The sequence below is a fragment of the Saimiri boliviensis genome, chromosome 21 (assembly GCF_048565385.1).
Source record: "Saimiri boliviensis isolate mSaiBol1 chromosome 21, mSaiBol1.pri, whole genome shotgun sequence".
Classification (NCBI taxonomy): domain Eukaryota; kingdom Metazoa; phylum Chordata; class Mammalia; order Primates; family Cebidae; genus Saimiri; species Saimiri boliviensis.
The window spans coordinates 10,450,097-10,511,044 of record NC_133469.1 but is presented as its reverse complement, the minus strand read 5'-3'; the positions used below and the strand labels follow the sequence as shown (position 1 = coordinate 10,511,044).

The following is a 60,948-nucleotide window of genomic DNA, read 5'->3' as shown; positions in this document are numbered from 1 at the left end:
GGAGGCTGAGGTGGGTGGATCAATTGAGGCCAGGAGGTCAAGACCAGCCTGGCCAACATGGTGAAACCCCCGTCTCTTCTAAAAATCAAAAATTAGCCAGGCGTTGTGGTGCACACCTGTAGCCCCAGCTACTCTGGAGGCTGAGGTGGGAGGATTGCTTGAGCCTGGGGAGGTCATGGCTGCAATGACCTGAGATCACAACACTGCACTCCAGCCTGGGCAACAAAAGTAATTACCTTATCTCAAAAAAAAAATAAAAAAAATAAAAAAATACAGCAACCAGGCATGGTGGTGTACTCCTTTAATCCCAGCACTTTGGGAGGCTGAGGTGGGTGGATCACCTGAGATCAGGAGTTCGAGACTAGCCTGACCAACATGCTGAAAACCTGTCTTTTTTTTTTTTTTTTTTTTTTTTTGTCTTTCTCTGCATGTTCCTGCAAATAGACTCAACTTAAAATGGCATCTGATGAGGAATTCAGTGAGGATGAAACCCTGTCTCTGCTAAATACAAAAAATTTAGCCAAGTGTGGTAGCGCATGCCTGTAATCCCAGCTACTTGGGAGGCAGAGGCAGGAGAGTCACTTGAACCCAGGAGGCAGATTGCACCATTGCTTGGGCAACGAAAGTGAAACTCAGTAAGAAAAAAAAAAAAAGATACTGCCAAACTTTTTCCAAAGTGACTGTGCCATTTTTGCATTTCCACCTGCAATGTATGAGTGACTTCGTTTTTCCACATTCTCACCAGCATTTGGTGTTGTCACAGTTTTTTGTTTTTTGTTTTTGACCATTCTGATGGGTCGTGATATCTCATTCTGGTTTTAATTTGCATTTCTCTTTTGGTAAATGGTGCCGAACATCTCTTCTTCTGCTTCCTTGTCATTTGTCAAGGCAGAAGTCAATCTTAGTATATCCTCTCCAGTGAAATATCTTTTCATGCCACTTGTTTATGTTCTAATTGGATTGTTTTTGGACAGCTGAGTTTTAAGAATTCTTTCTTTTTGTGTCTGTGTGTGATGGAGTCTCCCTTTGTTTCGAGATGGCTGGAGTGCAATGTCGCCATCTCGGCTCACTGTAATCTCCACCTCCCAGGGTCAAGCAATTCTCCTGTCTCAGCCTCCTGAGTAGCTGGGATTACAGGCACATGCCACCATGCCTGGCTAACTTGTAGAGAAGGGGTTTCCCTATGTTGGCCAGACTGGTCTCAAACTCCTGACCTTGTGATCCGCCCGCCTTGGCTTCCCAAAGTGCTGGGATTACAAGTGTGAGCCACCACACCCAGCTAAGAATTCTTTCTTTATATATTCCATCTCTTAGCACTTTGTCAGACAGGTGGTTTGCAAATGCTTTCTCCCACTCTGTAGCTGTCTGTTCATCCTTTTAACAGGCCCTTTCACAGAACAAAAGTTTTAAATTCTTTTTTTTTTTTGAGATTGAGTTTCGCTCTTGTTACCCAGGCTGGAGTGCAATGGCGCAATCTCGGCTCACCGCAACCTCCGCCTCCCGGGTTCAGGCAATTCTCCTGCCTCAGCCTCCTGAGTAGCTGGGATTACAGGCACGTGCCACCATGCCCAGCTAATTTTTTGTATTTTTAGTAGAGACGGGGTTTCACCATGTTGACCAGGATGGTCTCGATCTCTCAACCTCATGATCCACCCGCCTCGGCCTCCCAAAGTGCTGGGATTATAAGCTTGAGCCACCGCGCCCGGCCAAAAGTTTTAAATTCTAATGTTCAATTTATCAATTGTTCCATTCCTAGATAATGCTATTGATGTCAAATCTAAGAATTCTGTCTGGCCCTAGATCCTGCAGATTTTCTCCTTTCATTCTAAAAGTTTATTTTTGTTGTTTTTTGGGGTTGTTTTTTTTTTTTGCATTTAAAGTTATATTTTACTCTTAATGATCCAATATATTATTTAAACTTTGATTACCTCAAATGAAATAGATCTATGCACACTCATTATAAGAGAACTATGATATATGCACAAGCAGAGATGCAGGGATCATGCAATAGTTTCATACCAGATTTCAAGATATTAAGTAGCAAGGAAACAATGAAATTGAAGCCTGAGGTGAGGTACAGGCCTAAGGGTAAGGAAAGCAGAACATTCAAGATGTACCTATATACACCAGTTCTTTAAACAAGAAAATCAGGCTGGGTGCAGTGGCTCACGCCTGTTAATCCCAACACTTTGGGAGACCGAGGCAGGTGAATCACCTGAGGTCAGGAGTTCAAGACCAGCCTGACCAACATGGTGAAACCCCATCTCTATTTTTAAAAAAACAAACACGCAGATCATTTCCAGTAAGGCACTGGCTCATGTATTTCTGTTGAGGAAGAAGTCAATGTTAGAATGTGGTCTGTACATATCTGCAGATAAGATTCACAAAAGCTGAATTTGGTGTTATTAGTCTATCATTGAGGTGCTTCATTTTTGCATTTTCTTTTTGGAGTTTCACTCTGTCACCGGGGTGGAGTGCAGTGCTGTGATCTCTGCCTCCCAGGTTCTAGCGATTCCCTGCCTCAGCCTGCTGAGTAGCTGGGATTACAGGTGCGCACCCCAACGAGGAGCTAATTTTTTTTCTTTGTTTTACTGCAAGAGACCAGCTAATTAGCTAATTTTTTGTATTTCAGTAGAGATGGGGTTTCACCAAGTTGGCCAGGATGGTCTCATCTCCTGACCTCATGATCCACCCACCTTGGCCTCCCAAAGTGCTAGGATTACAGGGGTGAGCCATTCCACATGGCCTTCATTCTAAAATCTTTGTTTTTTTGTGTGTGTGAGATGGAGTTTCGCTCTTGTTACCCAGGCTGGAGTGCAATGGCGCGATCTTGGCTCACCGCAACCTCCGCCTCCTGGGTTCAGGCAATTAATTCTCCTGCCTCAGCCTCCCGAGTAGCTGGGACTACAGGCACGCGCCACCATGCCCAGCTAATGTTTTGTATTTTTAGTAGAGACGGGGTTTCACCATGTTGACAAGGATGGTCTCGATCTCTTGACCTCGTGATCCACCCACCTTGGCCTCCCAAAGTGCTGGGATTACAGGCTTGAGCCACCGAGCCCGGCCTCATTCTAAAAGTTTTATAGTTTTATGTTTTAGGTTTAAGTTCATGATACAGGTTAATTTTTGTATAATATGTGAGACATGACAGATCGAGAGTTTTTTGTTTTGTTTTTTGTTTGCCGCCGATAGATATTCCATTGCTCCAGCACCATTTGTTTAAAATGGCGGATCACGAGGTCAAGAGATTGAGACCATCCTGGCCAACATGGTGAAACCCCATCTCTACTAAAAATACAAAAAAGAAAATTAGCTGGGCATGGTGGCACTCGCCTGTAGTTCCAGCTACTCAGGAGCCTGAGGCAGGAGAATTGCTTGAACCGGGGAGGCGGAGGTTGCAGTGAGCTGAGGTCGCGCCACTGCACTCCAGCCTGGCTCCTGGTGACAGAGTGAGAGTCCGACTCAAAAAGAAAGAAAACAGTTAAAGAGATTCCTCACACTCTATTCTTCCTCTTCAAAATTGTCTTAGCTATTCTAATTCCTTTGCTTTTTAATATAAATTTTAGAATAGGCCAGGCTGGGTGGCTCACGCCCATAATCCCAGCACTTTGGGAGGCCAAGGCAGGCAGATCACCTGAGGTCAGGAGTTTGAGACCAGCCTGGCCAACATGTGAAACCCCCATCTCTACTAAAAAAAATACAAAAATTAGCCAGGCATGGTGGTGGGTGCCTATAATCTCAGCTACTTGGGAGGCTGAGGGCAGGAGAATCACTTGAACCTGAGAGGTAGAGGTTGCAGTGAGCCAAGATCACAACACTGCACTCCAGCCAGGGTGACAGAGCAAGACTCTGTATCAAAAAAGAAAATAATAATTTTGTCTATAAATAAAAAAAACTGGGGCCGGGCGCGGTGGCTCAAGCTTGTAATCCCAGCATTTTGGGAGGCCGAGGCGGGTGGATCACGAGGTCGAGAGATCGAGACCATCCTGGTCAACATGGTGAAACCCCGTCTCTACTAAAAATACAAAAAATTAGCTGGGCATGGTGGCGCGTGCCTGTAATCCCAGCTACTCAGGAGGCTGAGGCAGGAGAATTGCCTGAACCCAGGAGGCAGAGGTCGTGGTGAGCCGAGATTGCGCCATTGCACTCCAGCCTGGGTAACAAGAGCGAAACTCCGTCTCAAAAAATAAATAAATAAATAAATAAATAATAAAAATAAATAAATAAATAAATAAATAAAACTGACTAGGATTTTTATAGGAATTTTGTTACACTGAAATTTCATGAAAATTGACATCTTTACAGTGTTGAATCTTACAACTCATGAACGCTGTATGTCTATTAAAAAAATTTTTTTAAACCAGGTATGGTGGTTCATGCCTGTAATCTCAGCACTTTGGGAGGTTGAGGAACAATGATTTCTTGAGGCCAGGAGTTGGACACCAGCCTGGTCAACTTGATGAGACCCATCTCTACAAAAATATACCAAAAAATTATCCGGCCATGGTGGCAGGCACCTATAGTCCCAGCTACTTGGGATGCTAAAGTAGGAAGACTTCTTGAGCCCAGGAGTCCAAGGCTGCAGTGAGCTCAGATCATACCACTGCATTCCAGCCTGGGCAGCTAAGGGAGATTGTGTCTCAAAAATATACATATATTGGCCAGGCACGGTGGCTCACGCCTGTAATCCCAGCACTTTGGGAGGCTGAGGTGGGCAGATGACAAGGTCAGGAGATCAAGACCATCCTGGCCAACAGGGTGAAACCCTGTCTCTACTAAAAATAACAAAAAATTAGCTGGGCGAAGTGGTAGGCACCCGTAATCCCAGCTACTAGGGAGGCTGAGGCAGGAGAACAGCTTGAACCAGGGAGTCGAAGGTTGCAATGAGCCAGGATTGTGCCACTGAACTCCAGCCTGGGTGACAGAGTGAGACTCCATCTCAAAAATAAATAAGATCTTACTTATTTATAAGTAAGTTACTGCTATGATAAGTTACTGCTATGATAAATAAATAAGATCTTACTTATTTATAAGTAAGTTACTGCTATGATAGAATATATGGTGCAAAAATAAAGTTAAAAAAATACGTATTTGTTTTATTTCTCTTATCAATGTTGTGTAGTTTTCAGCACAAGAGTCTCAAATTTTATGGTCTGTTAGATTTACACCTAAATATTTAACTTTTTGGATGAATGGAAATGTCAATTTCTTTTCTTTTTTCTTTTTTTTTTTTTTTTTTTTTTGACGGAGTTTCGCTCTTGTTATCCAGGCTGGAGTGCAATGGTGCGATCTCAGCTCACCGCAACCTCCGCCTCCTGGGTTCAAGCAATTCTCCTGCCTCAGCCTCCTGAGTAGCTGGGATTACAGGCACATGCCACCATGCCCAGTTAATTTTTTGTATTTTTAGTAGAGACGGGGTTTCACCATGTTGACCAGGATGGTCTCGATCTCTCGACCTCGTGATCCACCCGCCTCGGCCTCCCAAAGTGCTGGGATTACAGGCTTGAGCCACCGCGCCCAGCCTGTCAAATTCTTTTTAATTTCAGTGTCCACATGTTCATAGCTAGTATACACAAATACAATTGATTTTTTTTTTTTTTTGAGATGGAGTTTCGCTCCTGTTATCCAGGCTGGAGTGCAATGGCGTGATCTCGGCTCACTGCAACCTCCGCCTCCTGGGTTCAGGCAATTCTCCTGCCTCAGCCTCCTGAGTAGCTGGGATTACAGGCACGCACCACCATACCCAGCTAATCTTTTGTATTTTTAGTAGAGACGAGGTTTCACCATGTTGACCAGGATGGTCTCGATCTCTTGACCTCGTGATTCACCCGCCTCGGCCTCCCAAAGTGCTGGGATTACAGGCTTGAGCCACCGCGCCTCGCTACAACTGATTTTTGTATGTTTATCATGTATCCTATAACCTTGTTGAACTCATTTATTAGTTCTAAGAGTTTTGCTAGATTCCTTGAGATTTTCTACATAAACCATTTGTGGTCTAAAAATAGGACAGTTTTATTTCTTCCTTTCCAATCTGTATGCCTTTTACTTTTTTTTTTTTGAGACAGACTCTTGATCTGTCGCCCAGGCTAGAGTGCAATGGCTCAATCTCAGCTCACTGCAAGCTCCGCCTCCTGGGTTCAAGCAATTCTCCTGCCTCTGCCTCCCAAGTAGCTGGGGTTACAGATGCCCGCCACCACGTCTGGCTAATTTTTGTATTTTTGGTAGAGACGGGGTCTCACCATGTTGGCCAGTCTGGTCTGGAACTCCTGACCTCAGATAATTGGCCTGCCTCAGTCCGCCGAAATGCTGGGATAGCAGGTGTCAGCCATGGTGTCCAGCTACTTCCTTTTTTTTTTTTTTTCCTGTCTTGTTGCACGGGCTAGAAGTTCCAGAGCTATATTGAATGAGAGTGAAACAGTGATGAGAGTGGCTATTCTTGCCTTGTTCCCAATTTTAGGAGAAAGCACTCAGCATTTCACCATTAAGTACAGTTGTCCCTTGGTATCTATGGGGGATTGGCTCCAGGATCCCCCACGAATACCAAAATCCCGGATGTTCACTCCCTGAGATTAAAAGGTGTAGTATTGCCGGGCGCGGTGGCTCAAGCCTGTAATCCCAGCACTTTGGGAGGCCGAGGCGGGTGGATCACGAGGTCAAGAGATCAAGACCATCCTGGTCAACATGGTGAAACCCCATCTCTACTAAAAGTGCAAAAAATTAGCTGGGCATGGTGGCACGTGCCTGTAATCCTAGCTACTCAGGAGTCTGAGGCAGGAGAATTGCCTGAGCCCAGGAGGCGGAGGTTGCGGTGAGCCGAGATCGCGCCATTGCACTCCAGCCTGGGTAACAAGGGCGAAACTCCGTCTCAAAAAAAAAAAAAAAAAAAAAAAAAAAAAAAAAAAAAAAGGTGTAGTATTGGGCCGGGCGCGGTGGCTCAAGCCTGTAATCCCAGCACTTTGGGAGGCTGAGGCAGGTGGATCAGGAGGTCAAGAGATCAAGACCATCCTGGTCAACATGGTGAAACCCCATCTCTACTAAAAATACAAAAAATTAGCTGGGCATGGTGGCGCGTGCCTGTAATCCCGGGTGCTCAGGAGGCTGAGGCAGGAGAATTGTCTGAACCCAGGAGGCGGAGGTTGCGGTGAGCTGAGATCGCACCATTGCACTCAAGCCTGGGTAACAAGAGCAAAACTCCGTCTCAAAAAAAAAAAAAAAAAAAAGGTGTAGTATTTGCATATAGCCTAGGCACATCTTCCTGCATATGTTAAATTATCTTGATTACTTATAAAACAATGTATTATTTATTTTTTTGAGATGCAATTTCGCTCGTTGCCCAGTCTGGAGTGCAATGGCACAATCTCAGCTTACCGCAACCTCCACCTCCTGGGTTCAAGCAATTCACCTGCCTCAGCCTCCCGAGTTGCTGGGATTACAGGCATGAGCCACCATGCCCAGATAATTCTGCATTTTTAGTAGAGACAGGGTTTCTCCATGTTAGTGAGGCTGGTCTCAAACTCCCAACCTCAGGTGATCCACCCGCCTTGGCCTCCCAAAGTGCTGGGATTACACACGTGAGCCACCGCACCCGGCCCATTTTTTCTATTTTTCTAATCAGCTTTCTTAGGTTGAAATAATTCTTTTTGAGACAAGGTCTCACTGTATCACTTACACTGGAGTCTAGTGCCAAAATTGCAGCTTATTGCAGTCTTGACATTGGTGGGCTCAAGCCATCCTCCTGCCTCAGCCTCCCAAGTAGTTGAGAGTACAGTTTTGTGTGTGTGTGTGTGTGTGTGTGTGTGCACGCGCGTGCGTGTGCGGGTGCGCGTATTTTTGTAGAGATGTCTCATTATGTTGCCAAAGCTGGTCTCCGGCTCCTGGGTTCAAGGGATCCTCTCGCCTTGGCCTCCCAAAGTGCTGGAATTACAGGTGCCCCACCTCATTTTATGTTTTGTTTTCTATGTTTTTCTGCCTTTCTGTGGGTTTAACATTTTTTAGAGTTCCATTTTGATTTATCTATAGTGTTTCTTTTCTGATTGTGTCTCTTTGCATAGCTTTTTAAGGGGCTGCTCTCATATACATGACTTATGACAGTCTACTAATGTCATTTTACCAGTTTGAGTGAAATATAGAAACCTTACCTCCCTCTGTGTCCCTTCACCCCCAGTTTATGAGATAATTGTTTAAAATATGTTCTCCATATAGATTTAGGACTATCTTAGATAATGCTATAATTTTTCCTTCAGGCAGGGTGCAATGGCTCATGCCTGTAATCCCAGAACTTTGGGAGGCCAAGGCGAGCAGATCACTTGAGATCAGAAGTTTGAGACCAGCCGGGCGCGGTGGCTCAAGCCTGTAATCCCAGCACTTTGGGAGGCCGAGGCGGGTGGATCACGAGGTCAAGAGATCGAGACCATCCTGGTCAACATGGTGAAACCCCGTCTCTACTAAAAATACAAAAAAAAATTAGCTGGGCATGGTGGCACGTGTCTGTAATCCCAGCTACTCAGGAGGCTGAGGCAGGAGAATTGCTTGAACCCAGGAGGCGGAGGTTGCGGTGAGCCGAGATCGCGCCATTGCACTCCAGCCTGGGTAACAAGAGCGAAACTCCATCTAAAAAAAAAAAAAAAGAAGTTTGAGACCAGCCTGGCCAACATGGTGAAACCCCATCTCCACTAAAGAAAAAAATACAAAAATTAGCTGGGTATGGTGGCACATGCCTGTAATCCCAGCTACCTGGGAGGCTGAGGCATGAGAATTGCTTGAACACAGGAGGCGGAAGTTGTAGTGAGCTGAGATCCTGCCACTGCCCTCTAGCCTGGACAACAGAGCAAGACGCCATCTCCAAAAAAATTTATTTTTGCTCAAAAGGAGAAGAAAAACTTATTATATTTGCCCATATTTTTTCTTACTGTGTTTGTTCTTTCTAATTTTCCAAGGTGCTTGTTTTATTGTCTTCTTTCTAGGGGAAGGCCTAATGGTAACAAACTCTTAGTTTTCCTTCTGAGAATGTCTTGATTCCCCTTGATTCCCCCTTGATTCCTGAAGGATATTTTCACCATGTATAGTATTCTGGGTTGACAGGTGCTTTTTTTGTATTTGCTTTTTGCATGAAAAACATTTTGCCACTTCTGCTGGCCTCTGTGGTTTGTGGTGAGAAATCTGCCATTCAAATTTTTCCTCTTTAGGTAAGGTGTTGTTTTCTCTTGCTGCTTTCAACATTTCTTCTCTCTTTGGTTTTCGGAAGTTTGTGATGTGTTGTGGCATGGATTTCTGTGGGTTTATTCTGTGTGGTGCTTGCTCAGCTTCTCGAATCTACAGATTTTTCTTGCCAGAGTTGGCAAGTATCCAGCCATTATTTCATTTCAATTACCTTTTCAACCTGGCCCTCTTTATCCTCTCCACCTGGAACCCTGATGACACAAATATGAGATCTTTTGTGGTATTTCCACAGGTACACAAGGCTCTGTTTTTTCATTTTGTTTTCAGTCTATTTTCTCTTTCTTATTCAGACTGGGTAATTTCTATTGTTCTGGGTTTTGTTTGTTTGTTTGCTTTGGAGACAGAGTCTCGCTCTCTTGCCCAAGCTGGAGTACAGTGGTGCCATCTTAGCTCATTGCAACCTCTGCCTCCCAGGTTCAAGTGATTGTCCTGCCTCAGCCTCCCAAGTGGCGGGTGGCTGGGATTACAGGCATGCGATACCATGCCTGGCTAATTTTTTTTTATTTTTAGTAGAGAGAGACAGGGTTTCACCATGTTGCCCAGGCTGGTCTCGAACTCCTGAGCTCAGGCAATCTGCCCCCCTTGGCCTCCCAAAGTGCTGGGATAAGAGGTGTGAGCCACCATGCCTGGCCTAATTTCTGTTGTTCTATCCTCCAATTCAGTTTTTTTTTTTTCTCCTCTGTCACTTCCATGTCTTTTTTCCTTCCAGCTTCTGTTGGGAAAAATGTCACCTCCATTCTGTTGTTGAACCCATCCACTGAGTTTTTAAATTCGCTTACCGTATTTTTCAGTTCTAAGACTTCCATTTGGTTCCCTTCCTTCCTTTCCTTTCCTTTCCTTTCCTTCCTTCCTTTCTTCCCTCCCTTTCTTCCCTTTCTTCCCTTACTCTCTCTCTCTCTCTTTCTTTCTCTTTCTTTTTTTCGAGACAGAGCCTCACTCCATCACCCAGGCTGGAGTGCAGTGGCATGATCTCGGCTCACTGCAACTTCTGCCCAGGTTCAAGTGATTCTCCTGCCTCAGCCTCCCGAGTAGCTGGGATTACAGGCACAAACCACCACACCTGGCTAAGTTTTCACCATGTTGGCCAGGCTAGTCTCAAACTCCTAACCTCAAGCAATCCGCCCACCTCAGCCTCCCAAAGTCCTGGAATTGCAGGCAAGAGCCACACCACCTGACGGACACCTGAGCTAAAAATACAAAAACTTAACCCAGGTGTGGTGGCAGACGCTTATAATCTCAGCTAAAGGAGAGGCTCTAGCACGAGAATCGCTTGAACCCAGGAGGTGGAGGCTGCAATGAGCTGAGATCACACTACTGCACTCCAGCCTGGCAACATAGCAAGACTCTCTCAAAAAAAAAAAAAAAAAAAAAAAAAAAAAACTTTCAATGCCTTCCCATAAGATCTATTAATAAAATTCCTGCCTCCTCTGCCCCCTGGCTGCCTCTCTGACATCTCTTACTACTTTCCGCTTGCTCAGTAGGCTCCAAATTTATTTATTCAACCCATAATGAGCACATACAATGTACCAGTTTTTGTTACCAATAAACAAAGCAATCAAAATTCCCTTTTCTTTGTGAGGACACACAAAAAACAATAATCCTAATAAACAAGGAATGACAAAATATGTTTGTTTGGAGACAGAGGCTTACTCTAGCTCAGGCTGGAGTGCAGTGGTGCAATTTCAGCTCACTGCAGCCTTGAATTCCCAGGCTCAAAGGATTCTCCTACTTCCTTAGCCTCCTGAGTAGCTGGGACTACATGCCCAGTTTAGACAAAATATGTTAGAAGGTATATGTAAATTGGATAGGAAAGTAGATCATGTAGGGCCATTTAAAGGACTTCAGGTTAAATGTTGTTCTTCATAAAAGCCTTATTTAACCACCCAATTTACTGTTGTCTCCTTCTCCCCTACATCTCTTTACCTTGTTTTCTTCATAGCACTGGATATCTGAGACTTTTTTTGAGACACAGTCTCTGTCGCCAGACTGGAGTGCCGTGGCGCCATCTCGGCTCACTGCAACCTCTTGACTCCCTGATTCAAGCGATTCTCCTACTTCAGCCTCCTGATCAGCTGGGATTACAGGCACGCGCCACCATGCCTAGCTAATTTTTGTATTTTTAGTAGAGACAGGGTTTCACCATGTTGGCCAGGCTGGGCTCGAACTCTTGAGCTCATGATCCATCCGCCTCCGCCTCCCAAAGTGCTGGGATTACAGGCATGAGCCACCACACCCAGCCCACCTGAGACTTTTTTTTTTTTTTTGAGAGGGATTCTTGCTCTGTCACCCAGGCTGGAGTGCAGTGGCACAATCTTGGCTCACTGCAACCTTCACCTCCCGGGTTCAAGCAATTCTCTTGCCTCAGCCTCCTGAGTATCTGGAATTACAGGCACACACCACCACACCCGGCTAATTTTTGTATTTTTGGTAGAGACAGAATTTCGCCATGTTGGCCGGGCTGGTCTCAAAACTGCTGTATTTAAGTGACCCACCCGCCTTGGCCTCCCAAAGTGCTGGAATTATAGGCCTGATCCACCCGGACTAGTGGGTAGTTGGATAGCTGAGACTTTTTTTTTTTTTTTTTTTTTTTTGAGATAAACTCTCACTCTTGTCACCCAGGCTGGACTGCAGTGGAACAATCTAAGCTCACGGCAACCTTCACCTCCCGGGTTCAAGAGATTCCCCTTCCTCAGCCTTCCAAGTAGCTCTGGAACTACATGCATGGCCGGCTAATTTTTGTTTTTGTATTTTTAGTAGAGACAGGGTTTCACCATGTTGGCCAGGCTGGTGTGGAACTCCTGACATCAGGTGATCTGCCTGCCTTGGCCTCCCGAAGTGCTGGGATTAGAGGCGTGAGCCAGCTCACCCGGCTGAGACTTCTTGATGTATTTATTTGTTGACTTGTGTATTATTCCCTAACTAGGGGTTTATTTGACTCTTACTATGGCTATCCTATTTAAAATAGAACCTGGCACAAATCAATACTTCTATTGAATGATGGATAAATATGTCTTCAACACCTTAATTTACAATGTGTTTCTAGTATTCCCATCAGGACCTGTGGGCACACAATACATTAATGACAGATATTTTCACATAAAATCATTAAAACTTGGGCTAAGAAAAACTGTAGGGTTCGTATAGCCCTTTAAGGTCTCAATTTTTCTTTTCAAGTCTGGTTAAAGCTGTGGTGGTGTTTTCCAGGATCTGTTGTTTCTGTTTATGACTAAAAAGGAAACAAATCGCAATTCTTTCACTGTTATTATTTTGAGGTGGAGTCTCGTTCTCACCAGGCTGGAGTGCAGTGGCACGATCTCGGCTCACTGCAACCTCTGCCTCCCGGGTTCAAGCGATTCTCCTGCCTCAGCCTCCCGAGTAGCTGGGACTACAGGCGCATGCCACCACACTTGGCTAATTCTTCTATTTTTCGTAGAGATGGGGTTTTGCCACGTTGGCCAGGCTGGTCTCGAACTCCTGACCTCATATGATCCACCTGCCTCAGCCTCCCAAAGTGCTGAGATTACAGGCATGAGCCACCATGCCCAGCCAATTATTTCTCTTTAGCAATAGAGTCAGCACATTCCATTACTCTCTAGTTATCTTTTAAGAGAAAATTCAAGGCTTCAAATAAACCTGTACAAGATCTAAGAGTGATCTGGCAGTCACACCTCTGCACGGTTAGAGATGTCAAAGGGAGTCCTGGTCTAGGCAAAAATGGGAGCGCGGCACAAAGTACAGGTGCTTGGGCTGGGCGTGGTGTCGTACTCCTGTGATCCCAGCACTTTGGGAGGCCGAAGTGTGAGGACAGCCTGAGCCCAAGAGTTCGAGACCAGCCTGGGCAACACAGTGAGACATTTTCTCTATTTATTTATTTATTTTTTTTTATTTATTTATTTATTTATTTATTTTTTGAGACGGAGTTTCACTCTTGTTACCCAGGCTGGAGTGCAATGGCGCAATCCTGGCTCACCGCAACCTCCGCCTCCTGGGTTCAAGCAATTCTCCTGCCTCAGCCTCCTGAGTAGCTGGGATTACAGGCACGTGCCACCACGCCCAGCTAATTTTTTTGTATCTTTAGTAGAGACGGGGTTTCACCATGTTGACCAGGATGGTCTCGATCTCTTGACCTCGTGATCCACCCGCCTCAGCCTCCCAAAGTGCTGGGATTACAGGCTTGAGCCACCGCGCCCGGCCCATTTTCTCTATTAAAAAAAAAAAAAAAAAAAAAAAGTCAGAATGCCTCACAAAATTCAAGAAATGCAGTGACTTCAGGTGGGTCGGTTTCATTATAGCTCAAGCAGCAGAAAGAGGACACAGACTGGGAAGAAATCACCCCACGCAGATGACAACTGAGGAAGGGGGAGTGGGGACTGACACACGCTACGGTGAAGCCGTGCACCTCAACCAAAGGCGGTCCTAGGACTGCGACTAGGCGGGCGCAGAGGCCACCCCCCAGCCTTGGCGGGCGGGTCAGGGCAGGGCTGGGGGCCTGCTCAGTCTGGCCTTAGGGAAGGCCTTCTGAGGTCTCCCTTCTTCCCATCGAATCCCCGAGCAGTTCCCGAATAGAAATGGGAGACCAGACGGTGCCTGGGCTCCAGCCCTCTCAGGGGGACTGCATCTCGGGCCTGGCTCCGAGGCGGGTCAGAGTCTGCGAAAGACCAGCGAGGGCTCTCGGGTTCTGGGGCAGGCGGCGGGCACCCACCCCCGCGCCTTTCCCCGTCGGCACAGGGAGCCGCGCGGCGACCCGGCGAGCCCGACAAGCTGGGTAGGGCTGCGGCGCAGGTCGTGCTCATGCGGAGGAAGCGGCCGCCGCCCCAGCTGACGGAGTGTGGACGGGGGCTTCCCAGAAGAGGCCGCGAAAGCGAACCCTGCCGAGCGTTTCCACCAGGCTAGCTCACGTAGCCTCGGCCCCGCCCCAGCCACTCCCGCCACCGCCCCCTCCCCGGCCGACACGACGCGGGTGGGGCGATCTGCGCCAGCCCCTTTAAGAGGCGTGGTGACGAGCTCCGCCCCCACCTGCCCCTCTCGCTCCAGTAAAGGGTGGGGTGCGGGAGGAGGTGCCGGGAGGCGGGGGAGTGAGGCGTGCGCAGTTGCGCAGGCGCGGTGGTCGGACGACGGACCTTGTGTTTCCAAAATGGCGGCAGCGATGGATGTGGATACCCCGAGCGGCACCAACAGCGGCGCGGGCAAGAAGCGCTTTGAAGTGAAAAAGGTTGGGTCTCGCCAGCACCTTCCTCAGGGAAGCTAGAGAGGCGCGGATCTGGCTGGCAGGCCCCAGGATGGTCGAGGCGCGGAGTAAAGGGTTTCATTTCAGGGCGTTCCTGGGACCGGGTACCACGAAAGGAAGCCGGGGGGCGGGTCTTAGAGTTGATCGGCGTGATGGTGGCCCACTGTCAGGGGACGTGTTGGTTTCCCTCTGAGGCTGAGGGGCCAATCACGGAGCTGCTTATTGAGATACGCTGGGTTGCGATTTGGCGGCAGGAGCCAAGCGCCTGAGCTGTCACTGGAGTGGTTGAGAGCTGGAGGAAGGACAGGGTGGGGTAGGGTGGGTGAAATGGGGAGTCGGGGCGACTGCGGCGGTGGAGGATGGGGCAGTGCGGCGAAAGCTGGGAACAACCAGAGGTCGTACTGCATTGGAGGCCTCTGAGGGGCCCCGCTGGTGATCTTGCCCCGCCCCTTTTTGAAGCTTGGGGTCCTCTCACTTTGAGGAATCCAGGCTTGGTGCTCGCCGAACCGAGGCCTCCATTAACCCCATCTCTGGGCCTCACACCGTCTAAAGAGTCTGAAGTGTAATGCTTGGCTCTTCTGAGTCGCCTGTTGTCTTTTCACATAACCACCCCAGTCCTGGGTTCTCTGTCACGTCCACAATCTCCCCCTTCCAAAATAAAAATTAAAAGCATGGTGGCATTTGTTAAGAAAATCCGAGCCCAAATCCTGTGGCATTTAGGGAGGGTTGAATACTAGTCGCGAATGACTTGGTAAGAGTGGGAAAGCTAAGATGGAACGTTTTTTTTTTATATGAAATGCCTTTTAGTGGTTTGCCACAGTTTGGGGAAAAGTGTCGATTCCCACCTAACATGAAAGCTGTTCAAAATGGAGATTCTGAAATAGGGAAGATATTCCTGGAACATCTGGTTAAACACTGACATATCCCCGCTCCTAGTGCTTTTTGGTGTCTCATTGTGGCCACTGCTGCTCAGTCAGAGCCAGCAGCCATATTGAAGAATAACAGAAGAGGGGCTTTTCCTCCAAGTTGAAGCTGTGATGTGAAAACTGGGAAAGAAGTTACAAGGCACTGAGAATGGGGATTGAAAGTGATGAAGGTTTGGCAGTATTCGTAACTGAGGAAGCCAGAGTCGAATAACTGAAATTCCACTTTTAGTTAAACTCTTACCGGAGTTATCTTAATAGAAGACTTATAAAAGTTGGGAACATGAGTTTATTTTATGGTAAGAATCAAACAAAATTCTAGTGAATTCTAGAATTTGTTATGAAGTAATCTTCTAAGATTTAAGTGATGACCTTGGTCTGTGTACTGACAACGGGTAGTTAATTATCCAGCTTATCCCATGATTATCCATTTTATGATCCCATGATCATCTTGGTTCATTCTGTTCCCTAGCTTTCACCTCATTGCTCATGCTTCAGGAGCTCCCTGGAAGAGCAGATACTTAACTCAGATTTTGAGCTTTTCTGCAACTGCCACAAAAACCTGCACAGTAATTCAAGTTTGTGTTTATTAAGCCTACGATGGGCAATTAAAAATTGTTCCTAATTTGCTTACATTGATATGGCTGACTAAATTATTTCATTTTTAAAAAATTTTTTTGAGGCAGCGTTTCACTCTTTTGCCCAGGCTGGAGTAAAGTGGAGTAAAGTGGCCCGATGTCAACCCACTGCAACCTCTGCCCCCCAGATTCAAGCAGTTCTGCCTCAGCCTCCCAAGTAGCTGGGATTATAGACAACTGCCACCATGCCCGGCTAAGTTTTACTAGAGATGAGGTTTCGCCACGTTGGCCAGGCTTGTCTCAAATTCCCGACCTCAGGTGATCTCCTCGCCTCGGCCTCCCAAAGTGCTGGGATTATAGGTGCAAGCCACTGTTCCTGGCCACTGACTAAATTATTTTAAACTATAGGAAACAAAAATGACTCATTAATTTCTGTGTTCACATACACAGCCTTTTGGAGAATGGGAGAACATACGTGTAGTCTGCCTTTGTCCTTTGATATAATAAGAATAATGTAATATCCAGAAACTTTTGTTTGGTGGTTCCCTGTGGCCGAAGAGATGGTAACTGCAGCTGCAGCATGAAGTTGTAAAGAGTGCATGTTAAAAGGAGAATGCATTGTTCCCTCTTTTTGTCTTTGCAGTGGAATGCAGTAGCCCTCTGGGCCTGGGATATTGTGGTTGATAACTGTGCCATCTGCAGGAACCACATTATGGATCTTTGTAAGTAATTGGAGGAGGATGGGAGGAAGTTGAGAAGGTTACAGAGATTGTGGCTATCTTGATGTGACCAATTTTCTTCTTCACAAGGAGATAGAAGCCTATGACGCTGAGCACTCAGTCTTCTGTATCTAATCCGTTAGTGTGTTGGAAATAGAGTAGTTTTTTTATGATGTCCTGGAGGCATACCCAGCTCTCAGAATAAATCTACTCAGTCTAAGATGGCAGGGACACATTTAGAATGAATTGTGGACAACAGGCACTATTGACTCTTCCTGCGTATCTCCCATCTTGTACCTAGACTCAAAGGTAGAAATAGTGAACGGAGGAAAATAAACTTTGAGCTAAAATGTTCTATGTGAGGCCAGGCACATTGGCTCACTTTGGGAGGCCGAGGTGGGTAGATCATATGAGGCCAGGAGTTGACCAGACTGGCCAACATGGTGAAACCCCAACTCTATTAAAAACACAAAGATTAGCCAGGCATGGTGGTTCATGCCTGTAAACCCAGCAATTTGGGAGTTAGAAGCGGGCAGCTTATTTGAGGCCAGGAGTTCAAGACCAGCCTGGCCAAACGGTGAAACCCCATCTCTACTAAAAATACAAAAATTAGCTGGTCATGATAGTGCATGTCTGTAATTCCAGCTACTTGAGAGGCTGAAGCAGGAGAATTGCTTGAACCTGGGAAGTGAAGGTTACAGTGAACTGAGATCACACCACTGCACTACAAACTGTGATCTACCCGCCTCGGCCTTCCTCAGCAAGACTCTGTGTCCAAAAAAAAAAAAAAAATTCTATCTGAGCTAATTTTTGCCAGTCAGTGTTTACAAAGGAAAGAAGCCTAAGGAGTAAGGATTTTGTATGTTAGCCCCAAACATAGTAAAAAAAAAAAAAAAAAAGACATCATTTCTAACATCTAAATAGGTAATTAATTAATTGCACTAAAGAAATTTTATTTAGCCGGGCGCGGTGGCTCAAGCCTGTAATCCCAGCACTTTGGGAGGCCGAGGCGGGTGGATCACGAGGTCGAGAGATTGAGACCATCCTGGTCAACATGGTGAAACCCCATCTCTACTAAAGATACAAAAAATTAGCTGGGCATGGTGGTGTGTGCCTGTAATCCCAGCTACTCAGGAGGCTGAGGCAGGAGAATTGCCTGAACCCAGGAGGCAGAGGTTGCGGTGAGCCGAGATTGTGCCATTGCACTCCAGCCTGGGTAACAAGAGTGAAACTCCGTCTCAAAAAAAAAAAAAAAAAAAAGAAATTTTATTTAAATCTTCACATATTTATTACATGTAGTGGGTCAGCACATAGTGATTCAATTATAGCCTTTGATGGATTGATTTCCTGTCCTTATAGTAGGGACAAGAATGTTGATCATACCAGGAACAGTTGAGGTTACTTTTTCATCCACGAACTAAAATGATTTGTTACTGAGGCCAGAAATGAAGGAAAGAAACTTCAAGTTTCTAGAATTGGAATTATAGGAACTTACTTTTCAGATCACTCACCTGCTTTTCCAACTTCATCTTGAGTCACTCCTGCTCACTGTCATGGTTTACCTGGATGCTCTTTTTTTTTCTAACTGACCATAGTGGCAGAAGCAGTCAGGGTCCCTGGCTACTTTTCCATTTTTTTTTTTTTTTCTTCTGTTTTCGAGACGGAGTCGCCCAGGCTAGAGTGCAGTGGTTTGATCTCAGCTCACTGCAACCTCCGCTTCCCAGGTTCAGGGGATTCTCCTGCCTCAGCCTCTTCAGTAGCTGGGATTACAGGTGCCTGCCACTACGCCTTGCTGATTTTTTTTTTTTTTTTTTTTTTTTTTTTTGAGACGGAGTTTCGCTCTTATTACCCAGGCTGAAGTGCAATGGCGCGATCTCGGCTCACTGCAACCTCCGCCTCCTGGGTTCAGGCAATTCTCCTGCCTCAGCCTCCTGAGTAGCTGGGATTACAGGCACGTGCCACCATGCCCAGCTAATTTTTTGTATTTTTAGTAGAGATGGGGTTTCACCATGTTGACCAGGATGGTCTCAATCTCTTGACCTCGTGATCCACCCACCTCAGCCTCCCAAAGTGCTGGGATTACAGGCTTGAGCCACTGCGCCCGGCGATTTTTGTATTTTTAATAGATACAGTGTTTTCACCATGTTGGCCAGGCTGGTCTCGAACTCCTGACCTCAAGTGATCCGCACACCTTAGCCTTCCAAAGTACTGGGATGACAGGTGTGAGCCACCGCACCTGGCCTGCTTTTCCATTCTTGAGTGTCCGTCCTCTTTTTTAGAGCCCTTATATAACCTATTCTTTTTGCCTGGAATATTCTTCACCTCTTCATTGGTTTTGTCTAACCTAGCACTGTCCAATATGAATGTAAGCCACAAATACAAACATATATAATTTAAAATTTTCCTTCTTCCTTTTTTTTTTTTTTCCCAGAGACAGGATCTCACTTTGTTGCCCAGACTGGTCTCTAACTGGCTTCAAGTGATCCTCCCGCTTTGGCCTTCCAAAATGTTGTAATTACAGGTGTGAGCCACTGTGGCTGGCCTGAAGTTTTCTAGAACCCACATTAAGAAAGTGAAAAAATAAATAAAAAGGTGAAATTAATCTATCTTACTTAGACTATTATAACCAAAATATTTTTATTTCAACATGTAATTAATGTAAAAAAAAATGAAATATTTTACATTCTGGTTTTTGTGTGGTCTTTGAAATTCAGTGTGTATTTTACGCTTATGGCACATTTGGATTCAGACTAGCCACATTTTAAGCGCTCAGCAGTCACATGTGGCTAATAGCTATTTTATTGTGCAATGTAAGACTAACCCATAGTTAAGCTTTAGATCTTATCTTAAATTTGCTCAGTTGTTTTCAACTTGGAAGGCACAAATCAAATATTTTGTGTTGTAAAGCGTCATAGACCAGTCATGGCATATACTGGTCATGTATTGCACTTGGCTTCTTTGAGCTTTGACACTGTTTATCTCTTCACACTACAGCCAAGGGATCAGCAGCTACCATAATGTTTAATATAGGTGACATGGACTCATCACAGAAAAACACATGCACGATTTCGAATGTGTTTGGGTGGGGTCTTTGATTACATGTTTGCTAGTCTCTGGGCCTTACATTTTCACAAGGAGTTAAACCTAGAAAAAATTTTACTTTCTTGGCGCTCTCTTTTGAAAACACTTAATGATTTTCTACAATCCTGATTTTTTTTTCTCTATGTTTAAGTCAGTGTGTATATGTCTCTGGATATGAGAAAATGCACTTTTTAGAAGGACCGCAAAAGACAAAAGTGATCCATATTCTGTCTTCTCTTAGAGTAAAATGCTTGACACATCACAGTAGGCTTTCAGTTAGATACCTTTTTTGTCTCATAATGTATTTTAAGTGTCATGTGGAGTAGGATATTGAAATCCTGTAACAAAATTTATGAAAATATTTTCTAAGTCATATCTTTTATTTATCCAATGATATATCCTGAGCATTTGGTAGGCACCAGGATAAAACAATGACTGAGATCCGGTCTTTACCTTTTTTTGTTTTTTTGAGACACAGTCTCTTCTCTTTCAGGCCGGAGTACAGTGACACAATCTTGACTCACTGCAACCTCCGCCTCCCGGGTTCAAGTGATTCTCCCGTCTTACCCTCCCGAGTAGCTGGGACTACAGATGTGGGCCACCTCACCCGGCCAATTTTTTTGTATTTTTAGTAGAGACAGGGTTTCACCATGTTGGCCAGGCTGGTCTTGAACTCCTGGCCAGATGATCCGCCTGCCTCAGCCTCCCAAAGCACAAGGTTTATAGATGTGACCCACTCAAACTGCTGGCCTCAAGCAGTCCGCCCTGCCTCGGCCTCCCAAAGTGTTGGGATTACAGAGCTGAGCCACCATGCCCAGTCTCAAGTCTTTACCTTTAAGAAATACACTCTTGGAGGCCGGGCGCGGTGGCTCAAGCCTGTAATCTCAGCACTTTGGGAGGCAGAGGCGGGTGGATCACGAGGTCGAGAGATCGAGACCATCCTGGTCAACATGGTGAAACCCCGTCTCTACTAAAAATACAAAAAATTAGCTGGACATGGTGGCACGTGCCTGTAATCCCAGCTACTCAGGAGGCTGAGGCAGGAGAATTGCCTGAACCCGGGAGGCGGAGGTTGCGGTGAGCCGAGATCACGCCATTGCACTCCAGCCTGGGTAACAAGAGCGAAACTCCGTCTCAAAAAAAAAAAAAAAAAAAGAAAAGAAATACACTCTTGGGCCGGGCGCAGTGGCTCAAGCCTGTAATCCCAGCACTTTGGGAGGCCAAGGCGGGTGGATCATGAGGTCAAGAGATCGAGACCATCCTGGTCAACATGGTGAAACCCTGTCTCTACTGAAAATACAAAAAAATTAGCTGGGCATGGTGGCCCATGCCTGTAATCCCAGCTACTCAGGAGGCTGAGGCAGGAGAATTGCCTGAACCCAGAAGGCGGAGGTTGCAGTGAGCCGAGATCGTGCCATTGCACTCCAGCCTTGGTCACAAGAGCAAAACTCCGCCTCAAAAAAAAGAAACACTCTCTTGGGCCAGCGCAGGTGGCTTCTGCCAGTAATCCCAGCACTTTGGGAGGCTGAGGTGGGCAGATCACCTGAGGTCAGGAGTTCAAGACCAACCTGCCCAACATGGTGAAACCCTGTCTCTACTAAAAATACAAAATTAGCCAGGCATGGTGGCCCGTGTGCAACTGTAATCCAAGCTACACAGGAGGCTGAGGCATGAGAATCTCTTGAACCCGGGAGGCAGAGGTTGCAGTGAGCCAAGATGGCACCATTGCACTCCAGCCTGGCCAAGAAGAACTAAACTCAGTTAAAAAAAAAGCAAAGACACTCTGACTGGGCGTGGTGGCTCATACCTATAATGCCAGCACTTTGGGAGGCCAAGGTGGGCAGATCACCTGAGATCAGAAGTTCAAGACCAGCCTGCCCAACATGGAGAAACTCTGTCTCTACTAAAAATACAAAATTAGCCAGGCATGGTGGGGCATGCCTGTATACCCAGCTACTCGGGAGGCTGAGGCAGGAGAATCACTTGAACCCGGGAGGTGGAGGTTGTAGTGCACCAAGATCACACCATTGCACTCCAGTCTGGGCAACAAGACTGAAACTGTGAGGTTGTAGGAGCTGAGATCGCACTATTGCACTCCAGTCTGGGCAACAAGAGTGAAATTCTGACTCAAAAAAAAAAAAAAAAAAAAGTCTCTTGGCCAGATGAGGTAGCTCCAACCTGTCAACCCTTTTAAGTGTGAGCTACCTCCACTTTTTTTTTTTTGGAGACGGAGTTTTGCTCTTGTTACCCAGGCTGGAGTGCAATGGTGCGATCTCAGCTCACCACAACCTCTGCCTCCTGGGTTCAGGCAATTCTCCTGCCTCAGCCTCCTGAGTAGCTGGGATTACAGGCACGGGCCACCATGCCCAGCTAATTTTTGTATCTTTAGTAGAGACGGGGTTTCACCATGTTGACCAGGATGGTCTCGATCTCTTGACCTCATGATCCACCCGCCTCGGCCTCCCAAAGTGTTGGGATTACAGGCTTGAGCCACCACGCCCGGCTACCTCCACTTTTGGGTGGCCAAGGCAGGTGGATCATTTGAGCCTAGGAGTTCAAGGCCAGCTTGGGCAACATGGTGAAACCCTGTCTCTACAAGAAATCAGCCAGGCATGGTGACTTACTGCTACTTGGGAGGCTTAGGTGGGAAGATCACTTGAGCCCAGGAGGCGGAGATGACAGTGAGTCAAGATTGCACCTCTGCACTTCAGCCTAGGTGAGAGAGTGAGACCTTATCCCAAAAAAGAAACACTTTATTTTTTATTTATTTTTATGTATTTTTTGTTGTTAGAGATAGGGTCATGCTCAGTTGCCCAGGCTTGGGTGCAGTGGCATAATCATGGCTCACTGCAGCATTGACCTGGGATCAAGCAGTCCTCCTATCTCAGCCTCCAACTAGCTGGGACCACAGGCATACACTACCAGACCTAGCTAATTTTTTTTTTCTTTTCGAAACGGAGTCTCACACTGTCACCCAGGTTGGAGTGCAATGGCATGGTCTCAGCTCACTGCAGCCTCTGCCTCCCAGGTTCAAGGGATTCTCTTGCCTCACCCTCCCGAGTAGCTGGGATTACAGGCATGCACCACCATGCCTGACAAATTTTTGTATTTTTAGTAGAGATGGGGTTTTTCCATGTTGGTCAGTCTGGTCTCGAACTCCCAACCTCAGGTGATCCTCCCACCTTGGCCTCCCAAAGTGCCGAGATTACAGGTGGGAGCCACCTCGCCCTGCCAAGAAGTAGGGATTTAAGCTGGGTCTTGAAGGGTAGGGAGGAATTGAGAGTGATAGGTATGGCAGGGAGGAAGGAAAGGACTCTACCATGAAGGGGGCCTGAAGGATTCTTTTTTTTTTTTTTGAGGCTGAGTTTTCACTCCTGTTGCCTGGGCTAGAGTGCAATGGCACAATCTCGGCTCACTGCCACCTCCACCTCCCAGGTTCATGTGATTCTCCTGCCTCAGCCTCCTGAGTAGCTGGGATTACAGGCATGCACCACCACACCCGGCTATTTTTTGTATTTTTAGTAGAGACAGGGTTTCTCCATGTTTGTCAGGCTGGTCTCGATCTCCTGACCTCAGATGGTCCGCCCATCTCGGCTTCCCAAAGTGCTGGGATTACAGATGTGAGCCACTGCATCCGGCCAAGGATTCTTTAGGTTTGTAGTGCTGTGGCCACAGTCAAAAGAAAGACCCAGGTCAAATTTAAACATGATAATGTGCTTTGAAACAGTTTTCATTTTCACTTTAATAATTATGGCTCTTATTTAGCTAATTTTGTAATAAGTAGTCTCATGAAAAGTAAATACGTCATATTTACTTTTCCCTGCCATTCTTTTAAATATAGTAGTGTATTCCAGTCTCAATAAGTTCTTAAATACATTGCATAGATCCTGGATTTTTTTTTTTTTTTTTTTTTTTTTTGATGGAGTTTCAGAGTCTTGCTCTGTCACCCAGGTGGAGTACAGTGGCGCGATCTTGGCTCACTGCAACCTCTGCCTCCCAAGTTCCAGCAATTCTCCTGCCTCAGCTGCTTTAGTAGCTGGGATTATAGGCATTTGCCACCATGCTTGGCTAATTTTTTGTATCTTTAGTAGAGACAGGGTTTCACTATGTTGGCCAGGCTGGTTTGAACTCTTGACCTCGGATGATCCGCCTGCCTCAACTTCCCAAAGTGCTGGGATTACAGACATGAGCCACCATGCCCATTGTTTGTTTGTTTGAAACAAGGTTTTGCTTTATCATCCAGGCTGGAGTGCAGTGGTTCGATCATGGTGTACGGCGGCCTCAACCGCCTGTGCCATCATTCTCCTGCCTCGGCCTTCTTAGTAGCTGGGACCACAGTTACGTGCCACCATGCATGGGTAATTTTTTTATTTCTAGAGATGAGATGTTGCTGTGTTACCCAGTCTGGTATTGAACTCCTGGGCTAAAGTGATCCTCCTGCCTCTGCCTCCCAAAGTCTGGGATTACAGGTGTGAGCCACTGTGTGTGGCCCAATTCTTCATTTTTATCAGTTGGCAAACCAAGTTACTCTGTAGTGTAAATCTTCTAGCAAAAGTAAGTTCTTTGCTTTCCTTTTTTTTTTTTTTTCCTGAGACACTCTCACTCTGTTGCCCAGTCTGGAATGCAGTGGTGTGATCTCAGCTCATTGCAACCTCTGCCTCCTGGGTTCAAGTGATTCTCCTGCCTTTGCTTCCTGAGTAGCTGCCATTACAGATATCTGCCACCATGCCTGGGTAATTGTTTTCTTTCCTTTTTTTTTTTTTTGGAGATGGAGTCTCACTCTGTCGCCTGGGCTAGAGTGCAGTGGCACAATCTCAGCTTGCTGCAACCTCCACCTCCCAGGTTCAAGTGATTCTCCTGCCTCAGCCTCCCGAGTAGCTGGGATTACAGGCCCTCACCACTATGCCCAGCTAATTTTTTTTTTTTTTTTTTTTTAGTAGAGACGGAGTTTTACCATGTTGGCCAGGCTGGTCTTGAACTCCTGACCTTGTGATTCCTCTGCCTTAGCCTCCCAACATGCTGGGATTACAGGCGTGAGCCACTGTGCCCAGCTTAATTTTTGCATTTTTGGTAGAGATGGGGTTACACCACATTGTCTCAATCCCTGACACCAAGGGATGCATCCTCCTTGTCCTCCCAAAGTGCTGGGATTGCAAGCATGAGCCTCCACACCCAGCCTTTGTTTTTGTTTTTTGTTTTTGTTGAGACAGTTTGTTGCCCAGGCTGGAATGCAGTGGTATGACCTGAGCTCACTGCAACCTCTGCCCTCTAGGTTCAAGCAATTCTCCAGCCTCAGCCTCCCAAGTAGCTGGCATTACAGACATGCTCTACCACACCTGGCTAATTTTTTGGTAGAGATGGGGTTTGCCATGTTGGTCAGGCTGGTCTCACACTCCCGGCTTGTTGTGATCCGCCCACCTCGGCCTCTCATAGTGCTGGCATTACAGTGAGCCACCTCACCCAGCCCACTTTCCTTATTTTTGAAGGGTGAAAAAAAAATCCTTATTGTGGTATCTCTTCCTCTACAACCACATATACCCATTAACATCTAGTTTTGTTGTTTTTTTTTAATTGTTTTACTATTTCTCACCTGTAGTGGTTTGAAGTAATTCTCCCCTATTAAATAGTTTCTCCTGAAGCTTTTTATTCTTCAGAAGGGAGACTGTTTAGTTACTCTATTATCAGAGAAAGCAAATTTTGCATTAGTAATTCTTGTTCTTTGAATATTTACCCCCAGTTGTGCTTTACCCATCAGATCTTGATCTCAATCAAGAGGTCACCTCAGTTAAGGCAACATGGTGAAACCTCATCTCTACAAAAAATAGAAACAGCCGGGCGCAGTGGCTCAAACCTGTAATCCCAGCATTTTGGGAGGCCGAGGCGGGTGGATCACGAGGTCAAGAGATCGAGACCATCCTGGTCAACATGGTGAAACGCCGTCTCTACTAAAAATACAAAAAATTAGCTGGGCATGGTGGTGCGTGCCTGTAATCCCAGCTACTCAGGAGGCTGAGACAGGAGAATTGCCTGAACCCAGGAGGCGGAGGTTGCGGTGAGCCGAGATCGAGCCATCGCACTCCAGCCTGGGTAACAAGAGCGAAACTCCGTCTCAAAAAAAAAAATATATATATATATATATATATATAAACAATTAGCTGGGTATGGTGCCACGTGCCTACAGTCCCAGCTACTCAGAAGGCTGAGGGAGAATCACCTGAGCCCAGGAAGTCGAGGCTGCAGTGAGCCATGCTCATGCAGCCACTGCTCTGTAGCCTGGGCAACAGGAGTGAGATGTGATTTCCCATTTGTTAACTCTTTTTAAACGGATAAGAAATCATCAGCATACTGTTATCTCTGTCTTCTCTGTTCTCCCTTTCCCACATTCATTAAAAAACAATTATGGCTAATTAACCACTTGAGAATTGTTTTGGCTGCTATAGATTGAAACATTGCTGCTCCCAAGGTCCAGTGATGCTGTTGCTCTTGTTCCCACAGGCATAGAATGTCAAGCTAACCAGGCATCTGCTACTTCAGAAGAGTGTACCGTTGCATGGGGAGTCTGTAATGTAAGGAAACATCTTTACCTATCAGCATGGCTTGTAAACATACTTCGACTTTTTCTGCTTTTAAAATAGGGGGAAAAATGAGTAGCCCACCTTTCTTCCAAAAGGTATACAAATAGTGAAAAAGATTTTAAATCATCATACTATTCACCTGTTGCAGGGTAAAAATTACTAGTTACTGCAAGAGGCGCTTACTTGATTGTAAAGTGGACCCACTTTTGTGAGCAGTATTTTGGGGCTTCATCTATGGGAATTGCCTTCAACACGTACATACACCCTTTGGAATATTCTCTTGGTAGAAATCTTTACCTTTGAAACAGTCTTTTTTTAAAGACCAGGTGTCTGATGGAACTAAGTTTGATGAGTAAATTGAGTGTGAAGTCTCTCTGTATGTGTGTGTGTTTTAAGTGTGGCACATGTACTGAGTTAGGATTTTTTTTAACATGGCTTATGCCAGAAATGTTTTGTGTAGCTTTATTGGACTCAATGGCCTTCCAAGAATGTGACAGCTGTGAAGGATAGCCAATATCAAATATGTTATTTCCAGCATGTGTTAAAAATTCATTATTTAAGCTGTATTGTCATGGGGACAGAATACCTACAGTTCCCAGCATGACTCAGGGCTAAGAGATTCTAGAGTCAGACTACCATTCCCTATCTTTGTGACTTACTTGCTAAGTGACATTAAGCAAGACATTTAACATCTGTAATCTTGGGTTCCCTTAATGTAAAATGGGGCTGATAGTAGACCCCATCAAATTGTAATCAGGATTAGATGATTTATGTTAAAATGTGATTAGAACAGCTCCCAGCACATACTAAGCATAAGTGCTTGTTAAAAAAAAATCTAAATAGGCCAGTCGCGGTGGCTTATGCCTGTAATCCCAGCACTTTGGGAGGCCGAGTTGGGCAGATGACCTGAAGTCAGGAGTTCAAGGCCAGACTGACCAACATGGTGAAACCCCATTTCTACTAAAAGTAAAAATACAAAAAATTGGCCAGGCATGGTGGTGGATGCCTGTAATCCCAGCTACTCAGGAGGCTGACGCAGGAGAATTGTTTGACCCTGGGAGGCGGAGGTTGCAGTTAGCCAAGATTGTGCCATTGCACTCCAGCCTGGGCAACGAGAGCGAAGCTCCATCTCAAAAAAAAAAAAGAAAAAAAAAAATCTAAATAAATATAAATTTGAGGTAGAGGGGTTACTGGGTTCAAGTGATTCTTTTGCTTCAGCCTTCCGAGTACCTGGGATTACAGGTGCGCATCACCACACCTGGCTAATTTTTGTATTTTTAGTAGAGATGGGGTTTCACCATGTTGGCCAGGCTGGTCTCAAACTCCTGACCTCGGTGATCTACCCACCTCAGCCTCCCAGATTACTGAGATTACAGGCATGAGCCACTATGCCCAGCCCCTACCCACACTTTCTGATACACCTTCTTCTGTCTCTATTGGGACCCTTTGGCCAGGCTCATAGTAGCCCATGTTGGCCAGAGGGAAGCTTTACTCTTTTATGGGGATAAAAGAAGTATACTGGCCGGGCGCGGTGGCTCAAGCCTGTAATCCCAGCACTTTGGGAGACTGAGGCGGGTGGATCACGAGGTCAAGAGATCAAGACCATTCTGGTCAACATGGTGAAACCCCGTCTCTACTAAAGATACAAAAAAATTAGCTGGGCATGGTGGCATGTGACTGTAATCCCAGCTACTCAGGAGGCTGAGGCAGGAGAATTGCTTGAACCCAGGAGGCGGAGGTTGCGGTGAGCCAAGATCGCGCCATTGCACTCCAGCCTGGGTAACAAGAGCGAAACTCCATCTCAAAAAAAAAAAAAAAAAAAAAAAAGTATACTGGGGCCTGGCTCACACTTGTAACCCCAGCAACCCCAGCACTTTGGGAGGCTGAGGCAGGTAGATCACCTGAGTTTAGGAGTTCGAGACTAGTCTGGCTAACATGTTAAAACCCCATCTCTACTAAAAATACAAAAAATTAGCTGGGTATGGTGGCATGTGCCTGTAATCCCAGGTATTTGGGAGGCTGAGACAGGAAAATCACTTGAACCTGGGAGACAAAGGTTGCAGTGAGCCAAGATGGTGCCACTGCACTCCAGCCTGGGTGACCGAGTGAGACTCCATCTCAAAAAAAAAAAAAAAAAAAAGTATATTGGGCTCTTTGCCCTCTCTAGCATGCAGACATATACTAAGAACCATGTTTATGTGGAAGGAAAAGACAGTAAACTTCCCCTTCAATTTGGCTAAGGAGAGATTTGCTCAGAGAGCCTGCCGTGAAGGAGAGCCGGCATGGTGTGGCAGAAGCCTCTGGGTTAGTCCTGGGTTCAGTTCTCGGTCTTCTATGAACCAGCTCTGTGAATTAAGCAAGTCACTTGTCTGGGTTTCAGTTTCCTGTCTGAAAAATGAAGATAAAAATATCTGTCATGCTTGCCTGCCAGGGTTGATGTGAGGGCTCAAATGAGGTAATGTATATCAACTTCTGTAAACTGTCAAGTACAGTAAATTTATCTTCTGAAAATTGCACTTTGACTGCTAAGTATACCCATTAATACGTCTTAGTCCATGTTCAGGGCTGCTGTCACCTCCCTGCACCTCATTTACAGTCCCCTTGTCCCCAGCACTTGCTGTTCTCTCACTTAGTCGAGCTATACCAATACCCTGTACTGCTGCAGCAAAGTGCTTAGTGGATGAGGTGGGAGACGGAGAAGCTGTCCAATAACCTTAGGCGAGCCCAACCCCAACACCTGGTGGTTAAGAAAAATGTCTCTGCTTTCTGCCTTTTGGAAATTCTGCTTTTTCTCCTCTTCACAGTGCGTTATATGAGAGTCAACAGAAAAGGGATCTTCCAAAGCCATCACTCTGGGAGAATATGTGTCCTGTTGGGTACCCCTAGTGTACTTGCTGTGGATTCCACTCTTAATTACTGAGTTATATTTTTTGTCTTTGTTTTTTTTGTTTGTTTTTGTTTTTTTTTTTGAGACAGAGTTTCAGTCGTTACCCAGGCTGGAGTGCAATGGCGCGATCTCGGCTCACCGCAACCTCCGCCTCCTGGGTTCAGGCAATTCTCCTGCCTCAGCCTCCTGAGAAGCTGGGACTACAGGCATGCGCCACCATGCCCAGCTAATTTTTTTTGTATTTTTAGTAGAGACGGGGTTTCACCATGTTGACCAGGATGGTCTCGATCTCTTGACCTCGTGATCCACCCGTCTCGGCCTCCCAGAGTGCTGGGATTATAGGCGTGAGCCACCACGCCCAGCCTTTTGTCTTTGTTAAAAGACATTTCACAAGATAATAGTCCATATTATATAATCCCTTAAGTTCTTACATACTTTGGGAGATGTACTGACCAGATTTCAGTTGTTATTAAATGAAGCCTGCAAAGCTTTTGTCATTTGGTTATGGTGTGAGTTCTCCCTATGCTACTCCACAGCCCACCAGTCACAGATGAAATGAAGGAAGCACTTGCTGCGTCTGTCTTAATACACACATGAACAGAGGGAGGAGGAGAAGTGCTCATTGCAGAGGCCTTGTGATTAGCATCTGCATGTCATTAGCCCACACCAAAACACTGCACGCAGATTGTCCTTTTCCCAAATCTAAACAGACTTCTAGCTCCCTGTCAGTTACCGGTGTTCTTGGTGCTCTTGTCTTTTTACTTCCTTTCTTGATTATGAAATAAGCCTTTTGATGCTCTTTAGGCTGCTTGTGTGTTTGTCCCTCATAAGAATACTTCCTTTTACCCCAGTTTTCTCCTATCTCATTTCCTAAGACAAAGTCCCTTACCCATTAAATGCATGTAAAGTACTGAGCTCTTGTAATATCAGTATGTCTCTGAATAAATCTGGAAGTAAAGTTCCTTTGACCAGAGCTGAGCTGGATGTGGGGAGCTTGGGGAAGGGCCCTTTTCAGTTCTAGGTGGGCGGCAGTGGCCGTGCACTTCCCTACCGAGGGCTGAGGAGAAGGCTCTGCTCCTACAGGTCGCATTCTCCAGGGGCGGGAGAGTGGGAGTGAAGCTTGAGGCCAGGAATGGGGATCTTTGAAGTCTGCATGTGATCAGGGGCCTCCTTTCCCAAGGAAAGTGGAAGTATCCCCTTACAGGCTGAATGGGACCAAGGAGCTACATTCCATGTTCTCTTAGAGAAGAGAAGAAGGCTCAGTGCTAGCACATACTCCTGCACTTCCTAAACAATTTCCTTTAGTAGTAATGACATTTTTAACAAATGCTTTTTTGGAAATACCCTCACATCTAACCAAGATGTAATCAGTTGTTGAACTTTTGCTTCTCGTTATCTCCTTTCCCAGCCCGCTGTATGTCACCTATGCCACTGCCCTGTGGGACCTATTGTCGGCCGAAGGCTGAGCCTGCAGAGTCATTTTTAATAAACTGTATCTTTTCTTTCAGCATGCTTTTCACTTCCACTGCATCTCTCGCTGGCTCAAAACACGACAGGTGTGTCCGTTGGACAACAGAGAGTGGGAATTCCAAAAGTAGGTATCTCTGGTTGTTACGATGGGGCTTTTTAACTTTCCTCAGGCTGAAAGGAGCATGTGGAGACATGATACATGCCTTACTTTTTTAAACTAGCTTTTGGTTACTTAAGCTAGGACTTACCTATATGGAAAATGCACAAAGAATTTGCCAACATTAGACATTTGCAGCCTAGGATTTCCCAACCTGTTTTTTGTTTTGTTTTGTTTTGTTTGAGACGGAGTCTCACTCTGTTGCCCAGGCTGGAGTGCAGTGGTGCTATCTTAGCTCACTGCACTCTCCACCTCCCAGATTCAAGTGATCCTTCCCCCTCAGCCTGTCAAGTAGCTGGGATTATAAGTGTGAGCCACCATGCCCAGGTAATTTTTGTATTTTTAGTAGAGACAGGGTTGCACCATGTGGGCCAGGCTGGTCTTGAACTCCTGACCTCAAGCGATCCACCTGCCTGGATTTCCCAAAGTGCTGGGATTATGGGTATGAACCACCATGCCCAGCAAGTTTCATAGCCTTCTAGGGTCTGTAAAAGTAGAAAATGTAATAATCTACAAACTCTTAAATATTTCCAAAATTACATCCCATGCTAATGAGGCTCCATGAACTACCTAATGTCAGGTAGCTTTGGGCTAGACTTATATCCACCTATCATATTTCAGTGGTTTATCTCACACTGATTAATTCTGATATAGCATTTATGGCTATCTTGATTAGATTTTATTACATAAATACAACATGACCTGGTAAATTTTTAAAAATTTAAATGGTTGAAAGGTTGTACCACAATTCATGAATTTCCCACTGTGGACCCCTGCTCCTGCTTGCTGGAGCTAGCCGTCAGTGACAGGACAGCTTCTTAGTAGATTTTCTGACTATCTCTTTTATGTACTGGCATTTATATGGTTGTGTATATATATATTTTTTGTTGTTGACATAAATGTGAGTATCCTATACAGTAATTCACCTTGTGTTTTTTTTTCATTTTGTACATTTTGGAGATTTTCCATTTCTACAAATAACTGACTCATTTCTAACAGTTACAGAGTATTTCTTTATGTAAATGTGCCTTTTTTATTTTATTTTATTTTTAAGAGACAGGGTTTCACTATGTTGGCCAGGATAGTCTTGAGCTCCTAACCTTGTGATCCACCCACTTTGGCCTTCCAAAGTGCTGGGATTACAGCAGTGAGCCACCATGCGTGGCCGTTTGTTTGTTTTTTAACATATTTTTTATTTTTTAATTTTTTTTTTATAAAGATGGGGTTTCACCATGTTGATCAGGCTGGTCTTGAACTCCCGACCTCAGGTGATCTGCCTGCCTTGGCCTCCAAAGTGCTTGGATTACAGGCGTGAGCCACCATGCCCGGCCCATATTTTTTATTTTTTATTATTATTTTTGTTTGTTTGTTTGTTTTTGGAGACGGAGTTTCGCTCTTGTTACCCAGGCTGGAGTGCAATGGCACGATCTCGGCTCACCGCAACCTCCGCCTCCTGGGTTCAGGCAATTCTCCTGCCTCAGCCTCCTGAGTAGCTGGGACTACAGGCACGCGCTACCATGCCCAGCTAATTTTTTGTATTTTTAGTAGAGACGGGGGTTTCACCATGTTGACCAGGATGGTCCCGATCTCTTGACCTTGTGATCCACCCGCCTCGGCCTCCCAAAGTGCTGGGATTACAGGCGTGAGCCACTGCACCCGGCAAGAACTCCACTTTCTTACCAGTGCTCTGTTATAAAATTCTTCCATCTTAGCTACTCTGATAGGTAACAATCAGTATTTGATTTTCATTTTTGAATTTTCAGTGAGGTTGGGCAAATTATCATGTTTTTATCTCTTAGGTTTTTATGTGAACTGCCTATGTGTGTGTGTCTTCCTGCAGTTTTTATTTTGAATTATTGGTCATTTTCTTTACTGAATTTTTTATGGGAAAGGAGTTTTTTGACTTAAATATAAGTCTTTACTAAGCTATTCTTAGGTTTAAAAAACAACAACAAAAAAGGATTCTTTTGTTTGTGAAGTGCTTAGAAATCCATTATTGGTGCAGTGATTTTGCCTTTCAATTCAAGAATTTATTTTGGTAAAACATTTGGAAGTCTTATCAATGCATATTCAGTTTTTAAGAAACCTGCCGAATACTGAGTATCTGAGTGGTACTGTTGGGCTCTCTTCAGCAAAATGTATGCTGTGTGCTGTGTAAGGTATAAAAATGTTTGAGATGGTCCTTGGAGCTTGCATTCTACAGGGAACCATGATGGGAATATGTGTCAAGGCAGAGCACTCTTCTAAGTTTTCAGGGGGCCTTTGTAATTGGCTCTGCCCTGGAGCAGGCTTAAGGTTCCGTTTTTGGACCAAAACTGTCTCATTTTGCCCATACATATGCCCAGGGCTAAATCTAAGAATCAGGGGTGGTTATGAAGAATTTTTTTTTTTTTTTTTTTTTGAGACGGAGTTTCGCTCTTGTTACCCAGGCTGGAGTGCAATGGCGCGATCTCGGCTCACCGCAACCTCCGCCTCCTGGGTTCAGGCAATTCTCCTGCCTCAGCCTCCTGAGTAGCTGGGACTACAGGCACGCGACGCGCCACCATGCCCAGCTAATTTTTTGTATTTTTAGTAGAGACGGGGTTTCACCTTGTTGACCAGGATAGTCTCGATCTCTTGACCTCGTGATCCACCCGCCTCGGCCTCCCAAAGTGCTGGGATTACAGGCTTGAGCCACCGTGCCCGGCCTTGAAGAATTCTTTATTTGGGGCTTTGACTCTGCCACTCTGCCTAACTGGTGACTTTCCTAGGTGGTGGTTATCAGTGCATTGGGAAAAGGAATTCTTCAGCATTCTTTAATCTGATAGGATTGTTCTGCAGCCCATCTCACATGCTAGAGCCTAACCTATGTGAAATTTGGCACAATAACTTTTTTTAGACAATATACAAGTAGATTTCTTATAAGAAGCCGTGATCCAGAGTTCCAGTGCCCTAGTTTCTATCCATATAACAAATTATTGTAATCAGGCTAACTGCCTAAAATGATCCAGGACAAAAGATAATAATGAGGGATTTTGTGTTCAGGAAATCAGTTTATATATGGAAGAAATTCCTTGACCTCGTTTATTTTTTTTTATTATTTTTTTTGAGACAAGTTCTCTCTCTGTCGCCCTGTCTAGAGTGCAGTGGTGCGATCTCGGTTCACTGTAACCTTTAACTCTCCAGTTAAAGCCAATTCTCCTGCCTCAGCCTCCTGAGTAGCTGGGATTACAGGCACCTGTCACCACGTTCGGCTAATTTTTTTATTGTTAGTAGAGTCGGGGTTTCACCATGTTGGCCAGGCTGGTCTTGAACTCCTGACCTCAGGTCATCTGCCTACCTCAGCCTCTCAAAGTGCTGGGATTACAGGGGTGAGTCACCATGCTTGGCCCCTTATTTATTTTTATCATCTTAGAGCCAAATTTGGGTTGGGGAAAACAAACCCCCCTGAAATCCATGCCTAGCTTCGCTTCTCTTTGTATGGAGCTGACTGTAATAAGAATGTACATTCTCTGAATCTAACTGGAGCTGATGATAGATTTTGAAATTGAAGGCCGATCAATTGCGATTCTCATGATTTAGTTTACCCAAAACATGCCTGAGTCCTGGAGTTGAGGTGAAAATAGGCTGCCATGATCGGGGAACCCAAAAGTTTAAACTGAGCTTGGAGTGAGCAGGTGGAGCTCCCTTTCACAACCACCAATGACCTTCCCCTCTCAACTCCCTGATACCACCAGGCAGCTGCTGGCACCCATCAGGTGGTTATAGTTGAGTCACAGGGAGGGCCTATCACTAAGAGGGTAGTAGGCAAGCAGTTCTGAAAGATGGGGAGGGAAAAGGGAATCACAGTGACAGCCAAGCTAGGGTCACTGTCGTCACCCAGTCTTGGAGCGCACTGTGGTCACTTAGGTTCTAACTTAAGTTGCTTATATGTTTAACCACGTTTTATGTCTCAAACAGGAAATTACCATGGAATTAATCAAAGTAATTTACTTTCTCTTTCAGGTATGGGCACTAGGAAAAGACTTCTTCCATCAAGCTTAATGGTTTTGTTATTCATTCAATGACTTTCCCTGCTGTTACCTAATTATAAATTAGATGGAACTGTGTTTTTCTGCTTTGTTTTTTCAGTTTGCTGTTTCTGTAACCATATTGTATTATGTGTCAAATAAAGTCCAGTTGGATTGCAGAATGGATGCTCTCTCTTGTGTATATGAACAAAGTGAACATAAATGCAGAGCCTCCTCTTCCAAGGCTGAAAACTCAGCTTTCCAAAGTGAAATGTTTGTTCATCAGGGCCAGAGCAGGTTTGTCCTGGAGCACATTACTTAGTCATGAGGAATCCAACAGCTCAAGGCAGAGTGTGGATCGCTGGCGCCCAAAACAGCAGTCAGCCCTGCTTTCTCCTCCTGTGTGACAGCAGCGGGCAGCTGAATGAGAGGAGAACGTGGGATTCAGTCGTCAAAACCAGTTCTGAGTCCTGGTTCCACAGCCTGGTTGCTGATGGCAGTCTTGGGAAAGTTGCCTCTCTCCTCCGAGCTTTCCTCCTCTGTACTGTGGGCTTCTCAGGACTGAATGGCATCGCGTGGGCACAGAGAGAAGCTTTGTAAAATGTAAAACCACTATACAAATGTGAACTTTGGTTGTGTATGACAGCAGTCCCCAACCTTTTTGTCACCAGGGATTGGTTTCATGGAAGCTCAGGCGTGCTTGGGGATGGTTTGGGAACTGTTCCACCTGAGATCATCATGCATTAGATGTACCTGTACCCTAGATCCCTGACATGCACAGTTCGCCATAGGGTTCAAGCTCCTATGAGAGTCTAATGCTGCCGCTGATGTGACAGGCACAGCTCAGGTGGTAATGCTCGCTCACCACCCTGCTCACCTCCTGCTGTACAGCCAGGTTCCTAGCAGGCCATGGACTGGGATCCACTCCGCAGCCCAAGGGTTAGGGACCCCTAGTGTATGACATTTTGCTATCTCTTCTTCGCTTAGAAAAAGATAGATATATAATACTGGCTGGCAAAAGGACAATTTATGAACTCAAGTTCAAAAATTGATGTCACACATCAGGCGTGGTGGCTCACACCTGTAATCCCAGCACTTTGGGAGGCTAAGGTGGGCAGATCACAAGGTCGGGAGTTAGAGACCAGCTTGGCCAATATGGTGAAACCCCATCTTTACTAAAAAATACCGAAATTAGCTGGGTGCAGTGGCAGGTGCCTGTAGTCCTTGCTACTCGGGAGGCTGAGGCAGGAGAATTGCTTGAACCCAGGAGGCGGAGGTTGTAGTGAGCTGAGATAATGCTACTGTACTCCAGCCTGGGTGAAAAAGCGAGACTATCTTAAAAAAAAGAAAAGAAAAATTGATGTCACAGTGGCTTATGCCTGTAATCTAGTCCTTTTGAGAGGCCAAGGTGGGAGGATGGCTTGAGTTTAGAAGTTAAGAGACCAGCCTGGGCAATATGGTGAAATCCTGTCTCTACAAAAAATATTGCCAAGTGTGGTGGTGTGCAGCTGCTTGGGGGACTGAGGCAGGAGGACTGCTTGAGCCTAGGAAGTCGAGGCTGCAGTTTGCCAGAGTTGTGCCACGGCACTCCAGCCTGGGCGACTAAAACCCTGTCTCAAAAAAAAAAAAAAAAACAACTGATGTCACTTAAAATTGAATTAACAAAAGACTTCAGGTTTCCCTCATCCTCACCACCCTTCATAGTTTGTTTAAAATTTCTTGGGTGGGGGATGGAACAAATTGTTAGTTCTAATACTAATTCAATAGCTAATCATAAAGACTTTTTAACTGAGAAGCAATATAGTTTGTTGCAGTAGTTCACAAAGTATCGTCTGAGGATTCCTGACAAGGCGGGTACCTGAAACCCTTTTAGGGGGTTCATGAAGTTCTTCCAACCGCATGTGTATGTGAAAGCAGTTTTTCTTTATATTCAACCAAAGCAGTGTGTCTAATTAGGAAACTGACTTACAAATCCAACTGTCTTCTTTTAAATCAGATGTCAAAGAGATTAGCAAAAATACAAAATAATGCTAATCTCACATTTTTTTGTTTTGAAAAAACAAAAATGTTCATAAGCAATGGGCTTTTTCTTTTCTAGTCATTTTTTTTTTTTTTTTTTTTTTGAGACAGAGTTTCGCTCTTGTTACCCAGGCTGGAGTGCAATGGCGCGATCTCGGCTCACCGCAACCTCCGCCTCCTGGGCTCAGGCAATTCTCCTGCCTCAGCCTCCTGAGTAGCTGGGATTACAGGCCTTTTCTAGTCATTTTTTAAATTTCTGGGGTTTTTCTTTGTGGGGCAGGGGGATTTGAGACATGATCTTGCTCTGTCCCCAAGGTTGGAGTGCAGTGGCTAGGTCACAGCTCACTGCAGCCCCCACCTGCTGGGTTCAAGTAATCCTCCCACCTCGGCCTCCTAAGTAGCTGGGACTATAGACTTGCACCACCACACCCAGCTAATTTTTTTTTGTTATTTTGTTTTTTGGTTTTTTGTTTTTTGGGTTTTTTTGAGATGGAGTTTCGCTGTTGTTACCCAGGCTGGAGTGCAATGGCGCGATCTTGGCTCACCGCAACCTCCGCCTCCTGGGTTCAGGCAATTCTCCTGCCTCAGCCTCCTGAGTAACTGGGATTACAGGCACGTGCCACCATGACCAGCTAATTTTTTTTTTTTTTTTTTTTTTGTATTTTTAGTAGAGACGGGGTTTCACCATGTTGACCAGGATGGTCTTGATCTCTTGACAGTGTGATCCACCCGCCTCGGCCTCCTAAAGTGCTGGGATTACAGGCTTGAGCCACCGCGCCCGGCCTAATTTTTTTTGTTTTTTTTTAAACAAAGTCTTGCTATGTCACCCAGGCTGGAGTGCAGTGGCACCATCTCAGCTCACTGCACCTCTGCCTTCCTGGTTCAAGGAATTCTCCTGCCTGAGCCTCCAGAGGAGCTGGGATTACAGGTGCCTGCCACCACATCCAGCTAACTTTTCTATTTTTGTAGAGACAAGGTTTCATCATGTTGACCAGGCTAGTCTTATACTCCTGACCTCAATCCACCCACCTTGGCCTCCTAAAGTGCTGAGATTACAGGTGTGAGCCACCTCGCCCGGCTACATGACATCAATTTTTTTTTTTTTTTTTAAGACGGAGTTTCGCTCTTGTTACCCAGGCTGGAGTGCAATGGCGCGATCTTGGCTCACCGCAACCTCTGCCTCCTGGGTTCAGGCAATTCTCCTGCCTCAGCCTCCTGAGTAGCTGGGATTACAGGCACGCGCCACCATGCCCAGCTAGTTTTTTGTATTTTTAGTAGAGACAGGGTTTCACCTTGTTGACCAGGATAGTCTCGATCTCTTGACCTCGTGATCCACCCGCCTCGGCCTCCCAAAGTGCTGGGATTACAGGCTTGAGCCACCGCGCCCGGCCATGACATCAATTTTTAACTTGAGTTTATAAATTTTTTGTAGAGAGAATCTTGGCTGGGCATGGTAGCTCACACCTGTAATCCCAGCACTTTGGGAGGCCAAGGCAGGCAGATTGCTTGAGTCCAGGAGTTGATGACCAGCCTGGGCAACATGGTGAAACCTCGTTTCCAAAAAATACAAAAATTAGCTGTGCATAGTGGCACGTACCTGTAGTCACAGCTGCTTGGGAGGCTGAGGCAGGAGGATTGCTTGAGCCCAGAAGATGGAGGTTGCAGTGAGCCAAGATCGTCTCACTACACTCCAGCCTGGGCAACAGAGGGAGACCCTATCTCAAAGAGAGTCTCACTATGTTGCCCAGGCTAATTTATCAGTTCTGGTTTCTATTATGGTCAATATTTATAGATAAAAACCGAATAAAACTCTTTGGAGTCCTCAGTTTTTACTATCATAGAAGGTTCCTGAGGCTAAAATGTTTGAAAACTTTTATTTAGCTTAGTCATTAAGAACTTCAAAGTCAGGCCAGGCGCGGTGGCTCAAGCCTGTAATCCCAGCTCTTTGGGAGGCCAAGGCGGGTGGATCACACGGTCAAGAGATCGAGACCATCCTGGTCAACATGGTGAAATCCCGTCTCTACTAAGAATACAAAAACAATTAGCTGGGCATGGTGGCGCGTGCCTGTAATCCCAGCTACTGAGAAGGCTGAGGCAGGAGAATTGCCTGAACCCAGGAGGCGGAGGTTGTGTTGAGCCGAGACCGCGCCATTGCACTCCAGCCTGGGTAACAAGAGCGAAACTCTGTCTCAAAAAAAGAGAGAACTTCGAAGTCTGGCCAGGCGTGGTGGCTCACACCTGTAATCCCAGCACTTTGTGAGGCTGAGGCAGGCAGATCACCTGAGGTTGGGAGTTCAAGACCAGCCTGACCAACATGGAGAAACGCCCATCTCTACTAAAAATACAAAATTAGCTGAGCGTGGTGGCGCCTGTAATCCCAACTACGCTGGAGGCTGAGGCAAGAAATCACTGGAACCCGGGAGGTGGAGATTGTAGTGAGCTGAGATTGCACCATTACACTGCATCCTGGGCAACAAGAGGGAAACTTTGTCTCAAGAAAAAACAAAAACAAAATAAAACAAGAACTTCAAAGTCGAACTTGGAACAAAACTGGCTTCCCCACTAAACTACCACAGTATCTATTATGTAGCTAGCTCTCAAATGGAAGCAGCTGCTACTGTTCCTATTTGTGTCATTTTGGGACTACGGTCCTCAGCAGAAATTCCTTCTTTTAAACCTTTTCCAGGCAGCATTCAGACACATAAATACTTTCATTAATGAACAACACATTTCTTTTCGCACAGATGACACGTTACATATTTCCAGAATTCTGCTTGGGTTTGATCAGGATTCTTGGTGTAAAGTACAGAAATCCAGCTTCTGCTTGGGCAAAAGGGAAATTTCTTGGATGTCTACAGAGATCTGCAATGGAAAAGAACAAAGGGCTGGAAGCACAGCTGGAGCTAAGAATGAATAGAACCAGGGAATCCATGCTGCTGGGATTCTCACTGCTTTTCTTTCCCAGAGAGCAGCTTCAGACATGACAGGAAAACTCTGGATGCCAACGACTCTGCCACCTTTCCCACAGCTTCTGCCACAGGCAAGGGACTAACTCCAAGTTCTTTAAGAAAAAAAGAAAAAATTGGCCGGGTTCAGTTGCTCATGCTTGTAATCTCAGCACTATAGGAGACCAAGGTGGATGGATCATGAGGTCAGGAGTTTGAGAGCAGCCCGGCCAACACAGTGAAACCGTGTCTCTACTAAAAATACAAAAATTAGCTGGGCGTGGTGGTGGGTGCCTGAAATCCCAGCTATTCAGGAAGCTGAGGCAGAAGAATTGCTTGAACCCAGGAGGTGGAGGTTGCAGTGAGCTGAGATCGTGCCACTGCTCTCCAGCCTGGGTGACAGAGCTAGACTACGCCTCAAAAAAAAAAAAAAAAAAAAAAGAAAAAAATTAGGCCAGGCGTGATGGCTCACGCCTGTAATCTAAGCACTTTGGAGGCCAAGGCGGGCAGATCACCTGAGATTAGGAGTTCAAGACCAACATGGTGAAACCCCATATTTAAAAAAAAAAGAAAAAGAAAAAGAAAAAGAAAATTAGCTGGGCACTGTGGCTTATAACTGTAATCCCAGCACTTTGGGAGGCCAAGGCAGGCAGATCGCAAGGTCAGGAGTTCAAGACCAGCCTGGCCAACGTGGAGAAACAGTGTTTCTACTAAAAATACAAAAATATTAGCCAGGTGTGGTCATGCGTGCCTGTAATCCCAGAGGAGGCTGAGGCAGGAGGATGACTTGAATCTAGGAAGCAGGGGTTGCAGTAAGCCAAGATCACGCCACTGCACCCCAGTCTGGGCAACAGAAGGAAACTCCGTCTCAAAAAAAATGTGTGGGTGCACAATAGGTTTACATATTTATGGGGTACGCGAGAAACTTTGATACAAGAATACAATGCATAATAATCACATCATGGGAAATGGGGTATCCATCACCGCAAGCGTTTATCCTTTTTGTTACAAATAGTCCTGTTATACTCTTTTGGTTATTTTTAGATGTACGATAAAACTGTTATTAACTATAGTCACCCTGTTGCACTATCAAATACTAGACTTTATTCTTTCTAACTAATTTTTTGGTCCCATTAACCATCCTCTCTTCCTGCGTTCCATCACCCCACTATCCTTCCCCAACTCTGGTAACCGTCATTCTACTCTATCTCCATGAGCTCAATTGTTTTAATTTTTGGCTCCCACAATAAATGAGAATACATGAGGTTTATCCTTCTGTGCTGGGGGTCTGGTCCTCCTTAGGCTCCTCTAAATAAAGACTGGGTGGCCGGGCATGCTGTCTCATGCCTGTAATCCCAGCATTTTAGAAGGCCAAGGTGGGCGGATCACCTGAGGTCAGGAGTTCGAGACCATCCTGGCCAACATGGTGAAACCCTATCTCTACTAAAAATACAAAAGCATTAGCTGGACATAGTGGCACATGCCTGTAGTCCCAGCTACTTGGGAGGCTGAGGCAGGAGAATCACTTGAACCCTGGAGGTGGAGGTTGCAGTGAGCCAAGATCGTGCCATTACATTCCAGCCTGGGTGACAAGAGTGAAACTCCATCTCAAAAAAAAACCCAAAAAAAGTGTCATAGACCCAGCTCTATGCTTTCTAAAGATTCCTCCCCCTCAACAAGCTCATGTTCCCTGAGGCCTCTAAGACATAGAATAGTAATTTTTTTTTTTTTTTTTTTTTTTTTTGAGACAGATTCTTACTCTGTCACCCAGCCTGGAGGACAGTGGCAAGATCTCAGCTCACTGCAACCTCTGCCTTCCAGGTTCAAGCAATTCTCATGCCCAGTAGCTGGGATTACAGGCATACGCCACCACACCCGGCTAATTTTTGCATTCTTTAGTAGTAATGGCGTTTCACCGTGTTGCTTAGGCTGGTCTTGACCTTCTGGTCTCAAGTGATCTGCCTGCCTCAGCCAGAATAGTAAATTTTATTAATAGTAAATTTTATATATTTTACCATCTTTTTTTTTTTTGGAGTCAGGGTCTTGTTCTGTCATCCAGGCTGGAGTGCAGTGGTATGGTCATAGCCACCATGCCTGGCAAATTTTTGTTGTTGTCGTTGTTGTTCTTTGAAATGGAGACTCACTCTGTCATCAGGCTGGAGTTCAGTGGCCCGATCTCAGCTCACTGCAACCTCTGCCTCCCCAGTTCAAGCAATTCTTCTGCCTCAGCCCCCTGAGTAGCCAGGACTGTAGGAGTGCACCACCACGCCTGACTAATTTTTCTATTTTTAGTGAAGATGAGGTTTCACCATGTTGGCCAGGCTGATCTCAATCTCTTGACCTCATGATCTGCCTGCCTTGGCCTCCCAAAGCGCATGGGATTACAAGTGTGAGCCACTGCCCCTGGCCACCTGGCACATTTTTTCAATCTTTTGTAGAGGTGGAGTCTCACTATGTTGCCCGGTCTGGTCTCCAACTCTTGGCCTCAGCAAGGAGGTCTCCTTGGTCTCCCAAAGTGCTGGGATTACAGGTGTGAGAGTCTCTGTGTCTGGCCAGACCATGACTTTTGAACGAAGTCAAGCACTGGGCTCCTTGTCACCACCTCCATCACATCTCATCCCAGAGACGCCTGAAACCGTTTTGCTCCCTGTGTCAAATTGTCCACTCTGTGCAGTATCCACACACTTTGCTTTGCAATAAGAATGGAGAATCTGGCCAGGCATGGTGGCTCACAGGCGGAACATGAGATCAGGAGTTTGAGGCCAACATCCTGGCCAACATAGTGAAACCCTGTCTCTACTAAAAGAAAAAGTGCAAAATATTAGCTGAGCATGGTGGCAGGTACCTGTAATCCCAGCTACCTGGAAGGGTGAGGCAGGAGAATCGCTTGACTCCAGAGGCGGAGGTTGCAGTGAGCCGAGATTGGGCCACTGCACTCCAGCCTGCACAATAGGGCAAGACTCCTTCTCAACAACAACAACAACAATCTATAAGGCTCTTGAGCAGTCCTCTCTCCTTGCCTTTTCCCAGTGTCCGAGCGTCCTCCTTGCTGTGGTTGCATCCTGCTGTCCTCCTGGGTTCCAGCGTTACCTGTGTATTTTCCTTTTTTTTTTTTTTTTTTTTTACTTTTTAAATAATTTTTTTAGTATAAAGATGGGGTTTCACCATGTTGGTCAGGCTGATCTTGAACTCCTGACCTCAGGTGATCCACCCGCCTTGTCCTCCAAAGTGCTCGGATTACAGGCATGAGCCACTAACCCGGTCTACCTGTGTATTTTCGCACCCCAACTCGGATTTCTCCCTAAAGCCTTCTTGATCCTCAAGTCTCCTTTCACAACAAGGGGTCAGGCTAGAGTAGGTTGAAATCCTAGATCTTGGCCAGGTGCAGTGGCTCATGCCTGTAATCCCAGCACTTTGGGAGGCCGAGGCGGGTGGACCACGAGGTCAGAAGTTCAAGACCAGCCTGGCTAAGACGGTAAAACCCCATCTCTACTAAAAATACAAAAAAATTCACCAGGCGCAGTGGCAGGATGCCTGTAATCCCAGCTACTTGGGAGAGTGAGGCAGGAGAATCACTTGAACCCAGGGGACTGAGGTTGTGGTGAGCCGAGATGACACCATTGCACTCCAGCCTGGGCACAGAGTAAGACTCCATATCCAAAAAATTTAAAAATTTTTAAAAAGTCAAAAGAAGTAATCACTTATGGGACTTGTGTTTTAGGTAGTGCTAAGTGCCGTGTAGATAGTGAAATGGGTTGAGGTGTCATAGAGTGAAACTGGATGGCCATTTCTTTTTTTTTTTTTTTTAAATAAAATAGATAATGATAGACCAGGATGGATGGCCATTTCTAACGGTCACAGGGAAGTCCTCTTTGGGGATGTGACAGACAAGTTCTGAGACTTGCTGAAGCCAGTCATCAGAGATATGGGGGGAGTCTCAGACCAAGTTCCTGGGGCAGATGATGACTTGCCCTAGTGTAGCTGGAGCTCTGTGGACTCAGTAGGGAGCATCATTTTCACAGAGGAAGGCTGGGGCCAGTTCACCCGGAGATGTGCTGGCCTGGGGAAGAAGTTTCTGCTGTTGTTGTTATTGTTGTTGTTGTTGTTGAGGCAGAGTCTGGCTCTGTCATCCAGGAGGCAGTGCAATCTCGGCTCACTGCAACCTCAGCCTCCCGGGTTCAAGCAATTCTCCTGCCTCAGCCTCCCTAGTAACTGGGATTACGGGTGCGTGCAATCATGCAAGATTAATTTTTGTATTTTTAGTAGAGACAGGTTTTCGCTATGTTGGCCAGGCTGGTCTTGAACTCCTGACCTCAGGTGATCCACCTGCCTCGGGCTCCCAAAGTGCATGAGCCACCGTGCCTGGCCTATTCATTGACTTTCAATGATGTGCCAGCCACAGATGAGAACTGCATCATCTACTTATTCATCAGAAAAATACAGCCTGTGGGCTGGGCGGGGTGGCTTACACCTGTAATCCCAGCACTTTGGGAGGCCAAGGCAAGTGGATCACTGGAGATCAGGAGTTCGAGACCAGCCTGGCCAAATGGTGAATCCCCGTCTCTACTAAAAATACTAAAATTAGCCGGATGTGGTGTTGCTTACCTGTAATCCCAGCTACTCAGGAGGCTGAGGCAGGAGAATCACTTGAACCCAGGAGGTGGATGTTGCAGTGAGCCAAGATGGCACCACTACACCCCAGCCTGGCAACAGAGCAAGACTCCATCTCAAACAACAAAAATAGAGCCTGTGAAATTAGTGCTCTTAGTGCCCCGCTACTGCACATCAGGAAACTGATACCCAGAGAGCTGAGTGACTCCTTAAGTTCCCATCGTAGGAAATGGCAGAGGCCGAATTTGAATCAGGGTCTGCCTGACCCCAAGGCTGGTATGCCCATCCTTGGCCCACAGTTGATACCAAGCCCTATTCCCTTATCCACCCAGAGGATTTGCTTCCCCTCTCCTGGTCTTTGGTGATGACGATTTTACCTCACCTTACCCTCTGCCGAGGGTGGTCCACCCTACAGTATCGTTATCCATGATTCAGAGTAGACAAGCTTTTTATTTTATTTATTTATTTATTTGAGACAGAGTCTCATTCTGTTGCCCAGGCTGGAGTGCAGTGGCAAGATCTTGGCTCACTGCAACCTCTCCCTCCTGGGTTCAAGCAATTCTCCCTGCTTCAGCCTCTTGAATAGCTGAGACTACAGGTGCCTGCCACTACACCCAGCTAAGTTTTATTTTTATTTTTTTGAGATGGAGTTTTGCTCTTGTTGCCCAGGCTGGAGTGCAATGGTGGGATCTCGGCTCACTGCAACCTCCACCTCCCAGGTTCAAGTGATTCTCCTGCCTCAGCCTCCTGAGTAGCTGGGACTACAGGCTCATGCCACTGCACCTGGCTAATTTTTGTATTTTTAGTAGAGACGGGGTTTCACCATATTGGTCAGGCTGGTCTTGAACTCCTGACCTAGTTATCCACAGGCCTTGGCATCCCAAAATGCTGGGATTACAGTTGTGAGCCACCCCTCCGAGCCTACTTTGTTTTTTAATAGACAATCTTACCTACCTTGCAAGATGTCAAGAGAATGAGAGATGAAAGTGAAGTGCCCGCCACAGAGCTGGACACATAGTAGGTGCTTCACAAACAGCAGCTCTCCTTAGGAGAAGCTGGTTAGGTGCCTTCAGGTTGAAAGGACCAGAGACCTTCTTGGGTTCCCTCGGGCACACTGGCAGCACACCTAGCTCACAGGAAATCCTCCCTGTCTGCTCAGTCTGGCCTGGGAGACTGGACTGCTGCTCAGGAGGCCATGGGCCTCCATCTGCTTGTCCCTGCAGAGGCATCCGCTGCTTCTCAGCACCCACAGCAGATTCCCGTCGCTGCTTCTCTTTTCTTCTAGTGCCGCTGTCTAAATTTAGATTCCCCTAAAGAAGAGCCTGAGATGAGAACTCGGTAGCTTATTTTGGGGTTGATTCCAGGAAGCACAGTGCAGGAGAGGGAATGCGAGACGCGGAAGTTGAGGAAAGGCACCGAGCGGGTCACCTCTGGGGACAACTGGCCTCAGTCCCCACCCCGGCCCTCTGAGGGGCGGTGCAGAGCACAGCGTGCGCGCACAAGGATGGGAAGCCAGGGTGCTGAGCCAGGCCCTGGAGGTTTTAAATCCCTGGCCCTTCTGGGCTCCCCTGCACAAAAGGCTGAGCAAGGGTTCACTGCTCCAGGAAAAAAAAAAAAAAAAACCTTCAGGCTAAGAAGCAGAGAGATGGGGGTACTGGAGAGAAGCTTTGTGTGTGCAGGGAACCACCGCCTACACCGGCAGGTGGACCGAGAAGGCCCAGGGGATACAGCGCTGGAGCCAACGGTGCCTGCAAAGACCGCGGCCTCTCGCCGCCTCACTCCTACGTAAATGCTTAAAGCTTCTACTGCCTCGCCGAGCACAGTGGCTCACACCTGTAATCCCAACACTTTGGGAGGCCGAGGCAGGCAGATTACAAGTTCAAGAGATCGAGACCATCCTGGCCAACACAGTGAAACCCCATCTCTACTTTTTTTTTTTTTTTTTTTTCTTGAGACAGAGTCTCACTCTGTCGCCAGGCGCTAGGCTGGAGTGCAGTGGCACAATCTCAGCTCACTGCAACCTCCGACTCCCGGGTTCAAGCAATTCTCCTGCCTCAGCCTCCCAAGTAGCTGGGACTACAGGCGCACACCACCACGCCCAGCTAATTTTTGTATTTTTAGTAGAGACGGAGTTTCACCATGTTGGCCAGGATGGTCTCCATCTATTGACCTCATGATCCGCCCGCCTTGGCCTCCCAAACTGCTGGGATCACAGGCTTGAGCCACGGCACCCGGCCCCCCCATCTCTACTTAAAAAAAAAAAAGAAATTATCTGGGCGTGGTGGCACTCGCCTGTAGTCTCAGCTACTCGGGAGGCTGAGGCAGGAGAATTGCTTGAACCTGGGAGGCAGAGGTAAGTAAGTAAGGCAGAGTAAGTAAGCCGAGGTCGCGCCATTGCACTCCAACCCGGCGCCTGGTGACAGAGCGAGACTCTGTCTCAAAAAAAAAAGCTTCTACTGCCTCGGCCAGGCTAGGTGGCTCACACGTGCAATCCCAGCACTTTGGAAGGCCCAGACAGGCAGATCACGAGGTCAAGAGATCAAGACCAGCCTGGCCATTATAGTGAAACCCCATCTCTACTAAAAATACAAAAATTAGCTGGGTATGGTGGTGCACGCCTGTAGTCCCAGCTACTCGGGAGGGAGGCTGAGGCAGGAGAATCGCTTGAACCCGGTAGGTGCCTGGGGGACAGAGCAAGGCTCTGTCTAAAAAAAAAAAAAAAAAAAACTTCTACTGCCTCGACTTCAACTCTTGGCCGTCATCTCTGTGGCTCTCTGGGTTTTGGTGTCACTCTGTGGCACAAGTCTCCATATAAGCCTTGCATTTCATCTGTCCGAGAAAGACAGGTGATTGGGCAAGATTAGTCCAGCTCACAGGACACTGACCTCCAGAGATGGCTGCCCTTGCCACAGGCACCCGATCCTCTTCAGTCCATGTTTCTGAAGTCCAAGGAATAGAGCGTAACTTGTTCATAACAAAAATTTCTGGGCTGGGAGCAGCAGCTCATTCCTATATTCCCAGCACTTTAGGGGGCCAAGATGGGTGGATCATTTGAGGTCAGGCGTTTGAGACCAGCCATCTGTCACCCACTCTGTCGCCCAGGCTGGAGTGCAATAGCATGCTCTTGGCTCACTGCAACCTCTGCCTCCTGGGTTCAAGCGAGTCTCCTGCCTCAGCCTCCCTAGTAGCTGGGATTACAGGTGTGCACCACCATGCCCAGCTAATTTTAGTATTTTTAGTAGAGATGGGGGTTTCACCATGTTGGCCAGGCTGGTCTCAAACTCTCGACCTCGTGATCCGCCCACCTGGACCTCCCAAAGTGCTGGGATCACAGGCATGAGCTGGAGAAACTGTGCCCGGAGGCAGATCGGATCTGAGCGCAGTCTCCTGACTCCAAATTCATGTTCTTTCCACTGAATGACTTTACCGCTTACGCAGGGAACAAACTCTCCAAGTGTTGAGTGTTAGAAAATGTTCCCATTTAGGGGGTGGCGGCAGGGGGTGTCATCTCCTGAAAGAAAGGAATCTGCCCAGGGAACCTCAGACTTCCCAGGGCTCTGGGTGGCAGGGTGGCAGAGCACCATGGTTGAGATGTGCGCTAAAGCCAGAATAAATAACCTAGACCTCTCCTGTCAGGTTAAACCCACCTCTTATGAAATTCTAGTGGAGGCAAGTCCTAGTAGACATCAAAGGTTTCAGAAAAATTTGTGGAAGAAAAGCATTAGATTGAAGAGGATTCTAAGTATTCCCTTACATATTTCTGGGACTAGGGAAAGCTAGTGGTACCAGTCGGGTTCCCGGTGTCCAACAGGAGAGACCAGCTGGCTAGCTTGTGCAGGAAGGGGACTTGTTGGGAGACCAGCTCAGCACATGGTAGGAAGGGCTGGGCAAGAATTACACACCTGTAGTCCCATCTCTTTGGGAGCTCAGGGGTTCAAGACCAGCCTGGGAAACCTGGTGAAACCTCATCTCTACAAAAAATAGGAAGATTAGGGCCAGGCGTGGTGGCTCAAGCCTGTAATCCCAGCACTTTGGGAGGCCGAGGCGGGTGGATCACGAGGTCAAGAGATCGAGACCATCCTGGTCAACATGGTGAAACCCTGTCTCTACTAAAAATCCCAAAAAATAGGCTGGGCATGGTGGCACATGCCTGTAATCCCAGCTACTCAGGAGGCTGAGGCAGGAGAATTGCCTGAACCCAGCAGCGGAGGTTGCAGTGAGCCGAGATCGCGCCATTGCACTCCAGCCTGGGTAACAAGAGCAAAAACTCCATCTCAAAAAAAAAAAATAGGAAGATTAGCCAGGTGTGGTGACACATGGCCTGTAGTTCCAGCTACTTGGAGGCTGAGGTGGGAGGATCACCTGAGCCCAGGGAGGTCAAGGTTGTAGTGAGCCATGATTATGCCACTGCACTCCAGCCTAGGTGACAGAGAAAGATCCTATCTCAAAAACAAACAAAAATGAACAAATGGCAGGAAGGCTAGAGAAGAAACTTAGAAAAAATGGCCAAACCAGCCGGGTGCGGTGGCTCACACCTGTAATCCCAGCACTTTGGGAGGCCGAGGCAGGTGGATCACGAGGTCAAGAGATCGAGACCATCCTGGTCAACATGGTGAAACCCCGTCTCTACTAAAAATACAAAAAATTAGCTGGGCATGGTGGCGCGTGCCTGTAATCCCAGCTACTCAGGAAGCTGAGGCAGGAGAATTGCCTGAACCCAGGAGGCAGAGGTTGCGGTGAGCCGAGATCGCACCATTGCACTCCAGCCTGGGTAACAAGAGCGAAACTCCGTCTCTCAAAAAAAAGAAAGAAAGAAAGAAAGAAAAGAAAAAATGGCCAAACCAAGAGGGACAAAAGGTAGCTGAGACCAAAAAACGGGAACCATCAGCCAACACCGCCACTCCCAGATGCTCGTCATGACCCTGTGGGCAGGTGGCCCCTGGGACACTCACTGTCACCACTGGCCCCTAATCCCACTCCTCTATATAGGAGCCTCTCAGATTGATCCAGCCTGTATCACAGGTGGGTGAATCACCTGAGGTCAGGAGTTCAAGACCAGCCTGACCAACATGGAGAAACCCTGTCTCTACTAAAAAAAAAAAAATACACACACACACACACACACACACACACACACACTAGCCAGGCATGGTGGCACATCCCTGTAATCCCAACTTCTGAGGAGGCTGAGGCAGGAGAATCACCTGAATCCAGGTGAACCGAGATTATGCCACTGCGCTGTAACCTGGGCAAGAGGAGTGAAAGTCTGTCAAGAAAGAAGGAAAGAATGAAAAAAAGAAAAAGAGAGAGAGAGAGAAAGAGAGGAAGGGGGAGAGAGAGAGAGAGGGAGGGAGGGAGGGAACAAAGTTACAAATAGAAATTGCTCGAGCCTCTCCCTGGGCCTTGGAAGGGGAAGGTGCCAGTGAGATGCCTGCATCTTATGCCTCAGTGACGTCACAGCGAATCCCCCTAGGGAGAGACAGACCAGCTCACGAGCCATTTTCTATCCACAGATGTCATAGATTTGTCAGGTTTTCTGCTGTTACAAAAATGCCACAAAGAACATGCTAATATGCAACTCTTTTGTGGACATGTGTAAGTATTTCTCCAGGATAGACAAAAGATCTGGGATTGCCAAGCTGTAGGACATGAGCCTTTTCATTTTTATCTGATGATGTCTTGCCAAATTGCCTCCCAAGGGCTGTCACTAAATCCCACTCCCATCAGAGTTGCAGTGAGAATTTTCTCACATCTTTGCCAGCACAGATATAATAATATTTTTCATTTTTTTGCCAACTGATGGGAAAAATAAAAGTGATCTCAATGTTGTTTTAATTTGCTATGTTCATTTTCTAGGGCTGGTATGACAAAGGACCACACACTAGATGGTTTAAAAACAGAAATGAGGCCAGGCACGGTGGCTCACGACTATAATCCCAGCACTTTGGGAAGCCAAGGCGGGCAGATTACAAGGTCAGCAGTTCGAGACCAGCCTGATCAACATGGTGAAACTACAGGCCATGTGTCACCACACCTGGTTAATCTTCCTATTTTTTGTAGAGATGAGGTTTCACCAGGTTTCCCAGGCTGGTCTTGAACCCCTGAGCTCCCAAAGAGATGGGACTACAGGTGTGTAATTCTTGCCCAGCCCTTCCTACCATGTGCTGAGCTGGTCTCCCAACAAGTCCCCTTCCTGCACAAGCTAGCCAGTTGGTCTCTCCTGTTGGACACCGGGAACCCGACTGGTACCACTAGCTTTCCCTAGTCCCAGAAATATGTAAGGGAATACATAGAATCCTCTTCAATCTAATGCTTTTCTCCCACAAATTTTTCTGAAACCTTTGATGTCTACTAGGACTTGCCTCCACTAGAATTTCATAAGAGGTGGGTTTAACCTGACAGGAGAGGTCTAGGTTATTTATTCTGGCTTTAGCGCACATCTCAACCATGGTGCTCTGCCACCCTGCCACCCAGAGCCCTGGGAAGTCTGAGGTTCCCTGGGCAGATTCCTTTCTTTCAGGAGGTGACACCCCCTGCCGCCACCCCCTAAATGGGAACATTTTCTAACACTCAACACTTGGAGAGTTTGTTCCCTGCGTAAGCGGTAAAGTCATTCAGTGGAAAGAACATGAATTTGGAGTCAGGAGACTGCGCTCAGATCCGATCTGCCTCCGGGCACAGTTTCTCCAGCTCATGCCTGTGATCCCAGCACTTTGGGAGGTCGAGGTGGGCGGATCACGAGGTCGAGAGTTTGAGACCAGCCTGGCCAACATGGTGAAACCCCCATCTCTACTAAAAATACTAAAATTAGCTGGGCATGGTGGTGCACACCTGTAATCCCAGCTACTAGGGAGGCTGAGGCAGGAGACTCACTTGAACCCAGGAGGCAGAGGTTGCAGTGAGCCGAGATCGCACCACTGCATTCCAGCCTGGGCAAGAGTGAGACTTCATCTCAAAAACAAAACAAGGGCCGGGCGCGGTGGCTCAAGCCTGTAATCCCAGCACTTTGGGAGGCCGAGGCGGGTGGATCACGAGGTCAAGAGATCGAGACCATCCTGGTCAACACGGTGAAACCCCGTCTCTACTAAAAATACAAAAATTAGCTGGGCATGGTGGCGTGTGCCTGTAATCCCAGCTACTCAGGAGGCTGAGGCAGGAGAATTGCCTGAACCCAGGAGGCGGAGGTTGTGGTGAGCCGAGATCGCGCCATTGCACTCCAGCCTGGGTAACAAGAGTGAAAACTCCGTCTCAAAAAAAAAAAAAAAAAAACAAAAAAAAAAAACAGAGAAATATGGCCAGGCATGGTGGCTCGCGCCTATAATCCCAGCTCTTTGGGAGGCCGAGGTGGGTAGATCACTTGAGGCCAGGAGTTGAAAAACAGCCTGGCCAACATGGCGAAACACCGTCTCTACTAAAAATACAAAAATGAGCCAGGCGTGGTGATGCATGCCTGTAATCCCAGCCACTTGTGTGGCTGACGCATGAGAATTGCTTAAACCTGGAAGGTAGAGGTTGCAATGAGCTGAGATTGTGCCACTGCACTCCAGCCTGGGCAACAGAGCGAGACTCCATCTCAAAAAAAAAGTGAATAAATAAATAAACGGAAATGTATTGTCTTATGATTTTGGAGGCTTGAAATCCAAAATCAGTGTCAGCTGGGAATAGTGGCTCACACCTGAAAATCCCAGCACTTTGGGAGTCCGAGGCAGGCAGATCATCTGAGGTCAGGAGTTGGAGACCAGCCTGACCAGCATGGTAAAACCCCATCTCTACCAAAAATATAAAAAATTAGCCGGGTATGGTAGCACGGACCTATCATCTCAGCTCCTCAGGAGGCTGGGGCAGGAGAATTGCTTGAACCCGGGAGGCAGAGATTGCAGTGAGCTGAGATCACGCCACTGCACTCCAGCCTGGGTGACAGAGGAAGATTCCATCTCAAAAGACAAACAAACAAAAATCAAAGTGTGGACAGGACCATGCTTATGCTGAAACCTGCAGCGTAGACGCCTTCCTTGCCCCAGCCCAGCCTGTGGTGGTTTGCTGGCAATTGTTACCGTTCCTTGGTCTGGAGATGCCTCCCTCTGATCTCCCATCTGTGTGTGACCTCCTGCCTGTGTGTCTCCACTGTCACTGGCCAGCTCCTTCTAAGGACGCCATGTTGGATGAGAGCCCACCCTCCTCCAGAACGACCCCATCTTGACCAGTTACCTCTACCATTGCCCTGTTTCCACAAAGATCACATTCTGGGGTGGCTGGAGGTTAGGACTAAAACATATTTTTTTCAGGACACACTTTAGCCCGTCACATTTCCACTGCTCTGGTTTCTGGAGACTGAACATTGTTTCCCTAAGTTTACCGGGAATTTGGATCCTTTCTTCTTCAAATCACCTTTCCTGTCAGTTGCCCAGTTTCCTGTTGGGTTGTCATTTTCTTATTTCTTTAAAAAATTCTGTTTTTCATTATGAAGCTGTCACACCATGGCAGGCAAAGTTTTCTCCCAGCCAGTCACATGTGGGTTGACTGGTTGTGTTTTTTTTTTTTTTTTTTTTTTTTTTTGAGACAGAGTCTCACTCTGTCACCCAGGCTAGAATGCAGTGGCTCAATCTCAGCACACTGCAACCTCCAACTTCTGGATTCAAGTGATCCTCCCACCTCAGACACTCAAGTTAGCTGGGACTACAGGTGTGCACCGCCACACTCAGCTACTTTTTTTTTCTTTTTTTGAGACAGAGTTTTGCTCTTGTTGTCCAGGCTGGAGTGCAATGGCGTAATCTCAGCTCACTACAACCTACGCCTGCTGGGTTCAAGCGATTCTCCTGTCTCAGCCTCCCGAGTACCTGGGTTTAGAGGCGTCCACCACCACGCCCAGCTAATTTTGTGTTTTTAGTAGAGACAGGGTTTCACCATGTTGGCCAGGCTGGTCTCGAACTCCTGACATCAGGTAATCTGCCTACCTTGGCCTCCCAAAATGCTGGGGTTACAGGCATGAGCCACCATGCCTGGGCTTTTTTTTTTTTTTTTTTTTTTTTGGTATTTTTAATAGAGATGGGGTTTCACCATGTTGGCCAGGGTGGTCTCGAACTCCTAATCTCAAGTGATCTTCGCACCTCGGCCTCCCAAAGTGCTGGGATTACAGGCATGAGGCACCTCGCCCAGCCCCTGGAGGTCTTTTCACTTGAGGGTTCTTCTCCCTTGAAAGTATGCATCTCAATCATGTCCTTCAGGTATTACATTTCCTTTTCTCAATGACCTTTCTTCTTCCCTAAGCTCAAATTCAGGTAGAGCTCCCCACTCCTACTGGTGTTTAGCCCACTGAACAGTGAGGTGCACCCAGCTCCTGAACTCCAAAACATACACAGCCCATGAGTGAGGGGGAAGCTGGGTGCCTCCAGCCTGCTCCATTCCACTTTTCATAGACAATGGAGACTCATGTCAGGGAAGACAGAAAGATGTCCCATCCTTCAGCGTAAGAACTTGTCTGTTATTGTGCTGAGAGACACATACAGGTGGCTCACACCTGTAATCTCAGCACTTTGGGAGGCTGAGGTGGGTAGACCATGGGGTCAGGAGATAGAGATCATTCTGGGTAACACGGTGAAAACGTGTCTCTATTAAATATACAAAAAAAAGGCTGGGCTCAGTGGCTCACGCCTGTAATCCCAGTACTTAGGAAGACTGAGGCATGCAGATCACAAGGTCAGGAGTTCAAGACCAGTCTGGCCAATATGGTGAAACCCCATCTCTACTAAAACCACAAAAATTAGCTGGACGTGGTGGTACATGCCTGTAATCCCAGCTACTCAGGAGGCTGAGGCAGGAGAATCACATGAACCCAGGTGGCGGAGGTTGCAGTGAGCCGAGATCGGGCCAGTGCACTCCAGCCTGGGTGACAGAGTGAAACTCCATCTCAAAAATAAAAATAAAAAGTTTAGCCAGGCGTAGTGGCATATGTCTGTAGTCCCAGCTACTTGGGTGGCTGAGGCAAGAGAATTGCTTGAACCCGGGAGGCAGAGGTTGCGGTGAGCCAAGATCACGCCACTGCACTCCAGCCTGGGAGACAGAGCGAGACTCCATCTCAAAAGAAAATATTCCTTGACACGTTCTTGGCTGCTGCTCCTCCTTGACTACCCGCCTAATACTGAAGATGAACTGCCTTGGGGAAAATTAGAATTGCTACAGCAGGAATAATAAATTCAGCTTTTGACTTTCAGAACGGGCTCTTGAGGCCCGAATAAAATAAAATAGACTTCTTTAGTTATCCATTGATTCAACAAATATTTATTACACCCCTGCTATGAGCGGGGCAGGTTCAAGGCATGGGATGCAGCAGTGGAAAAGGTGGTGCTTCAAAGGAGCGCCTTGAAAACAAACAGGAAAGACCAGGAGTGGTGGCTCACACCTGTAATCCAGCACTCTGGGAGGCCAAGGAGGGTGGATCACCTGAGGTCAGGAGTTGGAGATCAGCCTGGCCAACATGGTGAAACCCCGTCTCTACTAAAATTATAAAAATTAGCCAGGTGTGGTAGCTTAATCCTATAATCCCAGCTACTTAGAAGGCTGATATTGGAAAACTGCTTCAACCTGGGAGGTGAAGGTTGCAGTGGGCTGATACAGCGCCACTGCACTCCAGCCGGGACGACAGGAGGCGCTCTCTCAAAAAAAGAAAAAGGTGATGTTGTGCCCACATCCTCCATGGAGCTTGTCCTGCTGGAGAGAGGAAAATCATCAAATCAACAAGGAAACATCAGTATGTCAGGTGCTATGGATTGGTAGAGCATAACAGAGCAGAGCAAGAGTGGAGGAGGGACTGTTTTAGGGCAGGACCTTCAGGGCGGGGGTGGGCTTCTCAGAGGTGATCGTGGCGGGGAGTGAGCGTGAGAAGGAGCCCTCCTATGGGACTCAGCCATGGACTTGGGAATCTATTCCAAGCCCTTTAGGAAGCCAAAGGAGGGGAGGAACTGGCTGTGATGTGGGTCTGGGGAGGTTCACTCTGGCTGCTCCTGCTGGAGGGTGGGAAGCTGAGCCTGGGCTGTGTGAGCAGTGGTGGTAGCGCACACACCTGTAGTCCCAGCTACTTCGGGGGCTGAGGCAGGAGAATCACTTGAGTCTGGGAGGCAGAGGTTATGGTGAGCCAAGGTCATGCCACTGCACTCCAGTCTGGCCTACCTCGTCTAAAAAAAAAAAAAGAGGCCAGGCGCAGTGGCTCACACCTGTAATCCCAGCCATTTGGGAGGCCAAGGCAGGCAGATCACCAGGTCAGAAGTTTGAGGCCAGCCTGGCCAACATGGTGAAACCCCATCTCTACTAAAAATACAAAGCATTAACTGGGTGTGGTGGCAGGTGCCTGTAGTCCCAGCTACTCGGGAGGCTGAGGCAGGAGAATCACTTGAACCCGAGAGGCAGAAGTTGCAGTGAGCCGAGACGGCACTACTGTACTCCAGCCTGGGCAACAGACTGAAACTCCTCAAAAACAAGAAAGAAAGGAAAGAAGGAGGAAGGGAAGGAGAGAGGGAGGGAGGGAGGGAGGAAGAAGAAAGTGCACCCGGGTCTAATGTTCTTGGTGAATGAGTATAGCTGAGAGGCAAGGACTTTGAAGGCAATGAGGTCTTTAAACGACAGTATTGGCCAGGTGCAGTGGCCCCCGGCTGTCATCCTTGGCACTCTGGGAGGCCGACGCGGGCGGATCACCTGAGGTCTGGAGTTTGAGACCAGTTTGACCAACATGGAGAAACCCTGTCTCAAAAAAAAAAAAAAAAAAAAAAAAGACAGTATTAGCTGGAGGCACTGGGGCACACCTGTAGCCCCAGCTACTCAGGACGCCGAGGCAGGAGGATCTCTTAAGCCTAGGAATTTGAGGTTGGAGTGAGCTGAGTCTGTGCCACAGCACTCCAGCTGGGGCAACAGAGGAAGACCCTGCGCTAAAAATAAATAAATAAATAAATAGAATTAGATTAGATTAAAGATAATGAAGGATGATGGTTGGAAGAAGCCTCAGGGTGGGCTCCGGAGCATCAAGGGATGAGGAAGAAGCAGCAGCCTCCCCCGGGAGGGGTGCTGGGAAGTGGGAACCCCAGATAAGAATGTGATTTCTGTTAAAACAGAGGCTCCAAACTGGTAGCTAATAAGCCACTTATTTGCTTTGCCTGCTCAAAAATTAAGCCAATAAAGACTGGGTCTGTTGGCTCCCATCTGTATTCTCAGCACTTTGGGAGGCCAAGGCAGGCAGATCACTTGTGGTCAGGAGTTCAAGACCAGCCTGGCCAATATGGCAAAACCCCATCTCTATTAAAAATACAAAAATTGGCTCACGCCTGTAATCCCAGTTTTAGGAGGATGAGGCAGGTGGATCACCTGAGGTCAGGAGATCAAGACCAGCTTGACCAAAACGGCGAAACCCCATCTCTAGTAAAAATACAAAAATTAGCCAGGCGTCGTGGTGGGCACCTGTAATTGCAGCTACTTGGGAGGCTGAGGCAGGAGAATCACTTGAACCTGGGAGACAGAGATTGCAGTGAGCAGAGATCACGCCACTGCACTCCAGCCTGGGCAAAAGAGTGAGACTCCATCTCAAAAAATAAAAAGTAGAATCAATAGTGCTGCTATAAACGTTCGTGTGAGCCGGGCATGGTGGCTTACGCCTGTAATCCCAGCAGTTTGGGAGGCTGAGGTGGGTGGATCACCTGAGGTCAGGAGTTCGAGACCAGCCTGATCAATATGGTGAAACCCCATCTTTGGGGGGAAAAAAAAGTTCGTGTACAAGTAGGCATGTGGACGTATGTTTTCAGTTCTCTTGGGTGGATACCTAGCTAGGAATGGAATTGCTGGGTCATACGGTAACTGTATGTTTAACTTTTTGAGGAATCACCAAACTGTTTTCCACAGTGCCGCGCTATTTTACATCCCTACCAGCAGTGTATGAGAATTGCTTGCCTCTTTTAAATTATCTGAAGATCTGGCCATGCTGGGTCCACATTCCCATGCAGCCTGGAGTTGGATCAGGAAATGTGGGCTCTCTTGATGGGTTCTCACTACTCACAGTGCAGGGATAGACATTACCCATTGCCACTGGCTCTTCATGCTCTATACATTTTCTTTTTCTTTTCTTTCTTTCTTTTTTTTTCTTTTTTTTAATTACATTTTAGGTTTTGGGGTACATGTGAAGAACATGCAAGATTGTTGCATAGGTACACACATGGCAGTGTGATTTCCTGCCTTCTTTCCCATCACCTATATCTGGCATTTCTCCCCATGCTATCTCTCCCCAACTCCCACCCCCTCCCCGTTGTCCCTCCCCTATTTCCCCCCAACAGACCCCAGTGTGTAGTGCTCCCCTCCCTGTGTCCATGTGTTCTCATTGTTCAATACCCGCCTATGAGTGAGAGCATGCGGTGTTTGATTTTCTGCTCTTGTGTCAGTTTGCTGAGAATGATGGTTTCCAGGTTCAACCATGTCCCTACAAAGGACATGAACTCATCGTTTTTGATGGCTGCATAGTATTCCATGGTGTATATGTGCCACATTTTCCCTGTCCAGTCTATCGTCGATGGGCATTTGGGTTGGTTCCAGGTCTTTGCTATTGTAAACAGTGCTGCAGTGAACATTCGTGTGCATGTGTCCTTACGGTAGAACAATTTATAATCCTTTGGCTATATACCCAGTAATGGGATTGCTGAGTCAAATGGAATTTCTATTTCTAGGTCCTTGAGGAATCGCCACACTGTCTTCCACAGTGGTTGAACTAATTTATACTCCCACCAACAGTGTAAAAGTGTTCCTATTTCTTCACATCTTTTTTTTTTTTTTTTTTTTTTTTTTTTTTGAGACGGAGTTTCGCTCTTGTTACCCAGGCCGGAGTGCAATGGCACCATCTCGGCTCACCGCAGCCTCCGCCTCCTGGGTTCAGGCAATTCTCCTGCCTCAGCCTCCTGAGTAGCTGGGATTACAGGCACGCACCACCATGCCCAGCTAATTTTTTTGTATTTTTAGTAGAGACGGGGTTTTACCATGTTGACCAGGATGGTCTCGATCTCTCGACCTCGTGATCCACCCGCCTCGGCCTCCCAAAGTGCTGGGATTACAGGCTTGAGCCACCGCGCCTGGCCTTTTTTTTTTTTTTTTTTGAGGCAGAGTTTTGCTCTTGTTGCCCAGGCTGGGGAGCAATGGCAGGATCTTGGCTCACTGCAATCTCCGCCTCCTGGGTTCAAGCTGTTCTCCTGTCTCAGCCTTCTGAGTAGCTGAGATTACAGGCATGCACCACCATGCCCAGATAATTTTGTATTTTTAGTAGAGACGGGGTTTCACCATGTTGGCCAGGCTGGTCTCGAACTCCTGACCTCAGGTGATCTGCTCCCCTTGGCCTCCCAAAGTGCTGGGATTACAGGCTCCAGCCACCATGCCTGGCATCCATGCATTTTCCTTACCTGCTGGGCCCCAGAGCAAACCCCAGGCAGGGGAAGAATGTGTGAAGGGAGAGGGCAAAGGTGACTTTGTTGACCAAGAACCAGCTTTCGAAGGGCCAAGTAAAAAGGTCTCAGACAGTGGAGAACAGGGAATAGTCAAGGCAAGAGGAATTAGCAGTGCAGAAATTACAGCAGAAGAAAAGAGATGACCAGAGGAGCTGACGTTTTGAGTCATGACTGAGTATATGTAACAGAGACACGAGGTGTGGTGGGGGGAGCATCCTAGCTGGGCTCTGTAGGCTGAGGCCAGGCGGCTCCCACAGTGGTCCTGGTGGAGACAGAAGGACCAGGCCCTGAAGTTCAGTGATTTAGGAGCTCAAGGAGGGGTTTGTCTTGTTTCATTTTGTTTCATTTTTCTTGAGCAGCGGAGTCTCGCTCTGTTGCCCAGGCTGGAGTGCAATAGCACCATCTTGGCTCACTACAACTTTTACCTCCCGGGTTCAATTGATTCTCCTGCCTCAGCTTTCCAAGTAACTGGGACTACAGGTGTGCGTCACCATGCCAGCTAATTTCTGTATTTTTAGCAGAGATGGGATTTCACCATGTTGGCCAGGCTGGTCTTGAACTCCTGACCTCAGGAGTCCACCTGCCTCAGCCTCCCGGGAGTGCTGGGATTACAGGTGTGAGCCACCATGCCCAGCCGGATTTGTCTTTATATAGATCAGAACTATCCAATAAAAACAGAATACAAGTCATCTACATTATAAAACGATTTTTCTGTTTGTCAATTTTTTTTTTTTTTTTTTGAGACGGAGTTTCACTCTTGTTATCCAGGCTGGAGTGCAATGGTGCGATCTCGGCTGACCGAAACCTCCGCCTCCTGGGTTCAGGCAATTCTCCTGCCTCAGCCTCCCGAGTAGCTGGGATTACAGGTAGGCGCCACCATGCCCAGCTATTTTTTTGTATTTTTAGTAGAGACGGGGTTTCACCATGTTGACCAGGATGGTCTCGATCTGTTGACCTCGTGATCCACCCGCCTCGGCCTCCCAAAGTGCTGGGATTACAGGCTTGAGCCACCGCGCCCGGCCTGTTTGTCAATTATTAAGTGTAAATGGAATTGTGGATTAAAGTGAAACTGATCATCTTTTAATATATATATATATATATATATTTTTTTTTTTTATTGCATTTTAGGTTTCGGGGTACATGTGATGAACATGCAAGATTGTTGCAATCTTTTAATATATTTAAGAGCTATAATAATTTCTTTTCTGTGAATTCTCTCTCTTTTTTTTTTTTTTTTTTTTTTTTTTTAAGACAGAGTCTTGCTCTGTGGCCAGTCTTGCTCCAGGTGCCAGGCTGGAGTGCAGTGGTGCGATCTCAGCTCACTGTAACCTTTGCCTCTCAGGTTCAAGCGATTCTCCTGCCTCAGTCTTCCAAGTAGCTGGGACTACAGGTGCGCACCAGCATGCCCAGCTAATTTTTTTTTTTTATATTTTTTAATAAAGACGGGGTTTCACCAATGTTGGCCAGGATGGTTTCAATCTCCCGACCTTGTGATCCACCTGCCTCAGGCTCCCAAAGTGCTGGGATTACAGGTGTGAGCCACCTCGCCCGACCCTCTTTTTTTTTTTTTTTTTTTTGAGACAAAGTCTCACTCTGTCACATGGGCTGGATTGCAGTGGGGCAATCTCAGCTCACTGCAACCTCCACCTCCCAGATTCAAGTGATCCTCCTGCCTCAGCCTCCTGAATAGCTGGGAATACAGACACGCACCACCATGCCCAGATAATTTTTTTGTATTTTTAGTAGAGAACAGTTTTCACCATGCTGATCAGGGTGGTCTAAACTCCTGTCCTCAGATAATACACCCACCACGGCCTTACAAAGTGCTGGGATTACAGGCGTGAGCCACCATGCCCACCCTCTTTTCTGTGAATTCTTTCTTCATATCCCATTACTGTTTTTCTATAGGATTTTAGTCTTTTGCACTTCAGTTTACAGGACTATTTTTTTTTTTTTTTTTTTTGAGACAGAGTCTCATTCTGTTGTTCAGGTTGGAGTGCAGTGGCGTAATCTCAGCTCACTGCAACCTCTGCCTCCCGGGTTCAAATGACTCTCCTGCCTCAGCCTCCAGAGTAGCTGGGAT

At 46.8% G+C, this 60,948-nt stretch overlaps 1 protein-coding gene across 2 annotated transcripts; it reads left to right on the top strand.

The window, feature by feature from the left end:
* The first annotated feature begins 14,309 nt into the window (after nucleotides 1-14,309).
* RBX1 (ring-box 1) lies at nucleotides 14,310-35,007 on the top strand. Of its 2 annotated transcripts, XM_039463193.2 has the most exons (5): nucleotides 14,314-14,431; nucleotides 16,591-16,669; nucleotides 26,243-26,313; nucleotides 30,718-30,803; nucleotides 34,821-35,007. In XM_039463193.2, the coding sequence occupies exons 1-5, from the start codon at nucleotides 14,354-14,356 to the stop codon at nucleotides 34,831-34,833; spliced, it is 327 nt and encodes a 108-aa protein (XP_039319127.1). In that variant the 5' UTR covers nucleotides 14,314-14,353; the 3' UTR covers nucleotides 34,834-35,007. The 2 variants fall into 2 exon arrangements, with proteins under 2 accessions (XP_074247460.1, XP_039319127.1); XM_074391359.1 differs by lacking the exon at nucleotides 30,718-30,803 and having other exon boundaries at nucleotides 14,310-14,431.
* The last annotated feature ends 25,941 nt before the right edge of the window (nucleotides 35,008-60,948 follow it).

Bases quoted from the DNA above. Each gene is read 5' to 3' on its own strand.
- RBX1 (XM_039463193.2), top strand. From the start codon at position 14,354: ATGGCGGCAGCGATGGATGTGGATACCCCGAGCGGCACCAACAGCGGC. The intron at 16,670-26,242 runs GTAAGTAATTGG...TTGTTCCCACAG, and splicing joins GAACCACATTATGGATCTTT to GCATAGAATGTCAAGCTAAC. The intron at 26,314-30,717 runs GTAAGGAAACAT...CTTTTCTTTCAG, and splicing joins TTGCATGGGGAGTCTGTAAT to CATGCTTTTCACTTCCACTG.